Source organism: Takifugu flavidus, chromosome 16 (genome assembly GCF_003711565.1).
Source record: "Takifugu flavidus isolate HTHZ2018 chromosome 16, ASM371156v2, whole genome shotgun sequence".
NCBI classification, from domain to species: Eukaryota; Metazoa; Chordata; class Actinopteri; order Tetraodontiformes; family Tetraodontidae; genus Takifugu; species Takifugu flavidus.
Window position 1 is genome coordinate 5,484,552 of NC_079535.1, and position 56,190 is coordinate 5,540,741.

Consider the following 56,190-nt stretch of genomic DNA (forward strand, 5'->3'; position numbering starts at 1 on the left):
AGGTCACCGCTGTTGACTGTTTAACCAGCTGCCAGCTGCTATCATACCGTCTGATCAACATTCATCATGTGTTTACGTAGAACTAAAAAGCTCCAGTAGTTTCTGCGTTTCTGATTTGTTTTACCTGAGTGATTTTCTGAATTTCAAAATAATTACTCTGAAATCTGCCTGATGGTTATCATGTCCAATTGGCATTGGTCAAACACAATGTTGTCTTTTTTTGAAAGATCTCCAGATAGGCTGCAGGTGCCGTCATATGAGCTCAGTGTGTGTGACAAGATGGATGGACCGTTTCCTCTGTTCTGTAAAGAAGGCCGGTTAAGCGACACATAAAAAATGAAGTTATGGGGAGGCCAAGTAAGGAAAGAGCAAATAAAATTTCTTATTGCTTCTTGTCATACATCCCATCTTCCCTCTCCCTTGTAAAGGACGCATTCACATGGTCCATTGTAGATGTATTTGAGATAAAGGTGCAGATGAGGAAAAAGACTGGTGCAGCCAAACAGGAGTGCACACAAACCAAGCTGCCAGGGTTCTATTTAAAGGGCCAGCGAAGTGGGCACATCAAAAGATGGTCCTGACTGAACCTTCCTGCTCTGCTCCATTTACTCACCTTGCTGATAGTAAATAGAGGACATGGTGGAGATGTGGATGGAGAAGAGAGCGACCAAGTGTTTGTGTCACAGAGGTAGGATGGCAGTGGAGATAAACTGTGACCTTTCCTCATACTGCAGAATGCCTAATGGCTGCTTTGAGTGCTCCAGCTCAAGGTGTTTGAGCATCTAAATGGAGGGGTATTTTTATCCTACTCCCTCTCTTTCTCTCTCTCTCTCCCTCACGCACACACACACACATTGCAGCAAACACTGTCACTTGTGTGTGCAGCCATGGCTGACGTACGGGTGCACCACAGGGTGAAGTAAGGTTGGCAAGTTGGCATGCAGCGCTGGCAGTGCTCAAGTTTTTGATAGCTTTCAGAGGCCTTTGATGTTCTTTGCGTACCCCCCCACCTCTGCCACACCATCCTCCTGACCTCCCCCCATGCAGGAAATTGCATTCTGACCACCGCTAAAGCAGATAAATGAGGCAGGAGAAGGGCTGCACACTGTCACCAGCAGACCTGCAGTGTGTTACCCCCATAAGTTCCAATCCGGGACCTATGTCTGGCCTCCGGGAGTGGTTATATATGTGCCTGTACACATAAACACACATGCAGAGAATAAGGGTTGATGCAGACATATACACAGATGAGCATGCCATCAGTCTCATAGTTCTTGTTAGCTAAGAATTGTAGAAGAATATATGAGATAATCCCATGTGGTTAACATGACCTATTATTCATAACATAACCGTGCAACCAACATTCAAAAACTGAATTTTATGTATTTTTCTTACTTTATGTGTCAGATGTTTGCATCAGAAAATTATAAAAATAGTATTCACACTTCCAACGAGTCAGGCACATCTGATTACATCATGGTGACATTCCAGTGATTCTCCATAGACCTTGTCTCCGAATGCAGAGAAGTAATGGCTAAAAAAGGACTTATCACACAACGGGGACCCCAGTGGTAGTTTCAGACATGAAGGCGACCAGAAATTTCCAGCACGTTGCCTGTTTCACGTAAGTGTGCATATGTGTGACTATAGGTTGAGATCATATATGCAAGGGACTAGCCTCAGTCGACAAGTATGTTTGATTAGTGCTGCGCTACGTGCAACAGGGTGTGCTGAAGCAAAATGAGTTACAGCTACAAGGTGATGTCAGTCCAAATGGAACCCAACCCAACAACCCACCGCACTATTTGCCTGGAGCCCCCATACTCAGGGGCCATTGTGTCTGTGTTAGAAATGTAATTGGTGCTGTCAGATTCTTAAGTATTTTGCATGTCTATAAGCCTCATATCTAAACATTTCAATTCAGTTTTTCTGTGCACGCCATGATGCCGTTGACCTTGACACTTGTGTTTTTCATTCCTTTTCAGGTTCTTGGAGCAAACTTACATTACAGCACCACTAACCCAACAGTGACACCTGATGTTGTGAGGCCAAGTTCATTACATGGAACATTTTCAACCTTAATAGATTCTTGTTTATCCCTGTGAATACTCTGCTGCTGCCCTTGGTCTTTTTCCTGGAGATGGTTGATTCAGAAAAGTCATGAATTCCATCGTCTATGATTACACATTCTAAAATAAAGGTAATTTGAAATTGTCCTGATTGTCTTTTTAAGCATTAATCATACATAGCGTTAATTTCATTGATGAATCATAATCATAATCATTTGCCATAGTTTTGATCAACATCTTTTTCTTAATAGTAAGATGTCAAAAACTTAATGAAAACAATGAATGAGAATAGAGAAGTTGCACGCTTGTCCGTGCTTTTCTTCAATGTTTATGTTCTTATGTTTTACTTTTCATCCCCGTTCCTTTGTAAATGAAAGGCAGTTGGTGAAATCTATGACAAAAATAATTTGTCAATGTAATGTAACTCTGTATCTGTTTAGGCTTTCAGTCATCCAGGTTTAAATCCAGTTGCCAATTCTGACACTTCAGTTGGCAACTGGACTTAAACTCAACACAAATACATGATGTCATCTAACTGTTTTATTTCTCAAAGGCAAAAAAGTTTTGCTGGTATTCCAGAAAATTATTCAAAGAAAAAAATAAACCAAGAAGCCACGTTTAGCTTTTCATAAGGCAAAATGTAAAAACATCACCACACAGTGATCTGCAGGTGCCACAGTACAAGAAATATATAAGTGAAGCTGTTTTCTTGTGTACGCCTGGTTGATCTGTCAAATTATTTTTGTTTTGGCAAAATGCTGATCATTTTTAAATTACAGACATGGGCTCCCAGTCCCCTTTCACTACTTCCCCGACTGCACTTTCAGCCTGATCTTGCATGTGATGAGTGATTGGAGCAAAGACACCATGTGTTGCTTGACCGTGTAATTCACAATTACTGCATGCACACACACACTCACATACACACCGACCCCATTACCCACCGACACCACCTCCGCGACTGCCCCACATGACCCTTCATCCTCTCCTGAGCTGTTGCAGAGCACCCCTACACATCAGCGGACCCCTGATTGACAGGCCGTGAAGATACACCAACATGGTCTCCATTTAGCTCAAGTACCACACCACCGCCACCTCAGAAACCTTCACCCGCCCCCTTCTCTTGTCCCTGGAGAAAACACACTTGAGCCAAAGTGTTTCAGAGCAGGAAGTTTCCTAGGGAGAAAAGGTTTCGTCTCGGGTCACCGTGCACTGCTGCGATGGAGGGTGTTTGCCCCTGTGCATGTGTGCGTGTGTGTGTGTGTGTGTGTTTGAGGCTTGAAGTGGAAGTTGGGTGAGCGGGGATAGTGGAGTGTTTTGAGGTTAGAGGGTTTGGAGGAGCGAGGTGGCTGAGGGGAAGCAGAGAGTGTTTAGTCCTGAGAGGAAACATTAGCAAAGCGAGGAGGAAAAGCTGCCAAATTAACTTCTCACCCTTTCAATCACACCCATGAGGATTCCTGCCCCATTTTACTTCTGCTGATCTGACCACACTTTTGTTTTGGATGGAGTTGCTTCTGCTGTTGAGATTCTGTCTTCTGTGGGAGAGGCTCTTCACTGTAATGACCCCTCACACCCAATTATGCCCAATCTTTTCAGCCCCTTATTCTGGAGTCTGTACATGAAAGCAAGGTCAAAAGAAATTTCAACTACACCTCTGATGGTTAAGTTATATCTCTACTGATGTTACTATTGTACTTTACTACAAGAGTGTCTCTTCTCCTCTGGAACACAATAACTGTATCGAGTGACTGCTGAGTGGCACGAATACACCATCACACAAGAGTAGTGGTTGGTTGTGTGTAGGCTATGAAGTAGGGCTAAACGTAAAACCAACACACAAAATCCAGCTCCATTTAAGAGTCCGTTCTGTCATGTGTTGGATGACCTTCTACCTTTAGTGTTTTAGCTATAAACTGGTGCTAGCTGGTTTTAAATTTCCAGTTGTGGCTGAGACAGACATCGATTTGGCGCTGCGGCTGTGCCTGATGGCATCTACAGAGGTCCAACTTGGACCGCCTTGGTAACTTTCACAGAATTTAACAAATCGTAATAGCTTTGTCCTCAAGTGCCTGCGCGAAAGGGACTATTGACAACTGATTTTTGCAATCGGTTAAACAGCTGTGAACAGGAAGCCCACTCCACAGCTCCACAGTGCAACTTGCACTACAAGTTCCTGAACTTCTCAACAAGTCTGTCCAAAACAGTGTCAGTGTACCAGAAATCAAACTCTTGTTAAATATATCCACTCAACTGCAGCCAACAGTATGAATCGAGCCCCAGAGGAGAGAGAAAATCTATCACATCATTCCAAGAAAGGAAAAAAAGTGCATTAATGTGGGTTTAAAAGATCACCCGAGGAGTGGAGCAGATGGTGTTTCATGACTGGTGCTTTTGTAAAGCCATCCATGTGCATTCGGCTCAGCCCTCTCCAGCCTGAACAGCATGGAGCTGAGTGTAGGAATACAGTACTGACCTCCTCTCCTCCACTCCATGGTTCTCTCCCACCCTCCCCAACATTCCTCCACAGCCATTCTGGCCTAAATTGTTTGTATTTGTGCAGTTTTTTTTTCCACGTTCAGCCTTGCTTTCTTTTCTCACTCCCTCTCCATCATGTATCAGATTAGCTGGTTGGTTCCTCCTCTTGTGGTCCTTTTCTTACAATATAGATGATTAGGGTCATTCTGTGAGACAAATGTAACTTTTCTGGATGCTCTAAATCTGTTTAGGCACATTTAATAGTGTCAATTATTGTGGGGCCAGATGGGGGACTCGGGCTTTTCTGTATTCAGGGCCCTTAATAACATCGGCTACAATGAGAAGCAGATGCTGACCCGCTTGGTCCCTTTGAAAAAAAGACATTTGAGTAGCTCTGCTTCTAATTTATGAGCCCTCCTTCACATCTGGAATTCTTTATAATTAAAACATAAACCCCAAAGTTCTACTTCCACCTGTCAAATGTTGAGAAGATGAACATCATAATGGGCTTCTTTTGCTTTGGTGAGAAGATGGAAAGACTGCTTGTTCTTATTTTTCAGAAAAAAAAATGGATGTGAGGCAATACCGAGGTGCAAATGAAAGCCTGCTTTTGTAATTTTCTTTATACCAATTTTACTCATTTGAAACCAGAGGGACTGAAACTTCTCATTAGTCCTGTCTCTCATTTGTAAGAAAAATTAATTCTCGAGTCACATGAAGTATAATTTTTGCACTTGTTTCCCAAGAATCCAGTTCAAAGTAGTGCAAGATGAAAGAGTGCAGAGTGAAAAAAAAGATTTCCGATCTCGCACTTGAACAGGAAGCGTTGCGTTCGAGATTTCCTTTCCATGTATTAGCAAGTAATGAAAGCATAGAAATGGATTTGGCATGGCTGGTGAATAACATAATTACCCATAATAGGGTTTGTTCCAACAGATCAATAGGACTACACAAGTGAGTGTGTATGTATTTGTGTGTGTGTGTGTGTGGTGTGTGTGTGTACGTGCCTGTGGAGGTGTGCAGGCCCAAAGCCTCTCAGACTTAAATCGCCCTTCATTAAATCGAATTAAGATCCAGCACCCAGCAGATTAATTTTCTTTTGTCTTCTTCCTCTTCTCCCCTCCTCACACCCTCCTTCTTCGGAGGGCAAGACAAAAGCAGCTGTGAGAGAGGCTTTGAGGGCTTGTGGAGGTTGGGGAGTGCAGCTCGTGCAGTTAATCCTGCTGTGAGTATGGCCATGAGGACAGCATTCCTTCCATTTTCTCTGCTATTACCAGATCACCATAATTAAGTGTTCAGTGTTAACAGGGCAACTGGGCCCAAAAAGACAACTGATCCGCACCAGCTTTCCATTGCTAGACCTTAATAGAGGGGCAGCAAGGGCTGTCTGAGGATGTGAACCAAACAAAAAAACACCTGTAACACCTGTGTTAGGACATTCTGAACTCACAGATGATACATGCTGGGCATCATAAAAACCCAACCAGACTCATATTTTCTATTCCCAAACTGAAGCTCGACGTCCCGTCGGTGTCGTCTTCCTAATGGGGTCGTCACAAATCTTCCCCAGCGTTCCTCCGAAGACGTTAATGTTGTCGACTCCTACAGTCAGCCATGACGCACCAGGCTGAAGTTGTCTGCAGGTGTGTGAGGCAGTTAAAACCAAGCCGAAGGGGCTCCCAAACACAGCATAAAATGCACAGCCTCAAAGGAACTGTAGTGGGGGGGTTACAACAGTGTCCTGAGGGAGAGAAATGAGCACATTGTGACATGTTTGGGCAGCAGGGAGGAGAAAATGAGCTAACCGAGAGGGACCAAGAGCAGAGAGAGGATAGACTGCTAGTTGAACCCAAAAATGGAGGGGGTGGGCAGCAAAAGGAATGGGGTGAGAGGAGGGAACAAGCTACTATGCAGGGAGGGAGCGGGCCCCTTTGTGGATCATTGGCAGATAATGGGCTCATTAGGCCAGACGTAGCTTTTAAAAGCTGTGGCTCTCTAAACAAACAGATTTGGGCGCTGAGGAGATGGACTTAAGCACCCGACATGGATAGAGATATAATGAGGCCCGCGTCTTGCAGAGCAACTGGCTGCCAGCTCAGACTTCCCCAAAAATAAGACAACCTGCTTCAACCTCAGCTGCCCTCATGTAGCCTCAGGAATGGAACTCTTCTGAGGGGGTTTCTTTTTGTCCCACTGAACAACACATAATCACCTGCATTAAAATATGATTCCAGAAATTATAAAAGGGGCTCTTGTATCCATAGTTAAGACAGACAACAAAACCTCCTGTTTAACCAATATGGATTATACCCTAACCGTATTCTATTTTCAGAATATACATTTTATATTTTTGTTTATTTCTTTGAATTTCAGTGGTCAGTAATCACAGAAGCCCAGAAAAATTGAGCTGATTCAAATACTTGCTGAGAAATGCAAACGCTGCCTTCGACGGTAATGGAAACAAGAAAGATTTCCCTAATGTTGTATGCGGTAATTTAAGCATCGTATTTACAACCTCACCACCTTGGTGTATTCAGAACCTCCCTCATTACAAATTCACACATTCTTCAACTCTCTTGGCTCTGCGCTGCGGCCTGGCCCACACATCAGGCTCCCTAAAGCCTTATTAAATGGAGGCAGTTTCTCATTCACCGGTGAGAAATACGCATTTTGACGCATTAGAGTAGTCCTGCATCCCAAAACAGCTGGAGTTATTTATTTACTGCCACCTTATAAAATGTGGTCACCATCGCTCTCTTGTTCTTTATATATTATCCACTCATTAGGCATGACAACCCTGCTCCGTCATTACCCCAAAATCATCCCAACGGAGGAATATTGCCTGAGAAGGCAATGCAAATGAAATGCTGCGCCACACAGCAATGCACCCTTCCAACACAGACGTTTACAGAACATTTCTCCGAAGCAGTTAGGACCCCACTTGCATCACAAGCTGGGGTTTTTGGTTGTGTGCACTCAAACGCCATTTATTGTAGGGAGAAAAAAAAGAACAGAAACAATATCGCATGCGCTCACGTTGCAATAACAAATTCCTTTCAAGATCCAAATTGATATTGTATGGCAACACATGCGATTGAAGTGCGCCGCCGTAGCATGCTATTAGGTACCATGGCTGCAAGCAATAACAGAGCAGTTCACCTTGAACTCCTTTGTAATCAGCTCAGGAAAACGTTAACACAGGGCACGGCCATCCAGCCATTGAAGCTGCCATGAGATTTATTGTGAGAAGAAGCGAAGAGGCTGCTGTCTGGTTCACCGGGAGACCAGAACATCTTCCGCTTCCCTCTCATTAAAGAATGTTTGCCTTTGTTTGCCTTTATTAATACCAATATATTACACTGGGAAGAACAGGAGAAATCTTTTTAAAAAGTGGAGGTATTGTAAGTGAGGCCAGGGCGGTTTCTGTTCATCTCCAGCTGCTTCCCTACTCATCACGCTGAGAACTAACATGAAACACACTCACGCTATGGTCTCCTCTCGCACACATCTGACATCCATTAGAGATTCTGATGGAGGAGCAAGATTGTGAGGGGACTTTTTTTTAGATTGTCTCATAAGAAAGAAGGTAAAGGACGAATGAAAAAGAAAATGTGAGGATTACTCACTATAAAGGGATCCACACTCTGTGAAGTGGCTGAACATCTTCCACACGTGCAAAGACCCATAATACTTTCTGTGGACAACAAGGTGGCAGTGAGGTTTTTCCATTTAGTTTTTGTTCCATGCAAATTACACTGAGGGACTATTTTATTGCACAACTGAGAAAGTTGCTCAGGTCTGAAGAAAATTAACCAAAATAATGTCAGTGATGTGAAACTGGGTACAAAATGAGTAAAACTGCACATGAATCCCTTTATTATTATTTTTTTACAATTAGACTTGTATCAAATTAAATGTACAATGTGTTGAACGTAATAGTGAAAATACCTACACTATTCTAACTTTACGCATCAGGCACCAGACTGGCATATCAAAAGGAATAAAAAGATGCAATAGGTTGAAATGTAATCAGTAGTGAAAAAGCTGAAACAACTCTCCATAAGCATGCAAGATCCTGGCAGGTAAATCCAGTATATGTTTGCCTGGTTACCACAGGGGCAGTTTGACAAAGTCTGGACAAAACTTGTGTTTGAGGGTCCCGGGGCCATTCTGTGAAAACATTCCAAAGCTGTCTGTGGGATAAGTCTATTCCCTAGGAGCGTTTTCCCACTCAAATAAGTCAACCCTGACAGTGTGAAACATCATCTGAAAACAAAGAGGATCGGCCCAACACATGTAGTAAACACATGCAGGGCCACAGAGGTCCCGAGGGCAGAATACTCACCTTGTAAATGACAGACAGATCTAAAAACCAGAATCGGCTCGGGGACAATGTGTTCCTTGCCACTATAGCACAATATAACATGGCCTGTACAGTTAAAGGAAGAAAACATATTTTTGATGTCCTCATTAGCTTCATTTGCTTTATGCTTCTGGTCAATTAGCAAATGTGAGTCTTTGGTGGCAAAAGAAGGACCTGGATGGGACAATGAGAAACAAAGCTGATTTTGCTGCTAAATGGAGAGTCCAGAGTCCATGATGTCAAGCCCCGCTGACCTGTAGTTCAAAATAGAATAGTGTTGCTCTCACAACTGTGCTGCTTCATTTAAAATGATGTTTTAATGCAAACTCCATATGGAAACACAGCTAGGCAACGTAGTGCACTGCTGCTCTCTTTGCCCACACGGGAAGTGAAAATATGTGCATGAAGTCACCCACATGCCGCCCACTTTTCATATACCATCTATAGCCAACAACTGTATGATTACAATGCCACTTTAAAACACTCAGTGTAAAGATAATAAAATAAGAAATGCAGACAAACCCCTGAAGGGAACCATCTCTTTTCTGATATACACTGATGATCAACAGATAGATTTGAAAGAGCTGCTCAAGACACCAAAATGTAGCTGCAAACAAAGAATAATAAGTGGAGAATAATCGGCAGGAGATGTCCAAACAAGGTAACAATCGCTCCTTGTTTAATAGACGGTGGAGTGTGAGGAACATCGCCCTGCTGGCGTACTTGTTTACCACTCCGGGCCACCCCGCACGGCCCTCCGCGCACGTACGCTTGCAGGCTGCACGCACAAACAGAGGGATAAAGACACACCTCATCAATCTTCCTGCCGCGTCCCCGCTCCTCGGCTGTCTTTTTTTACCGGCAAGTTTACTTTTGCAGGGAGGAAAGAGTGACTGATACCTAAACGGCCACCTTAAAATGCAAAATGTTCAGCATCACCCACAAGTAATCATTTACACAGCTTGTAATTTACATGCCATCCTGTTTTTTTAAACACTCCTATGCCTTGTGCATCGCTCTTGTCTGTTTAAAAGGGATCTTCTGTATGTTTGGACAAATACTTTCTTCTCCTGGTTGGAATGCTATAAAGTGGGACTAGCTTTAGAGTGTCATGCACGCGTTTTCCTGTTTGGCTTCATTAAAGGCCTCGTTGAAGTGCTCTGACTCACTCGCGCCAGGTTCTTCCACTCGAGTGACAACTTCTGTTTGCAGACACAAACCAGGCGAGCGCACTTGTCTAGGTTATAAAATGGCATTTCCTTTTGTTCTAGTGGACCAGACAAAAACATATCTGTCAGAGAGGCCGTGGTCTGGCGGTGCGTCATAACACGCCTTTGAAGATGGCGGTGAGTCCTGTCCTTAAGCTCCACAAAGCGTCCACTGTAAACTGCTAACGTTTGTGGTTATAGAGGAGTCTGGCGCGTGATTCCTTAAACCAAACTCAATGTCTTTGCGGCATTTTTCTGCTCATTAAGCAAACGAGAAAGAGTCTGTTAATGAGTAATCGTTGTCCGAGAAGAAAGGTGCACTTTTTAAACTCTGCATTCAGCAAGGCCGCAAGAAAGATTGTTCCCGTTTTTAACTAGGTTTCCACGTCATCTTAAGTCGTCCTCTTGTCAGAAACTGAGAGAGGCAGCGACATGTGCTGTTCTAGACAAGCTCCTGTTCTGTCCTGCAAACAAACCGGGGGACAGCAGTCAGCCAGCCCATCCCAGGCCAGGCTCCAGTGTGGAGGGATATCAATAGTGAATTGCAGCAGGGAGCCTGAATGACAAAGGCTCTAGTAGCCCTGGAGGAGATCGTTAATTGGCAGCAGCACCGGGGAACGACTGTCGTGTGCTGGAGTCAATCTGCCCCAATCATCCACCTGGAACCTGCAGCCTAGACAGCCAGGGGGGAAGTGGAGCCGCCGGTCCTTAGGTCAGCCACAGGCTCCAGGGACGGAGGAGCGCTGGCCCAGACGGACCAGCCAGAGCTTCTGTGTGTTTGTGCAAATCCCACCTTGCTGTTTCTCAATTCCACATATTTCTCTAAAATTGATATTTTTAATGCCCTTTCACTTGTTCTGATGTAGCAACTCTTTTTTTGTGACCACACCCACCCATCCTGTTAAGCACCTCTGGACGAGGGTGGAGGTCTTCTCTGGGGGAGGTGGTGAAAACCACACATTACGTCATGTATTTACTTATCCAGGGTAGCTAACGAGTGACACGGTGAGTGGAGCTGGGGGTGAAAGGTGAAGGACTCCGGAGTAAATGAGTCATGACCAAAACCAAAGGGTTCGATTCGGAGGACAGGGTTTGTTAAACACCAAAAAACATGACTAAAGTGGACGCGAACATAACACCGCGGTCCAGGGATCAGCGTACATGCCCTGATCATGATGCCATGATGTTTCTCAGAATAAAGAAAAAGCACTTTGAGGTTATTTTCCTATTAATGAAAACAATTAGTGGTTCAGACTTTTGGTGGTCTGCCAACTACTGTTCCAGGATGCAAGAAAGGGGGGGGGGCTTTCTTGCAAGTGGAATTTGAACTCTCCAAATTGCTTCCCTTTGGTAATAATGCAGTAAACACCCCGCGATCCCCTTCTCAGCCAACCATCTGCCCATGGTCAACATCACCTCCGTAACTGCTAGTGACACCTTCCCCAGACGGCCTTGTAGTCTGTCCAGCGGCCCCACCTTAGTGAGGCGGTAGAGCCCAACAGATGTGGCGAAATCAATCAACAGGCCATTCTTTTTCCCCCGAGTGCAGGTTTGTCTTTCTTGAGGATACCCTTCCCCTCCCAAGCACAGTTAAAAAGAAAGAAAATGCAAAGGAGAAAAAAAAATCCAAATTGTGCAGACGGACCTGCACACTCATCCATCTCCATTGTCCCAGCAAACTCTGTGTGCCGGGGCCGAGAAAGCTCGCGCGGAGACATCAAGCGCATTCCAAAAGTCGGACCAATTACGGGCAGATGAGGGGCAGTTCCCTTTGTTTAAGAACAAAGCCAGAAGTAAACCAACTGGTCTTTAAAGGCAGCTCTCACAGCCGCGGCTCAGGGAGGGGGGGGCTCTGGTGTTGGTGTGGGGGGGACCAGCTGGTTATAAATATCTATTTGGTCAGTTACTGGAAGGAAAATTTGCAGTTTGTTTGTCATCCACTCATCCAGGTGGTGGGCCTGGTGGTTGCAAAACAGGGAGAGAAAATGAGGGAGGGAGAGGCCAACCTGTTTGACTGCCAGAGAAAAAAAAGACTATTTTTTCATATGAAAGCCACATGTCATCCTCTGGTGTAAACCTGCTGCAGGAGAAAGCTCTGGGCCTGATCTTACTGTTTTGTTTTTTTTACCTGCTAATCGCCATGGTTGTTGAGATTACATTTTGCAGCGACGTCAATTAGTCATGCATTAAGTAATTACAAGATGTTAAAGCTGCATTTAATGACTATCACCTGGCCGACACCGATGTATCAGTGTTTATGTTGAATCGACTGCAGGACATTCCTCACACACTGACACGCTCACGTATACCTAATCAAGAATAATTGAAAAAAGATCAACGTGATCGTCGTGAGTTTTGGCATCATGCTGCTCAGTTATACTATCCAAATTAGGCAGCACAGCTGTGGCATTTTCATAATGGTTGTAGTAAATCAAATTGTCCCATCTACCCTTCAAGAATTGTACACCCTCATTTGGCACAAGGGTGGCTCGTTTTAGCTGACACTGGCTGACATTCAGTCCTGGTGCTCTCCAAAGACGACAAAGAGAAAAACATTAGTGCAAACATCACTTAAGGGGATGTTAATCCACCTCTCAGGTGCCCTTTTACAGGCCCAGATCCAAACGGGCACGATATTGTCACTGTTGAGCTACACAATATTCTTCCTCCATTTAAAAACTCCTGATATATTTTGGAGCCTTACTTCTCTTTGGATGCGACTTTACTTTAATAACACAGACATACACACACACACGCACACACACTGTGTCATTGTTGATGCCCAGGAGCATCAAGTATTGGACTACAGAGGGGTTAGACGAGTTTAAAGTTTAATTCCCACTCTGCAGTAAATTAGAACACAGCAGGATAATGTCTGTTTATCCCAAATACAGCTGCCTGGGCCTCCTATTCCTCTCCTTCTGTCCTTGCAGACACACACGCACCATGTCCCCAAGATCGCCACTACACACACAAGTGACGCTACACAAAACACGCATTATGCAAACACATGCACTTGTGTAAATAATACAAGACTTGCATGCATTGTACGTGTACTCAAACACAGCCGCGTAATGTATAAATGTACTCACCCACAAGCATGTAAACACTATGGTTGTTGACAAGAAGAGATAGATTACAAAAAATGTAAACTTCAGAGTTCAGCAACAGTTATTGAGGCAGTAATTTAGCTGCTAGCATTACATTAATGACATTTTTTAAGCACATGTCTAATATATAAGAGCAAGTAATAGTCTACTTAGGTCTAATAGGTGAATAGTCTAATATGTGAATAGTCTACTTAAGTGAATTTATATAGTGTTACTCTTAAACTGGTAAGTGATGCTGTCTTTCGCTGTTCCAGCTCTTTTGTAAGTCCCAGTAAGTGGAAATATTGCTGTAGTTTGTAATATTAGTTTTGCTCCTTTTTTGAATCATTTAAATACGCTTTAGTTCTTCCTCTATAATGAAGAAGACTTTGCTTCCCTCTAGTGCGAGGTCAAATCGGTGCTTGTTGAAAACGTGAAACGTGGCACTTAACCGTTAATGATTGTTTGTCCCCATCTAGTGTCCATTTTGAGTAGTGCAGTTGTACCGCGGCTTAATGTGGGCGTGGACGACGCCAAAGCCACGCAAAGCCCCGCCCTATGTTGCGGCGCCATTACGTGCGCGTTCACGAATGAGTCTTGTGACTTGCGCGTCGGCTGTCAAGTCATACGCGGGCACGCACACATTGACGTTTCTGTGTAAGATTTGTCTGAACGAGTCAGTGAGAAATTCCACGGAAACAGGGACACTAAAATGGTGACTGCGGTTGTTTTTTTTTCAATCTGTGTGTACTAAAATAAGTCGGTGATAGGAAAGTGTTTGAGGGGGGTTTTAATATTGAGAAACAATAAAGGCTAGCATTCGAGTTCCCCAACCGGCTTCATACGCTTAGCATGCTAGCAAGCTAATATGCTAATGTGGTAACAACTGCGGGACGACTGGATATCGTCAGGCTTATTCTAAAGCAAATTCGTTTAATATTCGTAGTGTGTTTTTTTGGACTGCGCGGAGGGCACGGTGGCTCGAGTGAATTAGCGTGCAGGGAGAGTGGCGAGGGTGGGTCGCTCAACGAGGAATGAGCATCTTCAACGGCACCAAGACCACATTAAGTTCTTCAGCCAGCGACGGTAAAGGTTCGGCGACCTGCGTTGATTCTGCGAACAACAACACGGAGTGGGAAGTCGGGAGCGATGTGTTCTGTCCAGAGATGAGTCCCATGGACGACATGCAGGCGGGGATGTCCTCGATCCAGTCGGGACTGGACGGACACCTGCCGCTCCTCCACGCCGCGCACCACAGCGCCCAGGACGGTCTGATGCTGGACCTCAGCTCGGAGGCATCCTTCCTGGACGGCGGCTCCCTGGAGTACAGCGACAACGACGGGCACAACAGTGGACCGTTGTTCGAGAGGAGAAAGAGGACGAGGTCCAACAGCTCCAGACACCACTTCAGCGATGTGGTCACGGAGCTCGGTCCGGAGGAGGTGCGCTGGTTTTACAAAGAGGACAAGAAAAACTGGAAGCCGTTCGTCGGACATGACTCGCTTACAATCGAGATAATGTTCCGGAAATACTGTGAGCTGAACTGCGTGGAAGCGGCCTCGCAGGGCGGCCGCGGCGTGGAGGAGAGCGGCGATAACGGCGTGGAGAGCGGGGGGCTGAACGGCGCGGCGCCGCCGGACACGGGGGCCGGCGGCGTGGACGGAGGCCCGGGCGGCGTGGACACGTCCGCCGTGTCCCTGGATGAGGGCAACCATGACGGCGCTGGAATCAACGTCGATCCGGTTTGCGTCCGAGGAGGGCTTTATGAGGTGGACATCAAGGAGAGGGAATGCAAGCCTGTCTACTGGATGCGTGAGTATGATTAAACATGGATTTGAGTGTGGCTCACGTGCACGGGACGCTGCTAGTCTGTCCCAAAGACACTACCTTCAAGTGCACGACCATAGGTGCTCCTCCATATACAATATTTAGATTTGGCTCTGGCTTTCATTTGGTGTCTTGCTTTCCAAAGATGACAGAAACATGTGCATGCATCACTCGCAGGAAACCCATAAAGTAATCCACCTCTCAGACGGCGGCGTTGGAGCCAAATTCTGCATGGTCACGGCATGCCAAACTTTGAGCTCCATAATATCCTGCTTCCAGACTTGACGGAGCTTGAATTATTCATTGTTATTTTCTGTGCTCTGTATTGTCACGAAGTTTTAAATTCACGCTGCACACAAGTCAGTCAGTCGGATCCAAGGGATCCCTGCTAACTAATTGATGGATTTTTCCAGGAAGGGGCAGAGCTTATGGAAGCCCTTTTTGACTATAACATCCAGTGACATTTAGGAAGCACTTCCCTGGATATCCTGGCATTCGTGCCTGCTCTGTATCAAAGAAATAACACAGATAAAAACTCAGCTCTTGCAAGGCCTTACGACAAGGTTTGTAGACGGTTGTGCACAGTCTCCGGAGCTGTTTTTATGCTCTCCTTAATGACCGAATAATGCAGATATTTAAAATAGCTTAAAAAAACAATTTTTCCACTAGAGAATCAGGTAATTAAAGTCTCAAGACTGTAATCAAAACTGGCCTGGCCTCTTTGGCTCCTGGGATTTAACCCTTTTAAAGCGGCCAGACCTGTTAAGGAAAGTGTATGGCAGCCTATTCTAGACTTCCTGGGAATGATGCAAACTTAGAAGATGGCGGACAGGATCTTAAAGCATTATAATGTCTTTTTTTACAGCATGTGTGAAGCCACTGTCTGCCATTCAGAGGTGGCGCAATATCACTCATGGTTTTGTTGATAAAATCCACCTTTTAATTGCCATTTTTCTCATCCAGAACAAGACCATATTCCAGTGATGAGAGGCCAATGGTTTATCGATGGTTCGTGGCTTCCATTAGAAGAGGAGGAGAGCGATCTGATCGAGCAGGAGCACCTCAGTCACTTCCGTGGCCAACAAATACAGGACACCTTTGAGACGGATCTGATCGTCAAGACCGTCGACAGCAAAGACGGTGAGAGGAAATATGTGCATTTTTGCAACTTCAGTTAAATCTAATCCACAAACACAATAGCCTATGAAAACAGACACAGTGTGTTAGAGCATAAAGTGCCGATCTTTGGAAGAAAAGAGCAGAGCAAAAGCCCTCTGCGTTCCAACTGGTGAGGGACATGACAGCCCAGGCAGCTGCAGGGTGGATGCACGCTCACGAGAACCGAATGGGACACGTGCATCCATTCATGCGAGCGCAGGTTTTGTCGTGTCATTCTCCTAATGTAAAGCAGGTGCAGCTAGTAGGTTCTGGCACGCCTGTATCACAGGAGGCTCGCTCGGGCAAAATGGAGCTAACATTAGCCGCGAACGGGAATAAGAAAGAGGCCCTTTGATTCAGCACTTTACTCAAGGCAGCCAGACCTCCAGGGCCTTTCCTGCTGATGAACGTGCAGGATGACTGTGGCACGCAAACTGAGAAGAGCAGAGAAAGAAGATGATGCTTCCGGTAGGAAAGAATTGAAAAATAATATTTAGCCAGCGTCAGAGAATGTGAGCAAATTAGCGCTGTCGCTTCATGAACTGAGCCACAAATGACCCAGCTCAGCTTTAGTGTGCAAGTACCTACAGAAACAGAAGGCTGTGCACGGGAACAGTCACACTGGGTGGAGGTGTTTGAAGTGCACACAAGGACACGCAGATCAGTGGAGGGACTCTCTGAAGCCTCTGTTCCATATTACATAGATTGACCTTTGCCTGCCCTGTGGGTTACCAGGCTGATGTTTACACACGCCTCCATCGCACCTCCTGCCACACAAACCTGCCACACATACTGTACCTGCCACACATACCTGCCACACATACCTGCCACACATACCTGCCACACATACTGTACCTGCCACAGCACTCAGGGAGAAGCAAGCTGGACCCAGAGACGTGGTGAACAGACATGTATTTTCTATTTATCTCCTGTTGCAAGGAAGTCCCGTATAATTAGGTGCATGTGTTGAAACGCTCCTCTGCCTCTGAGGCGTCAGTTGTTACCGTCCGTCTGTTTGCTTCTTGTCTTTGTCTCACAGCCTGTACAGTGCAATATTATATCTGAGAGCTAATAATATGAGGCGGTTTAAGACACATGTCAACTTTATCTATTGCAACTCCATTAGAGGGGAGAACTGGACGATAAAGAGAGCTGCGCATTAGCATTCTTCCCTCTCTCGCTTCCTTATCTGTAGTCTCTCTGTCCTATATCTTCCTCTTTTTAATCACTTGCTCAGATTTAAATGCTGCTGTTGAAGGTACATACTTCTTCAAATCTGAAATTGGTGTCAGTAATGAAACTGCAATGTCAAAACCATAAGTCAGCCTTAAACTGTGGGCAACGTGGTCTATGTCTAGACAGTGGGTGGGGGAAGCAATGGGGTGTGTCATTCTCTCACCTAACTTGTACGTCAAGGAAAGAAAACACGTTAAGGCAGCTGCGCGTCTGCGTTAACACCTCTCTTATCAGCTCACACATGCTGTATTGTGACTACACTGTATTGTGACTCCACCCAGGGAGAATTTCTGAGTGTTTTTTATCAGACATGAGTTGCACAATACTGACCATTCTTCATTGTCATTGTCGTGACTGGTTTGGAAATAGGTGTTTAAAGTGATTTAGTGTGACATAACTGTCAAGGAGGATCATATAAAGCTGAGTACATTTAAGGGTTGGGCTGTAGTCATTAGGTGTTCTGTGCCTGGATGTGTGGCCTTTATTAATGGCAAACTTGCTGGTCACTCAGCGGTACGCCCTTCGTTCACCTCTGCTGAAGGACATTTGCAAGTCAGATATCTGTCCTTGTGGACACTTTCTATTTGATTAACCAAAGCACAGCTTCATCAAAACTAATAGATTTTAACCAAAGTTGCATTGTTGTGCATCATTTTTGCTTTTTTTTTTTTAATTAATGAGAGTGATGAATCAACAGTGTCCTGTGTGTTTTTCCCCAATATATTGCAAATCTTTAATGTGCAGGATTTTGAATGTAGGGAAAAACACCTGTTTAATGTAAAATACAATGAGATGTTTGTCTGTTTGACTCAAGGTTTGATTGCTTGGTGTCCATCAAACATGTATTTTGACTTTATATTGTGTGGAAATCAAAACAGCATAACATATTGGTCTACAAAAAAATCATATTTCTTTTGGATTCTGAAATGTTGATGCTACCGCTCTCATCTCATCAGGTAGTGCTGCTTTTTTTGGCTGTTATTAATGTTAATAGCGACTCGTACCACAGAGTTGTGTCGCTCGGCTCGACGGACGCTCTGAGGTCGAACAGCACGGCACTACTTGATAAGCTGACCTGAGCGATGACAGCGGTAGACTGTGTGACTGAACCAGAGCAATGGCCGTTACTCACTCTCTCTCGGTTGTTAGTCTTCTCCCACCTCCCCCCTTTCTATCTCCGTTTTCTGTTCAAATGGAGTGGATATCAGACGAGTGCTAAAACCACACGTCACAAGCGCAAACGCTGCCAAGGTACTGTAAAACGTTTTGTGTGTATATTTGCTGTATTACACCTGCTAGCGTATATCCTTCTGCCCTGTAGAACTTGGATTTTTCTTGGGCTAAATCTTCCTTCCCAATGTCCTTTACTCCTGGTCAGTGTTGATATTCAGAGCTTAACCTGGGCTCAGTTGAAATGGACCCAGGCTGCTCCCTCAGTTCTCCATTACAGTTTCAACTCTGCCGAGAAATCTCCTGCCGTGACCTCGAGTTTGTTTCTTTTGCCGACGCAGCTTTTTGAGGATTCTTGTGCATCAACAGGCTAACGCAGTTAAACACGGGAGAAATGAGTGTGCTAAAGTCCTCCAAAATCCCATCTTTATCCCTCTGGCCTCCTCTCCTCTTGCTTTCATTTAGCCGTACAGGCAGGATGCTCCGCTCGGTGACCACTGTCACCAGCTCTGCCTCTGAGAGCAGTCACAGCTTTCTGCTGAGCGCCACATACAAGTGATGAGTTCAACAGAGCTGCTATTGTGGGCCTTTGTATAGACTGCTAACGCACTGTGGGCTGTAGAGGTCCATCATGCCCCAGTTCTGTCTAACCTGACCATCCACAGCTGAAAGATATTGGGGGTATTAGCCTAGCAGTGTTAGCTAGATGCTCAAAAACATCCTCCTCTTCCTTCACCACTCTAGAAATTTCTTGGTCCAGTCCCTCTGTACACTTAATTCCTGCTCTTTCCCCTCCCTTTCTCAATGCATTGTTGTTAATTGTAAAACAGGAAGTGTCCTTGAACAGCCTCCAAGCCTCCTCCATCCTCATGGCCCCAGTTTCACTTAGGTAGCCCTTCAAATAAATGCTTGGTATTGATCAGCTAAATTAAACTGAACTGATGGTTTGCTGATGGTGCTCCTGTTTTACAGTAAACTGTTTTGAATCGAGCTCAACAGTCTAAAGTGGCTTCACCTTACCTTGTGTAATAACATGCGTTATAGAAGACCACTTTAAACTGTTTGAGTTCAAATGAAAGTAGATGTTTTTTTCTCTGAATTTTCGTCAATGCTGCTGTAGCGTGATTTTTTCTTTGTAGCACGTTGTTGTCTTTGCTGGTTAGTGTTTTATATATAGACCTGCAAAAATTAACAGTAGATAATGACACAGGAAACTGTTTCCTCTGTTTATGCCTGAACGGTTTTAGAAGCTCTTCAGTTTAATCTGTCTAAGGAAACTTCCCACGCTTTGTTGCTCTGCTCTTTAGTCCATTTTATCCTTGTAGCTCCAGTTCTTCAGGACAGTCTTTATTCTGGTTGTCCTCAGAGGGGAGTTGGCTTAAAGTTGAGGTGGAATAATGTCTCACGCTTGCATCGCCCCGTCTGGCAAATGACAAGATTAGACCTTAGTCTACCAGGCTTCTCTGTCACTGTTAACATGCAACATGCAATAAAACGTGTAGCATTTATTAGCTTTTTTTCCAAGATTAATGTAAACTTAATTTTAACATTTTACTCCACCAAATTTGAAGGACTAAAATTCCTGGACTGCTGCAAAGCAGTGCTAAGAGCTGTGACACCGCGCCCTGGACTCATGCCAGCGTCCTCCAGCCTAAATGAAGATGACTGCACAGGGCATTTATAGGACAGACTGCTGAGACACACATAACCCTCTCAAGTCAATCATTTATCACTCTCAGCTTCTGCAGATGGCTCCTCTTTGGCCATATCTCTGCTCTTGCTCGCCCCTTTCTACAAATCACAGATCAGCACAGCTGATGTAAATTCTTTTACAGATGGACAGACAAGCAAGAGCGTGCTGCTTTGTTTCTGTGTAGATTCTCAATCATCCAGGTCATTGTATCCAAGTAGTTTTCTCTGTCAACTGGACTGGGTTTCTTCTCTTAAAGACGTTTCGCCTTCTATCCTGAAGGCTTCTTCAGTTCTTCTGGATAGAAGGCGAAACGTCTTCAAGAGAAGAAACCCAGTCCAGTTGACAGAGAAAACTACCTTGGATGCTTTGTTTCCTGCTGCAGATCAATGCTCCACTGTGAACATTTGATTGGGCTGGGATGGTTTTCCTTTACTGCATTTTAGATGATCTTTACTTGGTCTTCCTCTGACGTCAGTCTGACCCTTTGCCCTTCATTTTGTATTTTCCCTCTACCCTCCTACCTTTCACCTGTTCTTCACTTCATTCACACCCCTCTCCTCTTCCACCTGCAACTACAGCCATCCATAGCCTGAAGCTGAGCCGCACCCACGTGGACTGGCATAGTGTGGACGAGGTGTACCTCTACAGCGATGCCACGACTTCCAAAATCGCTCGCACCGTCACCCAGAAACTGGGTTTCTCCAAAGGTCGGTAACCTAGACAACTATTGTATAAATGTAAATGAAATTTCCCATCACACATTGTCAACAGAGGACTGTGACTTGTCTAGATTACTATTCAACAGCTGTTTAATCATCACTGGGCACACTTGCTACACTTAACTGGATTAACCCACTAACTCATGCAACGCCTGGCTGCTTTTGAGGTCAAATGGCTCAAGCGTAACTTAAAAGTTGATCATATACCACATGGATCATGAGGCTGAAGTTTGCATCTTTCAGCTCTGTAGACGTTTGTGTCCTCCTTGATGAAGAATATGAGGAGTTGTTGACACTAGTGATCTCGGACGCCACTGAAACACAGATGCTTGGGGCGGCAAAATCTGCTTAGTACTCTCCACACCACAGATGGGTCTTTTGGCTTGTCTCATGAATGAAATGTTGTCAGAACTGTAATCACTGGACCAAATTCAGTCACTGAAGAAAGTAATGAGCCCACCCTTCACTTGCAGCCTCCAGCAGTGGAACACGGCTCCACCGAGGTTTTGTCGAGGAGGCGTCACCTGAGGACAGACACCCTCAGACAACACACGTGGTCTTTGTGGTCCACGGGATCGGGCAGAAGATGGATCAGGGACGCATCATTAAAAACACTGGAATGTAAGTCTTTAAACGCATCGTGTGAGTGAGGTTTTGCCTTTTCATTATTCCTGCTAAAATCTGCTGTTGACCTGCTGTCTCTGGAGATCTTCTTTAGTCCTCCCCCTTTCCCTCTTGGCACGCTGCATCTAGTCGAATTTCTGAGTTAGTTCAGAGCATGTGCAGAGTATGAAATGAAAAACAATCCCGGATTTAAATAATTAATAAGGTCTGCAGCACTGCTTCTGCAGCACAGTGCTATGTAGGATGCTCCTCGTCTCCTTCCATATCATCAGGTGCATATATCCTTCAGAGACTGTTGTTTCAATAGGCTCGTGCCAAAATACAACCATCAGGACCCGTTTTATAAGTTCTGAAAGAAACTTAAGGCACCCCTTGTATTGTCCCCAAACCCAGCTCTACTGAACAGGTGGACCAGAGCCACGTGTGTCTCTGTGTCTTTAGACTCTTGCCTGGTCACTGCTCACAGCTTAGAGCAGCTAAGCAGGTAAAGTAGACCAAGTCAAGCTGCAGAGTGTTCTAAGCCTTACTACAGCTCCCAGAGGATTACAGCATAAAAGTTCAAGAGGAGATATCAGCCCTGGTTGTCTGAGTCTGGTTAGAACATTGTCATGTTTAAAAAAAAAAAAAAGATCCTTTTTTTTAGCCAACCCCATTAAGTCAAGTCTCACTGTCTGATTGATGCCACAATAAAGGCGTTCAGAAAGAACTATGTCATTGTTTTAAGTTTCGTATTTAGATTCCAGGAAAAATCCCGACAAAATCTACATCAGCTGATTTTTAGTCCAGCCTGTTAACAGCCTTTCTCAGGCTCCATTTCTCCCATCAGCACTCCCCATCACAATCACTGTACTTATTGTTTCCTAAAAGCTAATGCTCCCCTGTACAGGAGCTCGCGCGCACACATGCAAGTGTTTGTTCAGCTGCATCAGTGAAATGTATTCTCTTCCCGACAATGAGCAAATTCTGCAAGAACACAAATGCCTCATTGTGTAGCATGGTTGACATATACAGGAAGTAAGTCATCCTGTAGACGATTCTAAATAAAGCATCAATTTGATGAATTAACTGTGATTTCTCTCAGGCTCAGGGAGTGTGGCAGGAAGATGGAGGAGAAGCACTTTTTGGACCACAATGACGAACACGTGGAGTTTCTGCCTGTCGAATGGCGATCAAAACTCCAACTGGATGGAGGTTAGTGTGTGAAAGTGGGTAACACATTGTGACGCTGATTTCCTGAAACTTGTACAACTTGTCAACGTGATTATAAATTTAGTGCGTCTGCGGGTGTCATTTCAAATTGAGCTCTCTTGGTAGGTTTATGTTTTATGTTGGGATGTTGATGGTTTGCTTTGTAGATACTGTGGACTCAGTAACCCCAGACAAAGTGAGAGGTCTCAGAGATCTTCTCAACAGCAGTGCAATGGACATCATGTATTACAACAGCCCCCTCTATCGGGATGAAGTAAGTCACCCACACCTTGGGCTCAACGGCCGCCCCTGAGACATGCTGTCTTACTGAAACACTTTCCTCATCTCCAGATCACCAAGGGCCTGACACAGGAGCTAAATAGACTGTACACTCTTTTCTGCTCTCGGAACCCGGAGTTTGAGGAGAGGGGAGGCAAAGTGTCCATCGTGTCCCACTCGCTGGGCTGCGTCATCACTTACGACATCATGACGGGCTGGGACCCCGTCCGTTTCTGTCTGCAGGAACATCAGGCCGTAGAAGAGCAGCTGGAACTGCACTGGATGTCCTACGAGGAGCAGCACCTTATAGAACAGCTGCGGCAGACGAGGACGAGGTAGAACCGTTCTGACAGTCTTCGGTTGAATACATGATTTGAAATCATGATTTGAATAATAATCAGAGGTAGTGTTGAGTTTGTTTATGTAAAGCATTGACTGGCTGGAATTATGTTGACTTGGTTTCCAACTGGAAATGATGGGACAGCTCTCCACACTGTCCTCACTCACATGTGTGCATCAGCCTGTTGTGTGTAGATCAGCTAGTTTTTTTCCCCACAAGATGCCACCTAAGTATCTTTTATGGAATGCAGAGGAAAATTCAGCATTTTATGTTTTAACCATTTATTATTGATTATTTTAGGTTACGAGAGCTTGAAAACCAGCTGCTCACCCTGGAGGCCTCCAAACCCTCAGCTCCCCCAGCCCTCAAATTTAAGGTAAAATCTATTATTTTAACCCTTATTTCTGCTCACGGGACACTAACATAGTCTTTTCCATTCAGGTGGAGAACTTCTTCTGCATGGGTTCTCCTCTGGCAGTGTTTCTGGCTCTAAGAGGGATCCGCCCAGGCAGCAGCTGCCACCAGGACCACATCCTGCCCACCACCATCTGCAGCAGGCTCTTCAATGTCTTCCACCCCACAGACCCTGTGGTCAGTCTTCCGTAAATACTCCAGCCATTACAGATGCTCTCTCTCTCACAGCTATGACAGGAAATCAATACTTGTGTCTCTCTTCTACCTTACAATTCAAGAGGTGCATTTAAAAGGAAATATTGTTTTTAGGGGGGGTTGGAGCCTGTTTGCTATTGAAACTCACAAATTACGATGTTTTGTTGTGATTTCAGGCCTACAGACTGGAGCCGCTCATCCTGAAACATTACAGCAACATTGCACCCATTCAGATACACTGGTAAAAGAATTCACCATCACATTTTATATATGCATTGCTTATTTATGCACATTTTTCTAATTTGTGCGCTTTATTTTGGTTGTCAGGTGTAGTGCTAGTAACCCCACGCCCTATGATGAGATCAGGCCTACATACCTGAACCCGGTCAAAGATCCCACGTCTGACACAGAGAGCATCCCCAGCCCGAGCACATCTCCCGTCCTCACCCGCAGGTACTACGGAGAGTCCATCACCAGCCTGGGCAAGGCCAGCATACTGGGTAAGACACTGGCTGAGACAAATGTTGACTGGTCTGACAAGTCTGGAGTTCAACTGTGACATACTGATGGCATCATCAGAATTTGGCGTAAAGCATATGAAAGCGTGGATCTATCCAGCCTTGAACCAGTGGTTCAGGCTGCTGCTGCTGCTGTAGTGGGCTGACGGATACTTTCTTGCCACACTTTTTTTTTTAGTACCAATTGAGCCTTGTTTAAGGATCACAGCCCACCTGCTGAATGCTGACCACATTCATCCCTTTATAACCACAGTTTCCCCATCTTCTGATGGCTACTTCCTGGAGCAAAGCTCAGATCATCTCAGATCATAAGTGAAAAATATGAACTCATTTTCCTGTTTCAGAAACGTGACAATGAGTTCCTTTTTTTTTTTACTTGGTGAGAATTAGCGGGAGCTCAGGCCCAAAGCCAAATAAAATAGCCGCACAAACACATTACAGAAAATCTATCTTTCTCCCGCCAACAGCGCCACCATGTGGATAGAAGGAGAATAACCCCCTTACGGAGTTCTGATTAGTACAGGAAGCAGAACAACCCTGCCTCCCATCTCATTACTTCCCCCTCACCATCTCCATCTTACCTGCAGGAGCGGCCAGCATCGGCAAAGGCATCGGAGGTATCCTCTTCTCCCGTTTCTCCCGCTCCAACAGTCAGCCATCGGTGTCTTCAGGTCTGGAGGGGGGTGCAAACGTTGAGGAAGAGGAGCCGAAGCAGGCAGAAAGCCAGTCGGCATATGGGCTCTCAACCATAACTCGGCCCACCTCCCCCACCGCTGACACAACACGTTAGTACAGCTGTCATTAAGTAAATAGATCTCGTTTTCTGAGCGCATGCTGATGCCTCTCTTCTGTCTTCCAGTGGAGCTGGAGCGGCGCATCGACTTTGAGCTCCGAGAGGGTCTGGTGGAGAGCCGCTATTGGTCGGCAGTCACCTCGCACACAGGCTACTGGTGCTCACACGACATCGCACTTTTCCTGCTGACTTTCATATACAAGCAGAAGACGCCGAGCTGCGACGGAGCAGCAGCAGCAGACGCGTCAGAGCCAGACTGAGGCAGAAGCTTGAGGGTGTTTCAACAAACGCACATCTGTGTCTTCAATAGGTCATCCAACTGTTAAGGCACAACATACGTTGATTAATTTATATTTAAATGCATGTAATTTCAAAATCTACTAAAAAAAATATTGCTATAATTTTTCAGTGATTTAGTTTTTTCTCTCTTGGCAATCAATGATTACAAACTGAACTTTCTTTTCTATTTTTTTGAAGTTAGTACACAGTCGTGCACCCTAAGGGTGACAGTACTGGACTAAAAACCCCTAAGGAGGTGCACCTTTTTCCAGTATGACTAATCAAATGGACCGGTAGGAGTTTATTGCACCCAGAACAATTCATTAAATATCTGAATCTTTAAACTAAAACAGATGTAATTCTGTATGATAAAATTAAAATACTAACATGATCTTTTTTTAAATTATCCAGGCTATATGATTAGTTTATTTCCCATTAGTAATATTAGGAATTATTATTGCAAAATTGCATCAGAAATTGATAAACTTGTAATTGTTTATCATTTTAAATGCAAAACAACCAATTTTTATACTCCACCCAAAAAAAATGATTTTTTTTGCTGCTAATCACACAGGAGCTCAAAATCAGTCTTTATTATTCCATAATTCTTAGTGGATACTCTGTTATAGAGAGACTTTCTGTCCTATAGATTTATATTAATATCCAGAGGACACCAGTGATACTAAAGTTATTTTTCTTAAAACAAAAGGAATATTTTTCCCGGTGGTTTGTAATGCTCTTGTGAATAGTGGATTGGAACATCATCCTGTGGCCAGGCAGCATTTATGTGTCTGGTTCATTAGTTGCTCATGTTGACCCTAGGCCCCCATGTAGAGAAACCGGTTAAGGACTGAAGTTTGTTTGGAGGTTTTTGTGAGCTGTAGCTCTCAAAAATGAACCATAATCTCATTTGCCTTTCCTGCGTGTCACCGTTTTACACGTCCCCCCTGTGAGCGGTGGCTATGCTGGCGTTTGCTGGGACAGTTAAATTGCATTAAATGCATTTTTTTATCCCACTAAATGGGTCTAATGGACACTAGTAGCATATTTAAAATTGCAGACGTGCACAGACTCTTGACTCTTGCATTAGGTATTCACTTTAGTCCACGAAACAAGAAACAATGAAGGGCCAAATGCCTGTTATGTATTCTTTAAAAAAAAAAAAAGAGTTGCATGGGGACTTAATGGTAAATGAATGCTAGTAGGAGCAGAGTGCCAACACGTATATTTCACTGTGTTCTTTAGTGAGAGCAGCATTTAAGACATCGGTGGAGTTACTTCCAGGCTGATGTCTGTTGGTGTCAAACTGTTTTTGATCAATCCCTGAACTTAAGCACTGGGTTCAGTCTGCTGTGGAACATGTTGCTGCAGACAAAACTGAGGATATACCGCAACTTTTGAGCAGGTCCATCAAGGAAACACAACCTTTTTTTTTTTTTTAAGGCCTAATTACAGAAAATCTCCCTGCAAACTGTGGATTAAAGGGTGCTTTACTTTGGAAGCAGGGAGAAATAAGGGCATGCTATCAGTTATAAACTGGCTGATAATAAAAGTTGCATGTTTTCATTCGCAGAAAGCTGTTGTTAAAGGCAGGCAGGTGTGTAACGCATATATAGTTGAACATTCCCCTGTTGCCTCCCCCCTCTAGGTATACACAACATTACTGCAACCTTTCATAAAAGCAACAGCAATAATATCCCCCCAGTGTTTGTGTCATGGTTAAAGACGCCATCTGCATAAGGGCATGCCTGTTCATGTTCTCTTTGTGTTTTTAAGCGAATGACTGATGTCGATACCGGTTATGAAGCCATTGTCAAGTAAAAAGCAGCGTGCCCGTGGATGTTCCACCTCAGGCCTCCTCCAGGCCTGGCCTGTTACTGAAGGGGGAAGAAATAAGCAGTTTGTTTTGAGTGTTTTTGGGTGACTTGTTCATTTTGTGTGTACCTTTGTTGTAATTTTGAATAGGGCAAAACTGTTTTTGTCTGTTCAAGCTGTGCAATAACCCATGCCTGTAATGGATTCTAACTGCCATTCTAAGCACTATTGTTTTCCTTTTATTAAAGCATTTCTTTTTTGGATACTACGGTTCTTCGTGTGTCACGTCCCACAGATAACTGTAGGGGAAAATGGTAGGATTCTGGCTCTGCTGTCGCGGAGGAGGCTGACTTTTCGGAGATGCGCTCGCTGCTCTGGAGGACAAAAGGTTTATTTGTTCGTCTCGAACTTGGATCGGATTCTTTCCGAGGCGACCCCCTGATGTTAGCAACAAAAGCTGACTTATGTGCCTTGAATAGGCTGCATTTTGTTCCGCAGGCGGCTTCCATGTGGGTTACAAGCACTTTAATGCTGGGAAGCAACATCTGCACAGGCAGGACTCACAGATGGGAACAGTTAGAAAAAAGGTGCCGCTCATAAATGATGCATTTGGAGTTATGCTATATATGGCCACAAGGGGGCAGCCGCTCATTTATAATGCTGTTATTGGTGCTTCATTCTCCATCAGTGTTATTTAAGTGATGTAACTATCTCTGCCTTTTTCTGTTACTGTGTCACGTGATCGATATAAGGGTAGCGTTAAAAACGTGTTTCCAATGGCCAATCGCCCTCCTCAAATAGACAAAAAGTTTTTTTCCTGAAGAGCAGAGCCTTTCTCCCACATCCTCTGCCTCCTCTCCAACATCGGGAGCCTGCACGCCCCCACCCATGCGCGCAACTCTCCTGTTCTGAATCTCACTCAAATGTTTACTCTGCAATTAAAATACAGCCTATAAAAGGCAACAGTTTGGAGGCCCCAGACACCAACGAGATGGCCAGAACTGCAGGAGGAGCTTATAAATGGCTTTGAAAGCTGACGGTAGTCTGGAGGCCAGATTCCTCTATTGGACGATCGCAGCTGAGTGAGTTCACAGGTGGGGGGGATACGAGCCAGAAGCCCTGATGATTTATGCTTCTTGACTGCGGAACCACGCGTGTCTGTCGGCGGTTATAAAGGTATCAGAGCTTTTACCTGGAGAAAAATAAGAAATAACCTGTAGATGAGCACATCTTCATGGAAGATATGACAGAAGTCAAAAATGGCCCTTATTTATGACAGCTATGCTGCTGATGTAATGATGGTAAACATCTGACTCCTGCTTTCTAACTCCAGCACCAGTCCAATATTAACATGTATAGTAACATGTATGTCAGTTCAGAAGAGCAACTTAATCCAAAAATTCATTGTTCTGCTGCTCCTGAAAGTTGCTGCACAGCAGCAGAGCTATTGCCATAAAAGGGAACCAGAGACCTCAGCTGCACATCCACTATCTTCGCTCAGGCTTTTGGATTTTGCACTGAGGGGGATTTCGTACGGTTGATTTTAACAACTGATGAATCAGATGCGACAAAGCACCCACATATAAAGTGAAGGACTATGAACTGTCAGGATATCACGTCAATCTCTGATGAGATCTAATGCAACAAAATGACCATGTTCTGCCGGTGTCACCTCCACCTCCAGCCCGGTCAGCCCACCTCCATCGCGATGACACGTGCACGCACGGCCGCTGGACGGTTTGCTGTCCCAGCAGCAGTGGCCAGAGCCTGGTGGAGACCAGCCGGAGCAGCAGCAGGACCCCCGCGAGGAGGGACAACGATGCTGGAGTCGCCTCCAGCCGCACAGCGGTGACCTCTGAGACAGACATCTGTCCTCAGACTGTCTGATCTGCTGATGAAAAAGGCCCAGGATGAGGACACACACGGGACCAAGAGCCCCACCAGGACCTCATCACGCTGTGATCAATCACTGCATTCATGACTATGGGTCTAAATCAGTTCCTTTATTACTTTTTATTTGCATCCTTTTAAGACAAAAATGTGCTTTAAATGACGGGGGAAATGCAATTCAGAAAAACAAAATCCTCTAGAATGTTCTCGAAGGTTAAGAAAATGTAGTGATAAACACGTTTTAAAGGACAATGAAGCACATCGAAAGGGTCTGTCTGGGAGACATAAGTGGGCTGATAAATGGAGAATATAGCAACAGTTCACACTTACAGCTCCCGAGTGTCCCCCTGTCTGTTGACTGGGCACCAGTAAGCTCCCAGTTTGAAAGGAAAAGTGGGATTGGAGCAGTGACGTGATCCGCTGCTGGAAAGAGGGAGGGAGAAAGAGGGACGGCTGGACTCCATTAAACCGGAGCTCACGGGAAAACTGTTGGGATACTGAGCTTCTTCCGTGACTTCTCCGGGGATTACGCTTCTCTTCCGAGCAGAAGACAACTTTCTACATGATTTAGAGGAGGGGGAACTTAGTTTCGTGCCGTGCAGTCGACTCTTTTGGTGTTTTTTCTCCTCTTTTGCGAAGGTGAGTGCTGTGTTCAGAGCTTCGCTCTCCGCCGCCGCTGAAAGTACGAAGAAGGTTCCGCTGTCGTCGTCTTTCCTTCGCTTTTATTTCACTTTTGGGCCCAGGACGGCGGCTTTTCCCCTCCAGTATGTTGGATTATTTTAGACACTTTTGATCTGAACTTGGACCTTTAACCAGCCTCTGAGCGGGCGTCCACGCAGCCGCGGAGCTCTTGTTCGAACTTGCATAATTAGCTAACCAGGCTCGGCTGGCTCGCAGCACCCTGACCGTTATTTTTAACAGGTGAACCGGCACTTTTGCCCCGAAGAATGCCCCAAATAGACCTGTATTGGCGGCCCTGTGGCCCCTTTCCCCCACCATGGTTATTGATCTAACGGTTGGTTTGATTGGCAGGCGACTGTCCATCACACAGCTGGCATTAAACCATTGACAGGCTTTAGTTTAACTTTAAACATGAACCTCTGTTTCCATTAGACATGGTGTGCAATAAGTCGATTTATTTCCCTTTTGTTGGCTTTTTATGCTGTGTAATCATCCTGGAAGGTAAACTGCTCACTGGGGAAAACCAGCGTCACAATGGTGGATTTGATAAGTCATTTCTACAGAACTTCATGCCTGGAGCAAATGAGTAACCTCCAACGATGTAAAACAATGTATCATTATAAACATTGCTTTTCATCCAAAGTGATTAAGACACTTTGGATTTTATGCTGGAAAATATAGCTACTGCACACGGGTTCTCATGGATGCACCATTGGATTCCATCCATAATCCATCAGGGTGTTGATTCAGGAAAATGGGAAATGAGGATGAAAGATGACAGAAATGACAGCAGTACCAAGGAAGTGCTGTCTGCGTTTCCCAAGGACAACATATCTCAGGACATTAGGGACACTGTGCAGGATGTTGCTCATCTCAGGCACTTAGGGCCACATCCCGGCTTGCATTGATTTATCCAAATACTGGTGATTATTAGATCAGCTCAATAGCTGTGTTTGTCCTAGTAGATATTAAACCCACACTCTTTAATTTGCAGAGTCCCAGCAGTAATTATGAGCCAATGGCTGCAAGATGTCCATCGAATACTGCAAAACTTTAAAATGTCATGAGAATGAAAACCTAAAGAACATGTTAAGCAGAAGCTGTGTTATCTACAGTGATTTCCTTCAGATAGCAGCACAGATGCAGTCATTCATCTGCTCCAAGTGCTTCAAGAACCCTCCAGATACTTCTAAGTTCATTTCCACTACTTGTGATGTCTCGTGCTCAGAAAAACGAGCCCCAGGTTTTCTAAATTCATTTTGAAGCCTTGCATGCATTGGTTTTGCTTTATATCTGTTTGTTTCGGGTGTTTTGCGAGTTCTGTTCCAGTTTACGAGGATCTTATTGATTCTCTGACTCTGTACGTGCTCCGCAGGATGGCCCTGGACGGGATCCGCATGCCCGATGGCTGTTACGCCGATGGGACGTGGGAGCTGAAGATGCACGTTACTGACCTCAACAGGGACGTGTCGCTCAGGGTGACCGGGGAAATCCACGTCGGAGGAGTGATGCTCAAGCTTGTGGAGAAACTTGGTATGCATCGGAAATTGATTGTCAATGCCTTTCAAAGGGCTCGTAACCGCTGTTTAACCCAGCTTTATTCTTTAACGCATGTTCACTTCCCCTTTTTTTGGTTTCCTCCCACTGCCCCTCCTTTGCATAGCTTCCCTCCAACCAAACTATTCTGTACTTTTCTGCGTCTGCGCTTCCACGCTCCTCAACGCTGGCTGCAATTAAGCACAAGAGTCCTTTGTTCCAAACTCTTGAACGCTGCCCACTTTGATGGCAGCTGGAGAAGGTTCAACAGTGGCGACGTTTGGATTGACAGTGCGTTGTGTGTAGATGGCGCTCAAATGCTCGGCATTCCTGCAGCGCTCCAAGGTTTTATTCCCTGCCTGTGGACCTGTTTTTAGCTCTTCTGTCGGCTCCACATAATTGAGGTCTTTGTTCCCTGTGGTCTTTCAGCCTGTTTAGCATCTTTCACAGAGCGGCTGCAGTGGCGCTTCTGCGTGTGGAACGACATGAATTTGCCTTATCTGTTGGAAAAGTTGCGCTGGAGCTTTATATTGGAGTTGTGGTTCGCCCCTGCCTTCGCTGCAGCGTCAGGAAGGTCTTTCACAAGTAGCCGTGTCATAAAAGTTGAGCTCTAACACAGCGGACTATTGTTTGTGGTGGAATGTCAGAAAGGTGTTGGAAAAACAAGCATTCATAATGTCGTGAGTTGGTTCGAAGGCTCTTCTATAATGATGTCGCGGTTTTGTTGAGGCCTCCTGTTTTCTGGTGGCGTGAGGTCTTTGTGTTTGATTCAGTGGCGGTTAGTTGTGTATCAGAAAATGTGGGTGTTTGGCATCAGATTTTCCTGCAGCTTTATTAATGCTGAGTGTGAAAGCCTGTTGCTGCACTCTCTGGCCCACCACGAGTCAAGAGGTCGTTCTCCGTTGTAATCATTAACCTTTCCACAACACTTGAGCACACACTGTGCTTGACGGCGCACGTCACGGCGCACGGTGGCTTGTTTTGAGCAATGGAAGGAATGTATGAAGTTTCGGAGAAGTTGGATTTCAAGGCACGTTTTCCATTGAATGTTCTTGTTGTCAGAGGACGTCTGAGGTCTCCTGTGACGTGTTTATGCATCCCACAGCTCCCGCTGTTGACAGCAGAGGCGTCCCCGACCACCTCGGGCGCTCTCACGCAGCCACAGATAGGTTGGTGGCGCTGTGAGAAGAGGTACGTAGGTTCCAGAGTTTTGGCAGACATCACTCTGACATTGAAAGGACACATCGCTGTCTTTTCCTACCTCCTTTACTCTGTCACATCAATGCAGAGGTTGGCTTGTTGCTCTGTGTACCGTCTTGATGCGGTTTGTGTCGATCTTTTTACATTTAATGACCGTGGTTCTTGCTTAATAGTATTTGTGTGCGTGTTTCCATATGTAAGCAGCATGCCGCGGTCAGTGATGGCTGGTTCGATGGCTCTCCCACGTGGCTCTCCTATAGTTCACCTCTTCCTGCAGCCTGAAGGTCTGCCATTCTCGCTGCAGCTTCAAATGCTTCTCGATAATGGATGAAATATACGAACGCCAGAGAGGCACTTAGCTATTGATCAACAAATGCACCCATTTTCTCTGCGGGCCTCCAGGAGAGGACTATTTGAGACCATGTGATCACCTACCTCTCCTTTACCCTTTTTATCCTTCATACCAACATCCTTGCTCGTTCCGACTTTGTGGATGTTTTTGAACGTGCTGTCCTCACCAATACTGAAATACCGCCATCTCTTAGACATGATGTTGCATGATGCTCAATCCTTAGCCTTTTTTAAAAAGTTTTTTATAAAAAATTCATTCCGGTCAAGCAGTAGCAGACTCAGCGCTATCATCAGCTACCACTATCTTGTATGGATCTGTAATGCTTGATGTGCTCCTGGAAGCTCAAACATGTCCCAGCTGCACTATCACCACTATTATTTAAAGTTTCAGTGTTAGTTGACCATGGCCGCCCTCACATTCTTGACACAGGCTGCCACAACACAATTACACAATCCTGCACGACAGTGGACATTAGTAGTAATATTGAGTTCTGTGATCAGGTTAGGAAATTATTGTTGGTTTGCCTTCGCAGAGAAAAACTGAGCAAGCAGATCACTGAGGATGTTGTTGGTCCCACTCTGAGGTAGCGGTACCCTGTTTCACCTCGAACCAGACGGCTCAGGAAGAGGGGTTGTTCATAGTGGAAAAGGGGCAGGAGGGTGGGTGGGTGGGAGAGAGAGAGAATTCTCTTTCTCCACCTCTCCTCCCTCACTCTGACGTTGGATGTGCTGCGAGAATTCCATAAAAGTCTTCGATGAAGCAGGAAATGACTTCCAGGGTTTGGCATGTTGTGCTCTGGTCACTGCCGTCATTGTTGGATTCTCTGCTGCTTCACCCCCCCCCAACCCTCCTGTAGCTTTCTCCATTTTGTCCATATCCAAGTCTTTTAACTTGCCACACGTTTGCTTTTGGACTCTGTCCATTCAAATGTCTGCTTAACCGAAATAACTAGAAATGATGAAAGTACGTATTGTTCAAGGTCGCGTGATTTTTGTCCAACAATGATCAGAATGTGGAGCGCTAATTAGCGTGGTGTGACTCTCAGTTGCTGATGTGATTGACACACTGACAAGTCTGCCGTTTGGCTGCTGTAGCAGCAGCCGACCACAAAGAATTTTCCCCCCTCTTTTAAATTTCTAAAGACCTACATATTCATGTGGCAGGATCCCAAATTTTCATTAGACGTTTGGTATGAAAAGAAAACGCAGTTAATGGTATCCATGAGTCGGAGCCTTCTTTTTACCTCATGAATACTGTTCTGTACAATTAAGATATACAGTTTCCCCCCCTTTTCTTTAATATCCTGTGAGCAGGTTTGTTTTTTTTAGCCATGAATGGTGTCTGGTCTAGCAGCACTAGAGGGCTAAGGTTTGTCAGCTGCGTCCCTGCTCCATTAGGAAACAGACGTGATTTAGCACAGGATGCCCAACTTCCTGCTTCCTTTTTTATAATGCGCCCCCTACCCCCTGTGCTGTCCTCACGTTCCCACCTTCCTGGCCTCGCTATGAGGAACGATGGATCTCCTGTCCCCGGCAGGATCGAGAGCTGAGATAGCGTAGCCCTATCTGTCCTGATGACGTCTAAGTTGTGAAGAGCCCACATTTCTACGTTCTTTATCTCACACCAGGATATTGGAAGATCCACTCGATAGGTGGCTGGAAGCACTTTTCCTCTCCTCACCTCACATTAATGAGCCATCGATTGGGGCTGCACACACGTCGTATAAGTCTTGCTTTATGAAATTTGACATTGTCTGCCTGACTGTAATCATCCTGCACCCTAATCTCTCTGACAGGAAGCAGTTAGTATAAGTAGTGGTCCTGCCCAGGCCAGAGCCTTCCTGTTTCACTTACAAGATGCTACGCTGATTATGCTCTATGCTCGCTCCTTTCCACCCGTATTAGCCGTACGAGCCCTTTGGATGAGGAAGTAGGTATTCCTTAAGCAAATTGTCTTTTTAAAGATTTGCAGGCAATTAGAATGACAGTTAATTTGAACAAGCTGAATCTATAGTTGGGACTAGTATTCTGAGCATTACTTTAGCTTTCGATTATTAAAGGGGCAGCCTCATCATTTCAGTAGTTCTACCCGGTGCCTATGCGGCCATAAGCTGGGCAGTAAGTGTACTTCCTGTTGGATCCACAGGGGTATTAGTGGAATGACTTATCGAAGTCCTGGGGGGAAAATCTGGCAGTATATGCACATGACTAGATGGATGGACAGATGAATGTTGCCTATCTGCTCCATTGATCTCAGCAGTTCCTCTGTAATGTGATTATACCACCGGGTCCCTGAACTCCTAATTTCATAAACCCCTATCAGGGTGGAGGGAGAGATCCCCCAATTTGTTCCTGCATGAAAATGGCCTGATATGGTTGCAACCTGTCTCCCGGGTGATGTAGCACACTCTTGGATGTTCTTAAATCACCTGCTACACCTCCAGCTCTGGCGCTGACCACCCTCATGTGGAAAGCTTCACTGTTGGTTTTCAGTCAAGCACAAATCAATTACTGCCATTGATTACTGTCTTTTATAACGTCCCTTGAGGTGTTGTTATCTTGCTACAGCACTTCACTTATCTCTATTACCAATGAGGATGTGAAGTTAGTATTTTTTATAATCTACAGTTTAAGAGATTTGGATAATCTTATCACGACGCCACTGCTTGTTATTGAATGATATTTATTCTACATACTTTGCTTAGTGTTGTCTCTAAAGGGTGGTCAGATCATGTACAACACATTGGTTTGCAGATGAACTGATACACAACAAAGTGGACATTGTGATGTCCTCTTGTTGGCAAAGTGAATTGTTATTTACTGTATGTTTCCCTACAAGACTGGGAAAGTCATAGCTGCCAAGGTTAAGGCGTACCATGGAGCAGAAACAGACATCAAGACTTGTATAACTTTGCAGCATTAAGGAATAAATTGATTTGAAGTGCTGCATTACGTGTTCTTCTGTCCTTAAATGCTTGACTTGCCTGCCTGCTCGCTGAGTGTGGGACTACTGTGTGCTGCATGTTTAACGCCTGTGATAAATTGATTATTGGTTCCAGCTCTGCTAATTTAATTGACAGAACCCTAAACCCTGATAAATTTGCTCTGCTTGGGTTGTAAATGAAAGAGGAAGGATTTTAATGCTTAAAACCCAAAGAGGGCAGCAGAAATAAGCAAGATCTAGCAGGACACCCGTCTTCATCAAACCTTCAGGTTCATCTGATCTTAATCCTGTCTGGCTCAAAGGACACTGACGATGGACAGAGGGTCAAATATAAAACTTATTTATACTGCTGTGTATGAAAACAGTCATCTGCTCTGCACCGCCGCTCTCATGGCGTCAGCCAGGAGTCACCAAGGAAACGACACGGCCGGCCTCACCCAGCTGTAACGTCTTTATCGGCTGATGGTTGGAAATGACAAAAGCGCCTGAGCTGCTTGGTCGTGGCTATCGCTGATGGCCGACCGCTCAGCCCTGATGGCTCAAACACGTGCGGGGGAGAGATGAAAGACGGACGGTGAAAATGTCCTGACTTTAAACGTGTCTGCTCTTGCATCGTCTGCATCGATCATGCAGGATAGAGCTTGGATGGTAATGGCCTTCTGTCACAGGTGCAGGTCCTTTTAAAGCTATACATTTCACGCTTGCAGACAATTATTACATTATAATTGTTATACAATGTCTGATAGCTAGTGTGGAAAAATGAATTGTAGCTGGATGTTTGCTTTGGCCGACTCCGACTTGGATATCAACGTATCCTCTTTTCATGCCCTTTCTCTTCTTCCTTCTTCCTCATCTTCTTCTTTGTTGTCCCAACCCTTCCCCCCCTCACAGACATGCCTCCTCCATAAACATAGCTGTCTCCTAAAGTAAACACTACCGGTGCTGGGAGGGATGGAGACAGGAGTGATGGGAGGAGGAGAGCTTATAAGGGGCACTTTGACTTACTGTGCAGCCTCAAAAAAAGAAGTCTGCAGAGATTTTTGCCTCCTGTGGAACAGTACAAGTACAATTTCATTGTGCTCATTACCTTGCTGGTTTCGCACTAGTCTGAAGTGGTGCTGAATTTAAATGAACAAGATGGAGGAAAGATCTCGCTGGGACCTGCGCTGGTAATGGAGTTGAATGAAAATAAGCTGGTTTGGTCAAATTTCTGAATTAATTTAGCACACAGCAACTGCCACATTCATCAGAGGACATGGTTCTGCCACATCGCGTCCCTCCCCCTCCCCTTGACTTTCAAACACGCGCATACACGCACGCACACACCAGCCAATCTGTTGAGTAGATGTGGGTCCACATTAATGCACCCAATTACTTAGGCCTCCACTTCTCTGGCCGCTGCATTACGTCAGGCTTGGCAGGCTGTATTTTTAGCACGGACTCGCCATTGGCTCCTTCCCCTCCTAGTGGATAGAGTTACCACCTTGTTGCTGAAAGGACCCGGTTGATGCCTACTTGAGCTGTCCTGTCCAGCCACAACACGTGGAATCATTGTCCAAGCAGGCATGAAGCAGGAGAAAGGTCCCAGCCGTATGATTCTGGTGTCTGATGACAAGGAAGCAGAGATGTTTACGGTAACGGGGACTGGCTCAGACACATAGTCGTGACTCACCACAGGCATAAGGTAGATGATGAGCGTTTCTATGGAACATGGGTTGTGGTGAATTCCCGAGCCAATATTAATGCAAGCTGCTCTGCATCGCTCCCAGACACCAGAAATTACAAGGTTGTAAGAGGAAAAACTATGAGCACAGTTATGAAAATACCACCAGGTCTTCATTTTTATTTTCTGTCCTTGCTCCCTCATTATTTTAACCTTCTAATAGGTTCACTCCACTTAAGGGTGCAGATCCTCTAGTGTCGGCCTTGAAGCTGGGCTCTGCACAGCTGAAGCATCAGTGCGAAGCGTTGACAGCCAAACCTCGCGCTTACAGGGTCCCAGGCCATAAAAAGCGAGCCTGGGATGTTTTCATTGGAGTACTCCTCCTCCTCCTTCTGGAGAAAAGGTATTAGAATCACCAGTTTGACAGACAGACCGGCGCAAACACAGATGCACTGAAGTGTCAGAGACCAGATTCTGCTGGCATTTTATTCCCTGGTGTCATCCAGATTGCTGTCCTCGCATCACGGCAGCCTCGGTTTCCAGTTACAAGCCCTGATGTTTCATCTCCTCATCCCAATCATTCAACTTCAGTCATGGCACCAGTAGTTAGTTGACAGTGTACCAGTGTGTTCAAGTAAAAAAACGGGGCCAAGCCAGAAACCACGGGCGTTGTTTTCGAGACGAACAGCTGCTTTGATGAAGGGAAGAATAAGAATGTTGGCGTCTGGAGAGAGGGAGGAGAGACTAGAGGGACATTGATGAGGTGTGTGGGTGGAGGAAAATGCGACAGTGCTTTGGGAAGTGCCTTCCTGGACTTATGCCGGCGTGATTCCATCACAATTTAGAAGGTCTGAAAGTATAATGGGCCTAAAGTCTTCCAGCTAGCTGTAAGTATGCTGTGTTCACACACTGTGCTGTATATCGGACACTAAAGAGGTGTCAGAAGGCTCCATCATAATGCTGCCTGCACAGACCAAGTTGACAAACAGCTGGTTCAGGTTTTGTTACCACACAGAACACTGATATGTCGAGAGCACCCTTCTGTCCCTATTATGCAGAGCCTCAGAGCCGTAGGGGTTTTTCAGTGGCTGGGTCCTCTTCACAGGGCTCACGGTGGGAATAATAAACCTGATACACTTGCACTGTCAAACAAACAAATCAAGTCATTCTCACTTCACTTCAGTCTGAGGATGGAGATTAGAGGGTTTAAATGTATCTGTGCCACTCATCGCCAGTCGAACTGGATCAAATCTGACGCTGCTTCTCTTCCTGTTTGTAGATGTGAAGAAGGACTGGTCAGACCATGCTTTGTGGTGGGAGAAGAAGAAGACATGGCTGCTCAAAACCCACTGGACACTGGACAAATACGGCATCCAAGCTGATGCCAGGCTCCTTTTCACGCCGCAGCACAAGCTACTGCGCCTGCAACTGCCCAACATGAAGCACATGAAGGTCAAGGTCAACTTTTCAGACCGCGTCTTCAAGGCCGTGTCCGACATCTGCAAGACCTTCAGTAAGTGGAAAGAGTGACTTAGCTACACATAACCAGCTACTGAAGCTTCAGCAGGTTTTGCTGGGAAGTGGAAAATAGTCATAAAATTCAATTTCTAAGTGGTGCATGAAACAGTTGCATAAATTAAAAAAAACAAAAAAATCAGATCCTGTGAACTGCTGCTGTCCACTAACTGTTTTCACTGAACTCGTGTAAACGCAGACTGTCTCCTTCCTCCCTTTGCTTTAATACCTGGCTGTTTGTAGTAAACAGTAGCTCTGCATGCACGGAAAAAAATCACATACTTCATACTCACATCCTTGTATCCAGGCTCCACTCTGTCTAACAGTAATATTTACTAAACACAAATTATCAATCTGTTTCCAGTTTATTGCACACACAGTTACTTAAGTGCCAATTTATGTACATCTAAATAGTCTAGTCTTCCTCACTGCATTGCTTATCTGTCTTCTCCTCTATTAATATCATGTTTACATGCCTAAATTTAACTGTGGTGTAAGTAGTAGCTGGGGAGGTCACGCCCGATCAGCCACCACTGGCACCATCATGTCCCGTCACAGGCATGCCAGGGGTCTCACCTTGGACCCCAGTGACTCCTGAGATGTCAACCTTTCCTTAGTACAGACATAACCCAGTGTATCCGGGTTATTGACAGCCTCTCTATAAGATTATTCCGGTCTGGAGAAAAACGCAATTAATGGTGGTGGAAACAGTGCACGCTTTATTTAATATGCAGCAAAGCTGTTTGGGAGGCGAGAGAGAGAGTGAAAAGGACAAAAAGACGTGTTTATCCTTTCTCTCTGCCAGGCAGCGCCAGCAATATATCTGCTTTCTGCTTCACACACACTTGGGACAAATAGCTTTGGGCTGACATTGCTCAGGCTCATATGCAGTTTAATGACTGGAAGTTTAATGACTTTTTGTATTACGGTCCAAAATTTCTGGAAACAGATTAATCAGAATCAACTTGATCAGAGTTGAAACTATAAAGGAATATATTCAAGATATATTTGTTTTCATGAGCACAAATGTTTTATTTTTTTGAGTTTCCTGTGGTTTTTTCCCTGTGGGGCAGCTTTTAAAGATGAGCAGCAAAGTGAAGCTGGAGACCAGCTGGTCTTCATTCTCCACTGCACAAAGACTGATGGAGATACTGGGACATAGAAACAGATGGACAAATTCAGTGGAAACTCCAGGTCACTGGCCTTTTTTTACATCCTGATTTATTTGAACTATGTTTTTGGTTTTGTTGTGAGTCATTTGGTCAAATAGAGGCTGTTTTCAGTTTCACGTCCTAAAATAAGTTCACTTGAGTAGAATTTGGCATCGCGTCCACACCCTATTTTCTGTCGGCAGAGAAAACATAATGAATGATGCCTTCTTTGGTGATACGTTCAGGTTATTCTTTCATTCTACACGGTGGAGATTAACTTAGAAAGTTAGTCCTCAAGTTTCAGGGGGAAAAACCCATTTTCTCTGCTTTAATACTTCCAAATCATGGCAGCTGTGTCCTGACACAGACGCGGTGAGTCAGCCAACTCGGATGGACTCAGCATTGTCCTTGATGGAAAGCACTCAGTTCTACTTCTGTTATGACCCGAGCCCGTTTGGCAGCCCCAGCATCCCCTGCTTCACCGCCCGATTAAAAAGCGAAGGCATTCCATTCATAGTCACAGATTATTATCAGCAAATCTAAGAGTTCTTAGAGAATCTATCAAAGATCTCATCTGACCACAGTGCATTGAATCAGCAAATATATTCGCTTCTGTCATTTAGCTATGTAAATAAGCTAGGGTTGACATCAGTCAGGCTTAATTCTTAACCAGTACATGGATATGTCATTCTTGATCTGCCAAGAAGATATTTTAGTGTTCTAGGACACCAAGTAGGCTCAGGTGGTGCCAAAATAAGACTTCTGGTCCAGTAAAGAGCTTCTTTAGGGTAACAGGAGTCAGTTTACTTCATTTAACTCTTTGTGTGTGTGTGTGTGTGTGTGTGTGTGTGTGTGTGTGTGTGGAGGGGGGGTGGATTGAGACCCAGATGCCAGCAGCACTGTAATTTGTGTGCCGTCTGCTTTGACTCTTACAAAGACTGGACAGATATTGAATTAGGCAGGAAAAGGATGTTGCAAATGTCAGAGCACTGGAGGATTTGAGAGAGCTTTTTAATATGCTAAAGTGCTTAAAGAAGTTTGGAAATTTTTGGTTCTGAATCTTGAAGACTTGGAAAAGCACAATATACTACGAAACCACCAGAATCCTGAAATAATACCCTGCTGGAAATGTTTGGCCATACGACCCAGATGTGTGTGTCACATGCCGTGTGTTGCTTCATGGTTGTGGTTCGGCAGTTTGAACATTAACTTTTGGCGAGCTCAATTGGTCCGAGTGTTTGGTCACTGTTGTCAAAACACAGAAAGAGTGCTTTGGCCTCACCCGGCCCAAATTTAAAGTACAGTATTATCCTTCGTAAATGGGACTTTGGCATTCCTCCTCATGTCTGTTACAAAGACGGACAAAGAGCAGAAACAGAAGTGTTGTGCTTCAACACTAGAGCCCTCTCTCATTACTGTTCGTCCACCTGTGAGTCTCAAACATTCTTTAGTCTGGAATAAACCTTCTGATTTATTTTCTCATCTGTATCGATTAGTCATCCTTCCATTGAGCTGAGGACGGCCTCAACGCTGAAGCTTGCAGGAGGAAAACGGGAGCCGTTTAATTTTTCTCATCCATGTAGGGTCTTAAACTGTTTGTAAGGAAAACTTCGGGCTGTAAAATTAGACTCTGACGGTGTTTGTGATTCTTCTAAGGCTGACCTTACTCACTTGGAGTGAATCATACGTTCCGAGGAGTGGATTTTGTGAGGCCTGCAGGCTCTCGGTTAACCCATCTCAGATGGCTCTGGGCCCCTGTTACTGCCACATCTGCAAGATGGAAGTTTTGGGGCTTATTGTTTAACGTGTCCTTTCTGCTTGCTGATGGAAATGAACCGGGGTTTTGTCAACATTCTAACCCACCACAAATATCTGCAAGTATATATTTATGCCATGCTCACATTATCTTCATAAATCACCAAAACAAATTACCTATAATGTTTGGCTGGGTGAAGGATATGAATGGAACATTTATTTATTTTCTTCTCTATGACCTCTGTAGTGATTACCTTCCCAATAAACATAAAAATCGAGTTTAGCTGACCACGATTTCCACTCTGCTGCCCTAATACTTTGAATAAATGAAATTTAGAATGAATCTAACAAATAAAACTGAGACGTTTTTTGCTACAAGAGCAAAAAACTGGTCCTAAAAGTGTCACACAGTTATTTTCCACCTTGGATATGAATCAATTCCTCAGTAACAATGAGATCATGAGTATTAATACGAGTGACACTACACCACATGCCTCTACAATGCCTCACTAAAAGGAATCTGTCCCTCGTACGCACAGTCGGATACGCACGCTTATTCGGCCTCCCTCACTGGGACTGGAGCTCAGCATGTCTGCAGCCCGCATGTCTGTATAAGGGCACAGGGATCACGCTCCACTGCTGCAGCAGAGCCGCAGCGCGAGAGAAAGGAGGTAAAGAGACATGGTGCACTCCCATCTGGTAGTTCTTAAAACTCCTGGAATGCTTTTGCTTTAGTTACACAAACCAAACAAGACTTCCTTCCAAGAGGTTCTCTGTCTCCCCATCTGCTTTCTTCAGCAACCAACGCAACCTCATGAGTCAGTCTTTCACACATTTGTAATACTTATTAACAAAAACAAAGGCTTCTTTCTTTCAGCAGATATAAGAAAACGCAGCAGTCCCACATAACTGAAATGATCCAATACCAGCTCACTTTTGCTTGTATTCAGTTTTGAGGTGTCCTCTCCATTTGAGGTCCAGATGGGCTTGCTTATAGAAGAGCAGCATTTCTTGTGGGTCTGACACATCGAGGCTGTCCAAATAATAGATTAGAAAATTTCCATCTTTAAACATCATTGCAGCACCGGTTGATGGTTCCTTGGCCCACAGCCTGAAACCCAGAAGAGCTATTGCTCTGTTTTAGTCGTTATATCCACCATGGTGTCAGGGTGAGCTCCACACAGCAGCAGCACAATGTCCTCTCAATGTGCGCTATACAAGGAAATACTGTTTTGTGGAATATCTATTACCTGTTAGCAGCTGATTGCTGTCTAACGTGTGTGACTACTGGAGTTGAGTACATACGAGACAGACGTCTCTGGGCTGTCTCAGTTTGGGATTACAGTTAAAGTAAGATTTGTCGGGTCCATGAGAAAGGGGATTTGCAATTTTCCACCCCTCATGTGCACAGCTGTCTAGAGTTTTTAGCCATCTACTCCATTTTTCTTCTTCACTGCCCTGCTTTAATTACATTTGCCTGACTTGTCTGCTGTGTCTGCACGCCTCATGACAGGGTCTGTTTTAATTTGCAGCTTGTTCTTCTGGCAAATGATGTTATTCTGCTGAGGTACAGCAGGATTACGTGATATCAGATGAAATTGATCACTCTCTCTTCTTCCAGATATCCGCCACCCAGAGGAATTATCTCTACTGCGTAAACCTCGTGATCCCAAGAAGAAGAAGAAAAAGTTGGAGGAGGTGGAGGAGGACGATCTGGAGCTGGAGGGTCCTCTGTTAACCCCTGGTTCAGGTGAGTTGTTTTCTTGTAACTCATGGGGAGCAAAAGCAAAAATATAAGGCTTCCACCTGTAAATCTCATGCAAAAATAGCATCTACACAAGAGTTTAGGTTCAAAATCTAATTTTTGGGCAGTGAGATTTAGTTTTTGGGCTCATTGAAGGCGGGACAGCCATCTTATAGCAATTCTGTGTGTGGTTTGTGTTTTCTTCTCTTTTTACTCTTGGTAGCCCTCTGAGTGTGACTGAGGGCTGTGTGTGCCCTGCAATGGACTGGCAACCTGTCCAAGAGGTGTGTGCTTGTATCTTGCTCAGTCACTACTGGGATAGGTTCCAGCAGCCCCCACCACCCTGGATGGGAATAAGTGGCCGTTAAGAGACGATGGACAGATGTGCAGACATAGCAGGTTGCACTAAGTAATGTGAGAATGTTTCTTTTGTGTGTGACTGCGTCTTTGGTTTGGACCACTGAAACACCCGGTTGTTGTGTGTGTTTAAGGTCTGTATGAAATCTACAACCCTGGCTTCCTACTCCTTGGCAGGGAGTGTAAAGAATGGCTGAGATTCCACACATAGTTGGTCCCATTGCCATTTTAAAACCCAAACCAGGCAACACAAATACAGATATAGAACCCTCCGCCCTCTTCACGCCAATAACGGAGGGCGCAGCAGAACAGGCAGCACTGCTGTCACAGAGTTGCCATTTAACAAAGTTGCTAATGCTATAAGACAGGTTGAATAGGACTATTTGTGTAGTTAGAGTCTCTTGTCCTGTCCTCTGGTATGTCTTCTAGCTCTTTTCACTGAGCTCAGCGTGCACTCTCGGGTTAGTGGGGAAAAGGCCTGAACAGAGTTGGTTCAACCGAAGAATTCTCACAGTTAAAAATAAAGTGCAGTACATCCTGCTACCACACACTGGGTAATTAGGAATGTCTTGGGAACTTCATATTAATGCAGGAAGATGGTGCGATGAAGCGTGGTTTTGACAGGAACGTCCAGAACCCTGGACTGCCACCGCTCTTCCTGCACGAGTGCATCTTGTCTCAAAAAAACCACTTTATATATCCTTCCTGTCAGGTCACATGCTACAGTGGAGTTCATGACCAAGTTGGAAAGATGTTATTTGGTACCTCGTGGAGAAGGGCTGACCTGTGTGCTCAGGTCTGCTGATGGGAATCACAAGATTTTGCAAATTGGCCAATCCACAGATGAAGTAAAGGACATCATTGGACATCACCGATTCTTTCAGAATCAATAGCGAGTTGCTTCAATACAGCATGTTCGTATCAACATCCCAGCCTCAAGTGTCGCAACCTATAAGTGTCTATATTATAGGAGTTAGTTGTTTACTATAACCTGCAGAGTTGTTAATTATGTCTGCATAAGAGCTATTTATACTTGGTTCTCATGCTTCCTGTCATGACCTGGGATGCGGTCCAAATTTCCAGTCCTTCCAGTCCCCTCAGACTTGTCACAGCCTGATGTGTCTGGTGTATCTGCTGATGTTTCCCATCTCTGTGTGGAATGGCAGTGTTTTATAGTTGTAAACTGAAGGATGGGTCACACCGACCAATGTGTGCCTGTTTTCAGTCATTCCGGGTTGAAATGACCGAGTCCGGAGTGACTCTCCTCTGAAAAAGACCAAAATGAGTCATGACCTACGTTGAGTTGTTGGGAATCCCCCTGGAAGGGCTGTAGCTTTTCCCTGTTCTGTACTTCTTTACCTTTCCTACTGTCCTAACAGTACTTTCCTCATCTGTCCTATTAAATCCATCCATTTCCTGTTTGTACCTGTCCCTCCACACCTGTCCTCTCCTCCTTTCCCTCACCCTTTCTTTTTCCATCCTAGCCTCTGAGGTTATATACATCGGACCTGTCAAAGGTAAGCTCTGCTCCTTTTCTGTCCTGCACTCTGTAGCACTGCTTCCCCGCCCTCACTGTTCTCTCATAACCCTTAAACTCAGCAGCCAAATCACCTGACTGTCCATCCAGAGGAAGTCAGCTGATTCTTGTGGTCACATGATAGTTATGCCTCCTCATGGAATGCACATTGAAGCTCACTTTGGAACTTTTGCAGTCCTGCTCACTGTCTGCAGCGCTAATCACGTGTTTTTATTGAAGTATTTAATCTCTGCATGCACAAGGTCACAGAGTAGAAAGAGTTCCTCCCCATTTGTCATCAAAATCATAAACCCAGCAAATGGCTCAGTAGAAAATATTAGCTACAAGAGACGGGATCATTTATTAAAAGTCCTTTTCTGGTTTGCTCCGCGTGTTCACAGCCCTTGGTGGTCTAGAGCCTCCATCTAAGCCCTCCGTGAATCCTCGGTGTGGGAGCATTAGGGAGTCAAATCATGCTAACATTCTTTGTTCCTTTCGCTTGTGTTGGAGAGTCTGTAAACAGGATGGGGGGGGGGAGTTTTGTTTTTAATGGGCTGCCAACTTCCACTTTATACATCTCTCTGGATATTTGGGATTCTTCAAGAGACCCTATGGGAGTTGGGAGCGCTCTCCCCGACCCGATGAACTCGTCATTAGTGAAAAAACCTTGAAAGAACCATTGAATAGCACCCTCCCCCACAAGGGATGGGTGGTCACAGCCTGCACCCTGTTCTCATGACCTCCGCTTGCAATCACAAGTACACACGTGCACACTCACAAATAAGACCCAGCCCACCTCCTGATTTTAGAAGGGATTTAGAGGTTTAGCTAGTGTTGCTTCTTGACCTAGGGCCTACAGACGAGAGAGGGAAAGAAGGGAGGGGGGTATAGGACCAAAAATACTCCACAAGGCCAGCCAACAGGAAATGCAAAGAGCTTCACTCCAGTGGTGTTTGAGTCCAGCCCAACCCCTAAACAACCATTGCTTTTAGTTAGATTATTTTCTCCCACTTTGCATTATTATTATTTTTAACATCCATGTATCTGTGTGCTTCCCCCTCTCCTCTGTGGCCACTTGTTGAAATGTGTGCTGTGTGCAGAGAGCGTGTTCTTTTGGAATTTGGGACTGATTACCATCTTCCTCTGCAGCATTTGCATGCTGATCCATGTCCCTCTGTCAGCAGGAGGACATTGTTTCAACGCTTATCTGCAAAGTGTGCGCTTGTAGTCGCGTGATGTTGCATACTTGCTGGCTAGACCGCAGGTGTGTCCAGCCACTGCTCTTTGAAATGTGTTCATCCAGTTTTCCACAATGCTGCAGTATTTGTTAACGTTCACTAGTTTAGTTGGAGCATTTACCACTTGGTGTCATTGTAACAATTCCAATTTTGATCTTTTTTTTAAGTGGTTATTGCACAGGAGGAACTAATTCTGTTTTGTTTTTAGGGAGCATCTACTCCAGTCCTGGCCTGTACAGTAAGACTATGACCCCCACTTATGACTCCAGAGATGGCAGCCCACTGTCCCCCACCACGGCTTGGTTTGGGGATAGCCCACTCTCCGAGGGCAATCCCAGCATCCTCGCTGTCAGCCAGCCGATTTCCTCACCAGATATCCTGGTCAAACTGTACAAACCCCAGTCCCTTCTGGATAAGGCCAAAATCAACCAGGGGTGAGATGAGTTTTGCTTAGTAAACATGTGGTTTGGTGAGCTAGACAGAAGAGCCGTGGCCAGTTAACGGATGTAGAGTTATTCTTTTTAACGAGACACGTATTTATGATTCACAGGTGGTTGGACTCCTCCAGGTCTCTGATGGAGCAGGACGTTAAAGAGAACGAGGTGCTGCTGCTGAGGTTCAAATATCACAGCTTCTTTGACCTCAACCCCAAGGTATGTCTAAATAACCCACTATAATTTAATCCTAATGCATGTTTATGGGATATTTATCAAGCCAGGTAGAATGTCAGGAAAGTCCTTCTAAGCAGCGGTGCACCCAAATTCACAGAATGCTAATCTGTGTTTATTCAGTATTTGTTTGGATGTGTGTTAACATCTGTGACAAATCCATTCGCAGTATGATGCCATCCGAGTGAACCAGCTGTATGAACAGGCCAAGTGGGCCATCCTGCTGGAGGAAATTGAGTGCACGGAGGAGGAAATGATGATGTTTGCTGCCCTGCAGGTACAGAGAGCAACTGTGTGTTTGTGTGTGAGAGAGAGAGTATACAGTGCTTGTGGATGTGCATGTGTGCCAGTGCTCTGAATGTTTAGTCTGCGTTTATGCGGGTCCAAATTTGAAGCCCACCATCTGCTTTCCTGGCCACTGGGCACATCACCTTTTTATCCACTGCTTGATAAACCAGACAGGATCCTTCAGAACAGGAAAATGTCAGAACAATAAAAATCCAAAATGTTGTGCAGCTGCTGAGCTGAGCTGACCTGGACTGAACTTTAAAGTTATTGGCAGCACCAGATGCAACATGTTTGTCTTCACAGACAAGACGGGAATGCAGTCGTACAGATGTGAGCCCCTTTAAACTCCTCAGGTAGCCCCCTGCAGCATGTGGGTGGTACCCCTTCTATTTCTAACTCTCTTAAACTGCGAGTGCAGAGACCTGAGGACGCCGCGCTGTCCTCACCCCCAGTGGTAATTATAGAGCATCTTGGGCCATGGCACCCAGTGACATACCCAGACCACCCACCCAAAGCATGACACCGTCAAATAAACCAACCCAAATAGTCTTTAAACCATCATGGATACAGCAACTGCGAGGCAGGCTGCAAGTTCAAATCCCACCAAACTGGTTTGTAACGCCGCGTGAGATGAGGGAGATCCTAATCTCGTCTGAGTGTTCGGTCTGGCAGCTCCCCTGTCACCATCTATCTGTTAGCGCTTTGCTACTCACTCACGTGTTCCACTTCAGTTTGACCTCGGGTGTTTGGCTGATGGCGGTGGATACACAACTTCTAAATAAAGCGCCACGATTGTGTGCCCTCAGTATGTTGGTCATTGGCTGTACTGTAGAAATGAAGGTAAAGAGGAGTCAAGACAGGTGACTGATCTGGGGGAGAATGGTGGTGGAGGTCTGGACCTCTGCAGATAAACATGCCCACATGTCGACATGCACAGGAGAGCAGCACCACAGCAGTGAGTTATGTCGTTTTCAAAGGCCTGTCGCACTGGAATGGAGCCCTTTGTCCCACATTCTGTAACCTTATCGGTCTAAAGCTCTGCATGTCTCTCCCTTCCTCATACACTATAAATCTCTCACTTTCTCAACAGCTGTTCATTCATATTGGTGGTGGGGCGGTTACACATTATAAATGCTGTACATCAACACGTGTTATTCTGCATATGTGACTCAAATTATGAGGAAAACAATCACATGTTCACTAATTTAGGCATTGATTGAGGTAAATCAGTGTTGTAAAGGATGCCAAGTCTTACTTGAAGGGGTTTTTAATGGGTTGTACCAAAGTTGTACAAACCACCGACACGCAGATTTAAATGCAAAAACAGCCTAACGGTCGCTTTGTCGTCTTCTCCTCAGTATCACATCAACAAATTGTCGATCATGTCATCAGACAACCACATGAATAACAGTGAGAAAGAGGTGGACGAGGTGGACGCAGCCCTCTCAGACCTGGAGATTACTCTGGAGGGAGGGAAAACCTCCAACACTCTGGTACCATTGCACCTTTGATAGCAGTCATCATGTGTTTGTGTTGTCTCAGCAGTCACGGGTTAGCGTTGGGCTCGGCCCTTTCTTTCTCTGCCCTGTGGTGAGGTTTGCTGTCATCTGTGATAATTAAATGGTAGCGGAAACCCCAGAGAGAGCCTGTGCACTGATCCAGTGCAGGGGAAGTTAATTAATATCCACAATAGTGCAAGGTTTCCCACAGACAAAAAAGCTCTTGAACACACCCAACAGACAACATAGAAAGACAGACAACCACAATTAGTTTGCTCTGATATTTTCATCTTCTTTTTACATATAAACATTCCAGGTTTGCACTAATGACATTGTGTGTCTCTTCCTCTCAGGGTGACATCACATCTATTCCTGAGCTAGCAGACTATGTCAAAGTCTTCAAGTAAGTTCCTCTCTAGCAGCCTCAGCTCCGAGTGCGTGCAAAGGCAACCTTTATTTTCTGTGTATCCAGAACTATCAATAACAGCAACTACAAATAAAAGAAATCTGGTAGAAGCACAGCGCTGTTGTCTGGTTTAAATCAGTGGAATGGGCTCCATTGTTGCCAGAGGACGCTTACAGGCTGCGCTTCCAGTTGAGACCAAAAGTGATTACAATCGGACGATGCATATTTTTAAACCGATATCATTTTTGGCTTCAAGCCTTTGCTGACAGGCACACGGGCCCCGAGGTAGTTGTCTCATGAAGTCAATACATTACGGAGGGGGGGGGGGGGGTGTCTTTGAGGGTCTTTTCTTTCTTACTGTGCTCTGATCTTTTCTCGCCCATGTGTGAGTTAACATCATCTTTTCTGATATTGTCTCACAGACCCAAGAAACTGACGTTGAAGGGCTATAAGCAGTACTGGTGCACGTTCAAGGATATCACAATTTCCTGTTATAAGAGTAAAGAGGAGGCTCATGGGACACCAGCCCACCAAATGAATCTCAGAGGTGCAGCCACGCAGAATATGTGCTTTATCTGTTGTAACCGGGTCACATCTAGTGGTATCGGTCTGACCTTTGACCCTCTCTTGGGTGCAGGTTGTGAGGTAACTCCAGATGTTAACATCTCAGGTCAGAAATTTAACATCAAGTTGCTAATCCCTGTGGCAGATGGCATGAATGAGATCTGGCTTCGCTGCGACACGGTAGGACTTGACTTTTAACCACCACGCGCCATCCATGAAGTCTTTGTGACTTATTCCAAATGCCCTGCAGGAAAAGCAGTATGCTCAGTGGATGGCTGCCTGCCGCTTGGCTTCCAAAGGCAAGACCATGGCAGACAGCTCGTACAACCTCGAGGTCCAGAACATTCTGTCTTTCCTGAAGATGCAGCACATGAATCCCGACCCTCAGTTCATCGAGGCAATCAGCACAGACATCAACCCCGAGTGTCTGGTGTCTCCTCGCTATCTAAAGAAATACAGGAACAAGCAGGTAAGCCAAGGAGACCGCAGTCCTCCGTGTATAAGCTGTCATCACAGCAGTTTGCAGGGTCCAATATAAGAAGGCAGAACACACACTTGAACTACACACTCTGGTGTGTTTTTGTGTTGTTTGATGTGTTTGCTGTGGGGTCAGAGCAGCATCTGATGCTTCCCAGATGAGTGCCTCCTGGCATCAGCCTTGTCTTGCATTGGAATGTCTCCTTCCTACTCTCCCTTTATACTTCCTATTCCCTTTTTTCCACCGCTCTCCTCTTACTGTACCAGGAGAACAGGGTAAGGGAAGTCACAATCCCCTCAGCATTACTACAGTGGAGTCGGTGACGTCAGACTGTAACAGATACTTTCTGCGACCTCTTGCCTTTGTTCACACACACAAAAGGGGGTTGTCTGTGAACACATGCTTGCTGCAGCAAGGAATCAACTCGTTATTGGCCAACCTCTTAAACAAATTTAACATTTAAACACAGAGAATTAACATGTAATCATCAGCACAGTCTACAGTTTACCCAGCACATTTGCATGTTAGCAACAGGCTGCTGTGTGTGCAGTGGAGCAGCTGAGCACACGGCTGTCACGGCTGTGTTAGCCAGGGATGATTGTTGGGGGGTGGGTGGGGGTTAGCCTCCATGTAGCTCCATTAGCTTGCTCACACAATCTGGTTTCGTTTAGGTGGAAAGTTGCTAGGGGGTTAGAAATGTCGGGAAGGTGTTGGTACAGTAAGTGATTATTCAGAAAGGGTCTGGACCATATCCTCAAAGAGTCTGGGACTCTGGAGAATCATATTCAGGTGTTTACACGAGTACAAACCACCCTTCTTGTCTTTGATGTGCCTTTAACACAGGAAATACAACTGGAAATGGTTCTACTGGGCACTGAATTACGCATTTATGTGGGACTCCTGTCACCAATTTGTACTCAGGACATCATTGAAGTTAAAACCTTAAATTACTGACCTCTTTTTTAATTTGTTTGTTTTTTGACAAAGGAAATGGGTCAGCGTCTGTGCTGTGGTTGTATCACACATGGCTCCAGCCTGACTCACAGAACAAACCTGATAGTGGCTCCTCAGCATGTAACAGTAGTGGGTTTATGCACAGAATGTATGCGCCCGCCAACTCACGCATGTGTAGCCACGGTGGGCGTGGGCCATCAGGAAATGAGCCGTGCTAGGGAGTGCTGCGCGGGAAAAGTGTCTGGGAAAAGCCAGTAGTCAGCCGTGACCCCTCCCTACTCCCCATAAAGAGGACATCCTGTTGTAAGATTAGCATGAGAAGACTTCACCCTGTGGATCATGTCTGGAGTCTAGTAATGTCTGGAGATTTCTGTATGACAAAAGAAAAATGATCAGGAGGGAGGAGGGACCTAAAGCACAATAGAATTGATCTTGTTGCATTAAACTCTTTGACAACCTGTGGGCCGCCGCCATGTGGCGTCTGGGTCAGAGTTTTGATTCAATCCTGTGGTAAGACGTCAAATTTAAACACAAAAGGTTGTTTAATTTAAAACCAACCGTGTTTTAGGTTGAAGGGGATAGTGGAGTGTATGAGAAAAAGCCTGAGTCTGGGATTTAAACTGGACCATTTTACTGTAATTTCACTGAGTCACCCTTTTAGGTGGGCGCGATAAGGCTGATAGCGGCGCATACCGCCGCCCCGTGGTTAGATTGGGAATTACAATGAATAGGTGCGATGCTTTTTAATTTTTATATATATATATATGACTATATAGGTGTAAAATCAGCTTATGTAAACATTACTTGATTTTGTCTCCTAGACCCCACAGACTTTCTACCTCACTATTTATTCCAGTAATGGCCTACCTCCCTAAAAATTGAATGTACTTGCTTATTTTCTATCTTTTTATGCATCACCTTCATTTTTCTATATCCCTCCCTCCCACCTCCCATCTTCAGCCAGGCTATATCAGGGACCTGGTAAGTTCAGTCTCTACGGGGTGCATTCTTGCCTTCGATGGGTGTATGTGCATGACTAAATCATCTCTAAACACGCTGGTGTCTGTTTTGGCCTTCTAACCATCATTAGTGCAGCTCTAATATTATAGCGACAGACGGTTGTAGAGTAGACGCTTGTTAGCAGTTTTTTTGTTGTTAGAAGTAAAAGCTGCTGTAATTCAGGTGAAACGTTTGCTTATTAGCTCTAGTAGTAATACAATGCAGAATTAATTGTGCACGGATTAGCACATGTTATCCTAATACTAATAAAGTTATTCAGTGGGGGAAGATGTTTGTTTGGGAATGTTTTGCTTTTCTTTTATGTGAAAATTCAACTTGGGGCTGCTGAGTTATTTCTGGTTTGTGGTTAAATGGTCAACTGAGGAATCGACGTCTATAGTTTATCTGGGAGGGTTGGGATGTGGCGTCGTTGCTAATCGCCCAGTTTGGTTTGCATCTTGGATCATGAAGGTGAACCCAGAGGTGACGTACTGGTTCTGTAGAGCCCATTCATTCACAAAGGTGAAGAGGATTTTATGGAACCTCTTGGATGACGTGTGCATCTACTGGTCGATGTGTGGTGGTGGGACTTGCACTGGGAATAGAGCTCGTGACCATCCCAGGAGACGAGTGTACTGACAGGTCGGTGGTGTGTTGCTCAGATTTCAGCCCGGATCCTTGAAGCCCACCAGAACGTGGCCCAGATGAGTCTCATCGAAGCAAAGATGCGCTTCATCCAGGCCTGGCAGTCTCTGCCCGAGTTTGGAATCACTCATTTTCTTGCCAAGTAAGTGAGGAGAGGAGGACATGCCGGTCACCTCGATCCTGGCTCATCTTCATCACCGATAACGCCTCGCTCCTCTTCCCCACAGGTTCCAGGGTGGGAAGCGCGAGGAGCTGATCGGCATCACCTACAACCGTTTGATCAGGATGGATGCCGGCACTGGAGATGCTATCAAAACCTGGCGCTTCAGCAACATGAAGCAGTGGAACGTCAACTGGGAGATCAAGATGGTAGAGATCTAACTCACGAGAATCACGGCCCCATCACGTGTTGGTCGTTGTAGCTGAAGAACGGTGTCATTCCTGTCGTTGTCAGGTGACGGTGGAGTTTGCAGACGAGCCCAGTCTGTCTTTCATTTGTGCGGAGGTGGACTGCAAGGTGGTGCACGAGTTCATCGGCGGCTACATCTTCCTGTCCACCCGTGCCAAGGACCAGAACGAGTCTCTAGATGAGGAGATGTTCTATAAGCTGACCAGCGGCTGGGTCTGAGCCGGCCTGGACCGTCAGGAGGGGGAGGCGTTAGTGTGAGGTGGTCGGTGGAACCACAGTGGATAGAATTTATTTTATCCCTTCTTTTTATTGTTGGAGCTGAGCTGAAGACTCCAGAGCAGCACCGTTATCGCCATAGGTGACATTATTTTAATGTTTTCTTCCATGAATGCAAAAAGGTCATTTGTTACAGCACTAATATCACGGTGACTTCAGTCCAGATGGAACTTTGGACCCACTGTGGTTACACAAACCTGACCCAGCAAGTTTGTCTGACGTCCTGCCTCTTGTCCTCCTGCGCCGATACCATCAACTTACGTCCATGACGAGCCTTTTTAACCAATCAGACGCTCAATCGTTTAATCCCAAAGATCGCGGTTTCTCCCCTTCTACACTCTGTCCTGCTTTTTTCCGTCTTCAGTAACAACACTGAAGGCGTTGGAAGTTTATGAATAAGCTGTCGATGAATTCTTCTGTTGATGTAAGCGAGCACGTCCCGGGTCCGACAGTTACGACACAGAAGAGCGCTAACCGTTAGCACGTGTGCAGACGCTACAGCTGAGTGCACGAGGACGGCGTCCCGTGGATTAGATCGTTTCAGCTGCAGCTGCATATCAACAGCGCCATATAAAGTGAATTTTCCGACATCATGCACGTGCACTACACTATAGGACAGCTCGCTTCTCTCGCGTCCCATCATCCGTCTGTCTCACCATTATAGTATTGTTCTAATTTCCATTACTCACCAGCAACAAAGGTCATGTTTGAAGAATATGCAAGTTCTCTCTTCTATCCTCTGTATGAAGTTTCAGTAAATGAAGTATTATTATTATTTTTGTTTGTAACTAATGTAAAAACACATTTTATAGAATTGTACAGGATTTTTTTGTGTGGGGGAGCCAACTGTCGACATGTTTAGTATTCTAAAATGTGTTTATGTTGTGGTCTTACTGAGTTTTCAGATGAAGATATCTATGAATATATATATATGAAGATAACACTAGTCTCAAACTCCAGGTTTGACTATGATATTTGTTGACACATTCTATTTTATTTTTAATACAGATATGTATGCTTGCTCTGTGTGCCCATTTTGCATTTCTGCTTGTTTTTTTTCTTTTAATTTCTTCTTCTATCACTCGTTGATCACATTGTCAATCATGTCCTCAATTTGTTTTAAGCTTATACTTTAGACTGACCACAGTAATTATTGAGATAAATCTAAGCTTACTGGTCCAGATCTGTCAATGATAAGAGAGTGGCATTTAACCATGTCCATATGAAGGAGAGACCCTGGAGTTTGAGACAAATCAGCTAAAGTCAACAGACATGAAGGGGGGGGGAGCTTAAGTAGTCAGTTTTTAATTTCTCAGATGTTATTTGTCTCCAGTGTCAGAAGCAGCAGTGCATGTCCTGCTGCTCCGTTTGACTGTAAAAAATGCATTTATTTTAAAAAAATAAAGTAATTTTTATTTAAAAATCATTTCTTTTGTCTATGTATAATGTTTGGTACCATAGTCTTAATATTCCAAATAAACTTGTGAACAGTGACGCGTTTCCACAAGGTGCACCGTGGCCTCTGGCCACTAGAGGGCAGCGAGCGACCGTCACTGCTCTCCCTTGCAGGCTCATGGGGGGAGTTCTGCGGCGGTTCCTCCTTAATCTGACAAGTTTACCTGGAATCCCAGAGGAACCCGAACAGAAACTGAGAGATGATATGAGTGAGAGCCTGCAGGCAGTCTGTCCACACGCGCGCCGGCACATGTCTATCTGTCACCAGCTGGGATGTGAAGGTGTTGGTGGTGGCGATAATGGAAGAGTTGCTTAGAGCATCTGATGCCCACTGAAGTGTCACACCAACAAAGCCCACATCTAGCTGTAGATAAGGATTTAAACTGATCGATACATTTCCAGTATTTGATATCACTCCTATACTGAAATGTCCTTCCAACACCTGGATTGCCTTCTTTTCCTGGACTCGGCATCAGAGCAGGAGGCTGCAAGAACATCGTGAAAAGAAAAGACATAATCTGAGAGTGGGGGGCGGGGGGCTTCTGACAACAGCATC

The 56,190-nt window shown here is 45.1% G+C and overlaps 2 protein-coding genes across 8 annotated transcripts; both read left to right on the plus strand.

The window, feature by feature from the left end:
* The first annotated feature begins 13,809 nt into the window (after positions 1 to 13,809).
* ddhd1a (DDHD domain containing 1a) lies at positions 13,810 to 27,715 on the plus strand. 2 transcript variants are annotated; one of them, XM_057058363.1, is made up of 14 exons: positions 13,810 to 15,016; positions 15,995 to 16,171; positions 18,575 to 18,676; positions 20,867 to 20,995; positions 21,481 to 21,628; positions 22,713 to 22,822; positions 22,987 to 23,093; positions 23,171 to 23,433; positions 23,739 to 23,814; positions 23,880 to 24,029; positions 24,224 to 24,288; positions 24,375 to 24,547; positions 25,153 to 25,350; positions 25,425 to 27,715. In XM_057058363.1, exons 1-14 carry the CDS (start codon positions 14,239 to 14,241, stop codon positions 25,616 to 25,618), a joined length of 2,670 nt encoding a protein of 889 aa, XP_056914343.1. In that variant the 5' UTR covers positions 13,810 to 14,238; the 3' UTR covers positions 25,619 to 27,715. The 2 variants fall into 2 exon arrangements, with proteins under 2 accessions (XP_056914343.1, XP_056914344.1); XM_057058364.1 differs by lacking the exon at positions 18,575 to 18,676 and having other exon boundaries at positions 13,811 to 15,016.
* An 889-nt stretch (positions 27,716 to 28,604) lies between these two features.
* fermt2 (FERM domain containing kindlin 2) lies at positions 28,605 to 55,605 on the plus strand. Of its 6 annotated transcripts, none has more exons than XM_057058366.1 (17): positions 28,605 to 28,628; positions 31,399 to 31,556; positions 38,997 to 39,230; positions 43,760 to 43,888; positions 45,724 to 45,756; positions 47,202 to 47,427; positions 47,544 to 47,646; positions 47,831 to 47,938; positions 49,308 to 49,442; positions 49,802 to 49,851; positions 50,277 to 50,401; positions 50,492 to 50,598; positions 50,669 to 50,887; positions 52,811 to 52,831; positions 53,512 to 53,636; positions 53,722 to 53,863; positions 53,949 to 55,605. In XM_057058366.1, exons 2-17 carry the CDS (start codon positions 31,400 to 31,402, stop codon positions 54,120 to 54,122), a joined length of 2,088 nt encoding a protein of 695 aa, XP_056914346.1. In that variant the 5' UTR covers positions 28,605 to 28,628; position 31,399; the 3' UTR covers positions 54,123 to 55,605. The 6 variants fall into 6 exon arrangements, with proteins under 6 accessions (XP_056914346.1, XP_056914345.1, XP_056914349.1 ...); XM_057058365.1 differs by lacking the exon at positions 28,605 to 28,628 and adding an exon at positions 29,521 to 29,981; XM_057058368.1 differs by lacking the exon at positions 28,605 to 28,628 and adding an exon at positions 30,085 to 30,106.
* Positions 55,606 to 56,190: the final 585 nt, after the last annotated feature.

Coding starts and splice junctions, on each gene's coding strand:
- ddhd1a (XM_057058363.1), top strand. CDS start 14,239: ATGAGCATCTTCAACGGCACCAAGACCACATTAAGTTCTTCAGCCAGC. Junction 16,172..18,574: donor GACCGTCGACAGCAAAGACG/GTGAGAGGAAAT, acceptor CTCGGTTGTTAG/TCTTCTCCCACCTCCCCCCT. Junction 23,815..23,879: donor CCCCAGCCCTCAAATTTAAG/GTAAAATCTATT, acceptor TTTTCCATTCAG/GTGGAGAACTTCTTCTGCAT.
- fermt2 (XM_057058366.1), top strand. CDS start 31,400: ATGGCCCTGGACGGGATCCGCATGCCCGATGGCTGTTACGCCGATGGG. Junction 31,557..38,996: donor CAAGCTTGTGGAGAAACTTG/GTATGCATCGGA, acceptor TCCTGTTTGTAG/ATGTGAAGAAGGACTGGTCA. Junction 50,888..52,810: donor AGAAATACAGGAACAAGCAG/GTAAGCCAAGGA, acceptor TCCCATCTTCAG/CCAGGCTATATCAGGGACCT.